Source organism: Drosophila hydei, unplaced genomic scaffold (assembly GCF_003285905.1).
Source record: "Drosophila hydei strain 15085-1641.00,03,60 unplaced genomic scaffold, DhydRS2 tig00000283-arrow-arrow-pilon, whole genome shotgun sequence".
Classification (NCBI taxonomy): domain Eukaryota; kingdom Metazoa; phylum Arthropoda; class Insecta; order Diptera; family Drosophilidae; genus Drosophila; species Drosophila hydei.
Genome location: NW_022045702.1, coordinates 1,202,523 through 1,270,580, shown reverse-complemented (window position 1 = coordinate 1,270,580; position 68,058 = coordinate 1,202,523). Strand labels below are relative to the sequence as shown.

At 36.5% G+C, this 68,058-nt stretch overlaps 3 protein-coding genes across 4 annotated transcripts; 2 read left to right on the top strand and 1 right to left on the bottom strand.

Moving 5' to 3' along the window:
- Positions 1-11,576: 11,576 nt before the first annotated feature.
- Positions 11,577-16,491, top strand: LOC111600489 (tyrosine 3-monooxygenase). The gene is made up of 7 exons (XM_023316616.2): positions 11,577-12,076; positions 12,918-13,029; positions 13,579-13,701; positions 13,803-13,883; positions 14,240-15,059; positions 15,324-15,450; positions 15,631-16,491. The coding sequence occupies exons 1-7, from the start codon at positions 12,008-12,010 to the stop codon at positions 16,027-16,029; spliced, it is 1,731 nt and encodes a 576-aa protein (XP_023172384.1). The 5' UTR covers positions 11,577-12,007; the 3' UTR covers positions 16,030-16,491.
- Positions 16,492-23,293: 6,802 nt separating this feature from the next.
- Positions 23,294-27,465, bottom strand: LOC111600506 (ras-related and estrogen-regulated growth inhibitor). Its single transcript, XM_023316634.2, has 3 exons — positions 27,153-27,465; positions 23,758-23,888; positions 23,294-23,698 (listed from the first exon to the last, which is right to left on the bottom strand). Exons 1-3 carry the CDS (start codon positions 27,238-27,240, stop codon positions 23,294-23,296), a joined length of 624 nt encoding a protein of 207 aa, XP_023172402.1. The 5' UTR covers positions 27,241-27,465.
- A 2,381-nt stretch (positions 27,466-29,846) lies between these two features.
- On the top strand, positions 29,847-46,535 carry LOC111600518. 2 transcript variants are annotated; one of them, XM_023316646.2, is made up of 6 exons: positions 29,847-29,986; positions 43,822-43,946; positions 44,008-44,838; positions 44,929-45,077; positions 45,136-45,919; positions 45,987-46,363. In XM_023316646.2, exons 2-6 carry the CDS (start codon positions 43,865-43,867, stop codon positions 46,361-46,363), a joined length of 2,223 nt encoding a protein of 740 aa, XP_023172414.1. In that variant the 5' UTR covers positions 29,847-29,986; positions 43,822-43,864. The 2 variants fall into 2 exon arrangements, with proteins under 2 accessions (XP_023172414.1, XP_023172415.1); XM_023316647.2 differs by lacking the exon at positions 29,847-29,986 and having other exon boundaries at positions 43,865-43,946; positions 45,987-46,535.
- The last annotated feature ends 21,523 nt before the right edge of the window (positions 46,536-68,058 follow it).

The window sequence follows — 68,058 nt, the reverse complement described above, 5'->3', positions numbered from 1 at the left end:
GCCAGCTGAAGAGCTGCTCATATCAAGCATGTTTCATAGACTTGAAGAGCATCTAATAGTTGCATAAAACCTTTTTTCTGTTTTTTTTTTTGCTTTCAAACTCAATGATGACTTAATTATTGTATAACATCTGTAATAGTCGCTTAGGTTTGACTTTTATAAATTCGTGTGCAGTTAGAGCTTACGGCATAAATCATGAGAATTATTGGCGCATGATATAGCAACGAGTTTTTATTGTAGTTGTTGTAGTTGTTGTTTGTGCACCTGATCAGAGCGAACAATCGCATGCTTTTACTTTCTAAATTTTTTATTACCCGTTTTACATACATACATTAACGCATGTATTATTTGCGAGGCTGTTCTTACAAGAATTGGTTTCAACTCAGCGCGCCTGACTTCCGTTTGTGATTCAGATATGCGATTTATGTATATCAGTCAGTTAATACAAATAAATTGAATTAAAACGCGCTTAAAAATAGCTTGCGCTTTTTTCTTTTATCTTTTTTTTTCTGGTCTCCTTCTCACATTTTTTGCAGCTGCGTCGTCGCCCTTAGGTCGCGCTGCGGGGCTTTGAACTCTGCTGGAAGCAATTGTTTTTTTTTTGCAAGTATTTGGCCTTAGTGGTTTATCTGTGCGGGTGTGGTTGAACTTGGATCGATTGATTGAGCGTTGATTTGAACATTAGATTATTTAATCTATTGTTTGCCCAGGTGCTCAGATGCTAACATATAATGCTCTGTCATCTGCTAGCTGGGGGAATAGAAAACGTTATATATAGTATAACTAAAGTAGTTTCATACGCTAACGTCTTTTGCGCATATGATTAATGTAGTTCCTGCTGTTGCTAGCCGCTGCGCCGTTACGTGTGTATATTATTATTAAGTTCTGTTGATTATAAGAACTGTCACGTAGACCCGTCAATAAATTTACATGTCAAGTTCAAATGGCTGAAATGAAATAGTTTCCAGAAGAGAACCAGAAATCAAAAAGACGTTGGCTACAAACGTGACTTTGAAGAGGTTTATTTTTGTATAAATTTATTATTCATATCTGTTCATAAGATCTGTTCATATGTGAAATATTTCTGTGTTTGAAGACAATTTATTTACAGTAAAGGCATCATATTCTATTATATAAATATATAATAAAAAATATATCATCTTCTGAAACAATAAAATAAACAAAATAACTTTTTTAGAATCTTACTTTGCCTTCAATCTTTTATTCTTTATAGAGATTGCAAGCAAATTGCTTTTATTTAGTTAAGTGTTAAAACATTTCTAATTTACTAATTTAAGTCGATTTAATTCTAGCACTAAATTGGGCAAATGCAAAATGGTGGCAAAGAAAAAATAAATGACTTAGGCAACGAACTTGACTGATATATTCTTCATAAATAGGTAGTATAGTAATATTGTATGTTAATATGAGGGACTATAAACATATGTATACTATGTAAATGATGAGGAATTAATGTTTGACGTATTTTGAATATATTTAACAATAGATCGAATAGGTCGAATATGAAAAATTCTTTAAACTTAAACTGGTTCTTATATGTATAGAATAGACTTAGAATAAAGCCATGCATGACAAATTATTTGATCAAACAATTTCTATCAGTAAAAAAATTTCTATCAGTATAAAAAAAACAAAAGACTTAGGCAACAAACGCGATCGAGAAAAATATATTTTATTTAGTTTTATAATATAATATATGGGAACTGCACTACTTACTATAGAGACCAAATAATATATATATACTATATTTGCAACTTACTAAGATATAATATAATGCCTGTTTCATTATAGCCAAGTTGTTTTGCTAGTTCCTTCTCAAAAGGTTCCTCAAACTCTAAAAGCAAATGTTGTTTTAATCTATAATCTATCACTTATCTATATATATATCAAGTTTTTATTTTGTTTTTCTATAGATTGATGTAAATGCACATGTTGCACATGGGTATGCGTAACAAGTCAATACAGTTAGGGTTATAGACAACGCGTCTAATCGCCGCCTAATTAGACATACAATATTTACGCCTAGTTAATATGTTGGCAGCTGGCACTATCTAATGAAAATGTTAGCTCACTTTATGAGCAGCTGTGCCATAAAATTGTAATTTATTTTAATTTGCACAGTAGCAATCGCTCTTTATATGTATATATCTATATATATATCTATATATATATATATATATATATATATATATATATATCTATATATATATATATATATATATATATATATATATCTATATATATATATATATATATATATATATATATATATACTTAATATAATATACTAAGAATATTTAACTGTTTAGCGGCCTGGCTCTTAGAAAGTGCAAATACTTTTGACCTTCGCTTGCTTTCAGCGCATACCTCAATCAGACGAGCTGCAGGTGGAAGTGGAGAGGAGGAGGTCTTGTAATCACGCAAAAGTATTCTTAATATATATATTTATATTTTAGTATTGATTTACTAAAAGATTTCGATTTGGGTTTTTCAAACGGAGCCAATGGCGATCGCCTTGACAGCGGCTAAGACAACAAGAAGTTGACAGTTGAACAATTTACATAATATTATTTACCGTGCGAGGCTTATCAAAACTCCGATCACTAACCAAAAAAACTGGGCGTTAAGTGGAGTGTGCTAAATACGTGCTAGAACTAGATAAACTAAGCAAAAAATATTTTGTGGAAACCAGTTCAACGGCTTCCAAAAGAAACAACGTGTAAAAAAATTATTCAAAAGAGAAAAAAAACAAACTAACTTCAGCTCCGATAAAGTTATAAATATTAGCTAATATATTATTTAATTCATCTGGCTGCTTGTCCGTCAATAAGTTTATTGTGTAGTATTATTATTGTTATTATTACGGTACGTTTCCTAGGAAATATTTGGCACAGGCTTATGCAAATCTTAATGAAAATACCCATGAAGCTGAACCCAGAAGACGCCCAATCAGACAAATGGATCTCTGCTTGCTATTATTTATTTTTTGTTTATATATATAATTCTATGTATATATACATATATATATATATATATATATATATACTGTTTATTTCAGCTCATTCAACCGCAGCATTTCCGATATGACAAAAAAGAAATACAAATTAACACTTGTCGGAGAACACCACCAACAACAACAGCAACGACAAGATTTAGAACGTTCAACAGCGAAAAAATCCCCATGTAAGTGGGAAAAATGTATTTCGAAAGTATCTCAATCTGAAGCACTGACCATGACTCAGTTGGCTGCAGGCTGCGTTTGCTGGCTCTGCCTCTGTCGTCTCTGCTGACGTCTATGCGTATTTGGGGAAGACCATTGGCCTAAGCTGCTCAGGTGCCTCTGACTGTGCTGCTATCTCTGTCTCCACCTCAGCGCCTATCTCGACTATTACCTCTGCCGCTGCAGCTATCTCTGCTTTGCTTTGCTTACGTTAATGCGTCTTTGGGGAAGACCAAGTTGAACCAGACCACGCGCTTGTGGCAGCAACTAAATTGAATAGATCTTGTCGAGGCAAGCAACGTCGTAAGCGATGGGGATTTTAATTCAACTTCTGACAGGAATCTGAATTTCCGTTGAATTGCCTTTAAACGCAACGCTGACTCAAAAATGTCGTCTGCAGTTGACACTCACACACACTTGAAACAGTTGATGTGTTCTAGTTGGGCGTGTTCAACTGGTGAATACCTTAGCAGCTGCCTGTTATGCATACCTACACACACGTAACGGAAATCACCAGTGTAATGAATAAGGCAATTAGAGCCACAGATTACGAGTATATATAAATGATTAAGGTACTATCTAAATAACTATTTTGAGGGTAAATAATACAGTTAAATAATCCTAGATCTCTTCAATTTAACTTTCCATTAGGCAAAGGCGTGAAAAAGCTACGCACATAAAACCCCATATACCCTGCTCTTAATCATTTTTAATGGTTTCAGTGGCTGCTTTTTGGGGGCTTGGTGCTTCAAGTGCTTGACTATTGTTAAGGCCAGTTGTCAACTGCAGGCATACAAATCGATTTTTCCATCCAACAAGGACACCTGTTTGCTGGCTAATCGGGTCAGGTGTGGAAAAACCGTTTTCAAGTGCATGTCAGCTGCAAAAACAATGCTCCATTTGGAAGGTGCGTGTGTGTGTGTGTGAGTTTGTGTGCGTCCACTTGATAGCTTCTCATAAATGCTGTAAATTATGCAGGTGACATTAAAGTTTATAGCAAGCATATTTAATACAAATTAAATTTTTAAGCGACTTTAAATTTAACTTTCTTTGTATACAAAAAATGTAATAACAAAACGGGTTAACTTTAATCCAAGATTGAAGATTTGCACTGCTTAAATAATATGCATGAAATTATTGGTTCACATAAGGTTTTCTGTTTTTCTTTTTGGGGGCTCGTTCCGTCGCAGCTCGTAGTGATAAAGTCGATGTTAATGTGCTCAACGTGTTTTGGACACGCCCTGTAAATGTTTGCTGCACTTAAAGTAAGGCAAAGTCATTAAAATACTCAAGTCTAAATTTAAGCCGCATTGGTTATCAACCTGTTCATTAAACAAAAGTTGCAAAAAAAAGACAAAAAAGTTCCCATCTTTAATTTTGGAAAACATTCATCCTTTGTCGGAGTCATGCTTGAATTAATTTATTTTTTTCGTTAGTTTTTCTGAACTGCAGGAAAGTCCCCATCCCCACGAAATTAATTGGCGAGCTTTCGAATTGAATTAATTATGGTGCTTAATTGTTTCTTGGAACTCAAGAGTTATTTACTCTTGCGAAATTCAGATCTATATGAGCTAAGCTTAAGGTCAGCAAGAGATAAACTTTTTAAAATGGAAGTTTTTAATTGTATATTTTTTGGGTGAATTCATTTGAATTATTTTTAATATTTTATTCAATTTATTTGAAAAATTGAAAAAAAAATTATATATTTATAATTCATTTAAATATATTTTTATAACTTCGCTTTTTATAGCTTATTTTATATTTAGTATTTATTATAATCAAATTTATTTTATAATACAAAAATTTGTTTATATTTATACTTCACTTTTATTTTACAAGTAAGAAAGTTGTAAAAAAAATTTTAAATAATTTAATTTATATAACATTGCATAAATATTAAATTAATAATATATAATATATTCACGAATATATTAAACATACATGATATATATATATATATATATCTTTAAATTACTTCCATTCGACTTCTGCTATGCAATGCCAGCAACTGAATACATAAAAATAATATTTATATATAGTATAAGAAATGAAATATGGTTAATTAATGATACTTAAGCTGAGCTATGGCTAAATAATTATACACTAGTGCGATTCTGATATAAATAAAATCTTTATAATAGCTTCATTTTATTCATACATATTGATGGAACGTAAGCCTTTGGTCAATTTCTTGATACTTGGGCTGAGATCATCTTTCGATTTCAGTGGAAATTGTAATAAAAGATTTGCAATCCACTTTTAATCAGTTTATATAAAATATTTTTCAATTTGCAGTTAGATCACACAGCAGAAACCCCTTTATAATATCCATAAATTTAAGCTTACGCAAAGACTCTCCATTGATCAGATCTGAGACCGTAATTCCCCTGCAAGTGAACCATTATAAATATATATATATATATATATATACATATATATATTTTGTTTTGTTTATTTCTTATATTTTGTTTGTTGGCTGTGATGACTGTTTGCTTTGGCTCTCGTGACTGGCACACGTGACGCAAAGCCCAAACAAAAATCACAGAGAAAAGAAACAAAAATTGAAAACAAAGCTAAGCGTGTGCGAGCTGCTGTTTTGCATATTCAAATAAAATCAATTTGTATCTAAATGCGAAACAAAACAGAGCTAAATGAACGTCATCTTTGGCCCGTGAATCAGAGCCATGAACAAAATCCAGTTCGATAAGCACTAATTGGATTGGAGAGTGGTGGGCATATGGAATTATGATATGTCAATTCAGCATTCTGACACATGGATTGACTGAAGTATAGACTGATAGACTGATTGAATGTATTTTGCAATTTGGGAAAGCAATACCTCGATACGTATTCAACAATAATTAGCAACAAAAATGATTGCCAAGTTGTAATTAATGCACATAATTGTAGAATTGTGAATTGTGAGCCAGATCGATTAGAAATACTCGCTATGTAATGGCGAAAAATTATAAAAATGTTTTTTAAAATCGTTTTTTAATTGTATTATTAATTGCACCTTATTCAATTATGAATAATTTTTGATTCATACAAAAGACTGTGGTTTACAGAACAAAAAAGAAAAACCCAAAGATTATTCTAGGAAGTTAAAACAAGGGCAGCATTGTCTAGTAGAGGAACTTGAGAACTCGAGTCAAGGCTGCCAGAACTGCGCCCACTAGGAATCTTAGCGAATTATTTAACAAAAATCCTAAAAGTTTCATATATCATGAGCTGGAATACTTAGCCTTAACTAACTGAAATCTTAACTTATTATGAGTTATATCAACATACTTTAACCATATCCCAAATTTCAACGAAAAACCTTAATAAATTCCCAAGTTCCTATAGACTGTCAATCACATTCATATCAAAGTTTTCAACCTTCAAGAAGGTCTCTTATAATTTGCCAAATGCTACAAATCCATCTAGATTCAATAACCCATACCTTTCTAAGGCAATATACGCTTTCTCAATGCCAAAAAGTTAGCCAAACGGAACTACTTTCATTATGAGACCTGCCAAATGCCAAATTATGATTGATCTACTCTATATTTATATATCAAAATTTGGAATAAACCGTAACTTTTTGTTGCCGTGTCAAACAGAATAAATGTGGACTACGTGACTGCGTCAAACATTTCTGTATACAGATAGTTTTATTGTGCCTTTTGATTAGAATAAAAACCAAATAAAAATAAAAAATAAAAATAAATGCCCATAGAAAAATTTAAATGTAGTTTTCAACTTTTGCCGCCTCACTCCGAAAATTGTTAATTATAGAACCTAATTTACCTACAAAAAAAAAACAGAAACAGAAACAAAACTCTTTCTTATCTTGATGATTGATCATTATTAAACGAATGAGCGAAAAAAAAAATAACTAAATGGTAGTAAATGTGTCTTATGTAACAAAAGTAAAAAATTGCAAAGCGGAGCTACGGTAACCAACCTTCAACTCTCAAAGGAGTTTCAATTTGTTTGTGGAAGACAATTAAAAAAGAGATGGCAAGTGACACAGAGAGAGGGAGAGAGAGAGAGAGGAACAGGAGGAGGAGAGAGGGAGCTAGATATGCAACATTGTACTTCGTTTGTTTGGGTTTCATGATCATGAAACTTCAATAAAACAAACAAACTGGTTGATCATGGTGGGAAGTGGCAGGGGTACGGCAACGAGCCGGGCCGAGCCGAGCTGAGCTGAGCCGGACCGTGCCGTGCCATAGTGGGGCGTTAGCTTAGAAGCTGCGGCCAGTCAGCCGTTAAAGGGTCATGGCCAAGGACAAGGAAATCCCAGTGAATGGCTCTGCCTACGAGCTGTGAATCACGATCGACTCTCTGTCTATGTCTCCGGCTCTAGCTCCGTCTCCGTCTCCACGTCCGTCTTTGTCTCCACCTCCCTCCTTCGTCGCCGTCTCCGTTTCTAGCTCCGCCTTCAGTTGCTCAACAATTTTGTTACTTTTAAAACCTTGAGCTATTGTTATTGTTATTGTTATTGCTGTTCTCTTCTACTATATATATTTAATAACTTTAGAATTGAGCTTGGCAAACGCAGTGCACAATTAAAAATTTAAATATTAAATAAAAGTTAAATTAAATGTTTTGTGCCTTAATTATACAATAAACAAAGCGTACTCGGAAGAAAAGTTTAGCCAAAAGCCGTGAATGGCACAAGAACTGCGCTGACACAAATAAACAAAAAAATGAGTCTAGAGTATAGCATATGATATGTGGGCAAAACAATAGCAAAGTATTTCGAATATTTCTAGTAGGCATTCTAATTAAATACAATTCTAATACACTCTAACTGAGGGTAGCACAGCTAACTGCAAAACTTTGTGTTAATAAACACCTAAGGACATCTAGCTGAACCGTTATAAGTCTATAAGCCTAGCCATCTGTCTATGTGAGCTCAAGGAACTCGGCTATAGTAATGAAGCTATAGTAATAAAACTTAGTACAGCTGCTTCTTTTTATTTCATATAGAGCGTAGTCTTAAAACCGGTTGGCCTAGATAATTGTATCATTTAACTGTCATCTAACTTTCTATATGATCTAATACATCTTGGCTACCTTGAAAGTTCAAATGCAAAAAACTTAAGAAGCAAAAAAGAAGGCTTCTTATGATATATATATATATATATATATATATATATGGTCTTTTGTTGAGTTATATCACTCTATCATATAGCTGCCATCCTACAACTCTATATGACCTATTCAAACTCGGCTCTCTTTAGAGTCATGCTGCAAAAACTTGGTACAGTTGCGTATTTTTGCTTAATTTAAGATATAAATCAAAGCTGCTTGAATTGTCTCACTCTATCATAGGGCTGTCATACAACTTTCTATGCGAACTATTGGAGCTCAGCTTTCTTTAGAGCTTAACTACTAAAAACTTTGGTACAGATGCAGATTCATAAGTCATTGGCATCATATCACACAGCTCTCATAGATGAGTTACGAAAGTCTGAAATGAAGCAAGTGTTTGCTTAGTTAGTTAAACACAGCTGCTAGAGCTAGATAGTATACTAGTCAGCGTATTTAATCTTCTTTAGTATATATAAATATTATTTCGTTTTTTCGTCTGGCTTTTGGCGATAATTCTTACCAATTTATTAATTATTATTTGAATTGCATAACGTGTTGATTATCTCATTGCTAGTTAGCTCTAATGATTGATAATTATCTTATGTAATATGATAATGAAAAATTGCTGTCAGCTGTATTCCGTTTAAATATTTAACAAGTTCGCCCTTTTGCTTAATCTTTCCCCAGCTGGGATTATAATTTCCCAGCCCTACCCTACCGATTTCCCTGTTACAGTTAGTCATGCTGTTATTATGAATCGCAAAAATTGGTCTACAATTAGCTCTGGCGATTCGCGGCTCATTTTTGGATCTTAATCACGTGATATGAGTAAGCAGCTCATTACCTATCTCATATTTATCGGTAGATTGGATGTGTGTGATCTCAAGCATTTTGATCGGTTCTAACATAGTTTTGTTTTGTTGCAAGGATGACGGCATTTGCTAACTGCAGCAACAATTCGCAGCTCGCCTCCGAATGTAGATCAATGACAAAGCGTGTGACTTACTCTGAATTTGGTTAAATGCGAGTCTCAAACTTCAACTGAAATGTCATTCAAATGATCTAAGACCAGCGTCCAATTAGGCGCCAGCCTCGTCAACAGCACCAGTAGTACTTGATCTCTGTGTCTGTGTGTATATATGTGTGAGTGTGTGTGTTTGTGTTATCAGCTTACAGGAATTAGCTAGTTAGTCGCAGTCTGCCAGCTACATGTGGTATGCAAATCTCATAACAATTTGCCAGATGTTTTGACGCCATTTGTTTATGCCCAGTTAAGATTAGTTTAATGTGTTACATTTACGCATGCAAATTGGTTTTAATGCGCTTTCATAATAATAACACTGTACGGCATAGTGTAGACGAGCGGGCATATTGCATTTCTGCTTAGAAATGATAATTAATTAATTGCTTAAGGTTAGGAAATTCGAATCACATAGAGCGTAATTTGCATCTGCCACCCATATACTTTCGAAAAAGCTCATTTACAATTAATAGGCGTCGAGATAATGAGATAACTAGAGCGAAATATATTTCATATATTTTATATCTAACGATTGAGCATGAAGGCTTCCATATAGTATAGGGTATAATGACTAGAATAGAATGTTTCGTGTAACGTATGTTGAGCAAAGTAACTTTATTAGAGTTTTTAGAGAGTTCATCCAAAGTAGAGTGTCTAGAATTGAGTTTCTAGGCAAGGTGTATATATGGAGAAGAGTATCTGGCATAATATGAAGCTTACAAGTCTAAATCGGAGAATAAAGCTTGCTTAGAGTATAGAGTATATATGGAGTACAGTAACTAGAATAGGCTATCTATAGTACAGTTATTTTAGTTAAGATTTTGAATGGAATATATGATATGGATAAATATATAATAATAAATAGATTAAAGTGTTACAATATGGATATGAAAAATATTTAAATTAAGGTAATTTTAGTTGATATTTCAGTATTTCAGTTTAGCAATATAAATGTATATACTAAACAGATCAAGCAGCAGGTAACATATTTATTATAGGGTCTCTACAGAAGAGCAATTAAGGCAGAGTAGCTAGAAGACTAATAATGACTCATGAACTTAATCAGCTTACGTATTGCCTAAAGTTCCTTAGCAAAAAGCAGAGTTGAAATCTTATATTGCATTGTTTATCTTCCTTAAGCTAAATTGTTAATATTAATATATATTCAAGAATATAATATTCCCAAAATAAGCCTTACACATTCTGTACTGAAAATATGAAGTACTTCATATGCCAAATTTGAGTTAATAATGAGGCTTGAACAGCTTCATAAGGAAATATATTTTGTATGCATTTCTTTATTCCTTATTAACACTTTAATAAATTTCGTTCAATATCTCTACTTCAAACACATGTTTTACCTCATTTCTTGACATTTTCACCAATTCAAGATATATATCTAGTAAAGTGTATCACTTATGCACATGTAAACAACAATGTTTACACTCTGTAGGCTTTGCCCACCTTCTAATGACACGTCAAGTTCCTGCTCCGCTTTCCAATTACTTCTTGTGCATATATATATATATCTATATATATATATATGTTTATATATGTATGTATATTAAAAATAATATCCGCCTGCAAAACATATTCATTACAAATAGCTTGGATCTGTGTGTCTCTGTGTAAATGTGGTTTAGGGGTTGTCACACGCGGCGTATGCGCAATCTTGACTGCTTGGGTTTTTGTTTGCTTTTGATAGTTTTTTATGGCTTGTTTAGGCTTTTTTAATGACGCGCTGAGACCGCGACAATTCCAAATATTTTATGTATGTATATTTTTTTGTCGCTGCGCACGCGCTTGTGTCTAAACCCAGCAACAACAACAGCAGCAGCAGCAGCAGCAACAACAACAGCAACAGCAGCAATGCCAAGCGCCGTTCTAGCTGCCGCACTTGAACTTGGTCGAGTCAGCATGCTGTCGACCCACTGCCAAGTGCTTTGGTGAGAGGAAACCCCACAATCGCAGCAGCAGTAGCAACAGCAACAACAACAACAGCAACATCAGCAACAGCAGCAGCAATAGCAATAAAAACAACAACAGCAACTACGTCACAGCCGCGTCATGCGAAAACCAGTCGCTGCCGCTCGTCGGGTCTCGGTCTCGGTCGTCGTTGTCGTTGTCGTTGTCTGCGTCGACGTCGACGTCGCTGCCGGCGCATTTGCGGGTATTTAAACGCTGGCATCTGAACCAGGGGCATGCATTGATTCGCTAACATTCGCTCTAAAGACTTGCCAAGCCCTCTGTGTGGTCAAGTAGTTTGCTGCTCTGTTTTGTTGTAATAAAATCTTAGCTGAGACAAGGATTCCCAAAACAACTCGTCAAGTTTTTTCCAAAAACAAAAACGCAAAAAAGTTTCGAGTTACGCGTTAAGGATTAACGATTGATAAAAAGAAAAAACAAAAGTTAAACGTGCTGTGCATTGGAGAGTTCTTCAGTTTAGCTAAATTCTAGACGCAATCAGAGTTCAGTACCAGGAGCTTATTCGCCAGGCAACTAAGCAGTGAAAGTGACAAATTTCGAGTGCTTATTTGCAAAATCAATTCAAAAACAAATATAACTAAAAATCCCAACTAGTATTCAAAGTGCAATACTTTGTATAAATTTTTGAGAAATCTTCTTTAAACTTTATTAAAAAAAACAACACAAAACACAAAATGATGGCCGTTGCAGCTGCTCAAAAGAATCGCGAAATGTTTGCCATTAAGAAATCCTACAGTATTGAGGTAAGTGCCAAGAGATCATATCCATTAAGACTAGGTTGGAGCAATGGCAGCTAAATCCATTAAAATAAATCAAAATTAACATCGCTTGGTCTACGTGACACTCAAAAGGTTTTCAAATGCTCAGCTCACAGCATTTGCTGTTGGTGTTGTTGCTTCCCATTTCGGCACTGATTGACCCACTGCCAGCTTAGCTATCCTGTTTTCAACAATGCAAACATAAATGACAAGTGACAAAAGTTATTATTTAACAAATTTAAACAGTCTGCTGAACATCTTCAGCTCTCCCGCTCTCTCTCCCTTGGAGAGTGAAAGCGGCTGCACTTACGCACAGACGCGCCTCATTGTTGATCTCCAGCCTCTGTATTTATGTTGTTGTTTATGCTGTTGCGCCGTCGCAAAGGTATACAAAATAACGAAAACAACCAAAATATGAAATCAATAAAGATGATTCAATGGCTCGCATCTCTTTCATCAGCCAGAGAAACTGTGAATAACCAAAAAAACTGCAACTGCTTTGAGGTCGTATATCATATGATATATGAGATCGCATTGTCCAGCTAATGTTGTCTGTTGCAACTCGGAATAGAATAGCGCCTATAAAAGCGCTTCATTCATAAGATGCCTAAGCCCAAGCGATCTTTCACTTTCACACCAAACTTTAATCTCTGCCCCAATTTATCTTATGCAAGCGGCGATTGCGCAACTGGACGCCCACTTGAAACAAGTGGGCATGGCACGCGCTAATGCTGCTGGCATAAAGTAAAGTTGCTCGTTTGGCAAATAAATCTAATTTCCGGCACATATCCTTAAGTTCTGTCATTCTCATTCGTTTCATTCGCAGAATGGGTATCCATCCCGTCGCCGCAGCCTTGTGGACGATGCACGCTTCGAGAGCCTCGTGGTCAAGCAGAACAAACAAACGGTGCTCGAGGAGGCGCGCAACAAGGCGAACGGTAAGTGAAATACTTATATATATAAATATATAAAATAATGTAGACATATATATTAAAGTTTAGATATACAGTTGTTTGAATAGTAGCAGTTTTTCTAGCTTAAAATGAAACTGCTAAATTTGATATACAAAATTCTTGCCATAAAATATTTTAGAATTTTTTAAGCAACATAAAGAATACTAAAAAAAATTATAATATAATATTTCCATTAAATTTTCATAATATTCATAATATTAGTTGGGAAAATTAATTTTCCTTAAGCCTTTGCTAATTTAAATTTGGACAGAAAATTATTAAAAATTAAAGCAAATATTTTATTTAAAAATTATAGAGAATTTATAGTATTTTTAAAATTTTTCCAAATTTTTATACAAATCTAAAGACCAAAAAATAATTTGTTTAATTTTTATTTTCTCATAATTTACATATCTTTTGCCTTCAATATTAGTCACAATTTCTTAGTTCAGTTTGCACTTATTTTAAGTTTAATTTCTCTTATTTCAATATTTTTATTTATTGTTTTATTATTTTTTGTTTTATTTTGTAAAGATGCCTCGCTTGAGGAGTGCATTCAGCAGGCAAAGGGCGAGCATGTGCCCGCCGAGCAAAATGTCGAGCTGCAGGATGAGCAGCCGAACTTGGAGCTGCCTCTGGAGGACGAATATGTTGCAGGTGCTTATCCCACGCCCATAGCCTATTGTTGCTTATTATTTTTTTTACTTTCATTTACTTATTTCGATTATTATTTTTATTATTATTTCGATTTGGTTTAGTTGATGACATTGAAACTGAGGCGACGATTGAAAATTGCGCTGAGCAGGAGCCAGCCGATGATGAAGCGCCCGCAAAGAACGGTAAGTGTGGGGGCGGGCCACTCAAGTACAGTAAAAGCTGGTTGACATGAACTTAAGTGCTTAATATGATAAAGTGCCAGCACTCAGCGAATATACGACTCCATTGTAATTGTGTGGGTGTCTGAAAGGCACACACACACGCACTCACACACACACACAGAAAGAGCTAGATTCAACAGGGTAAATGGCGCATTTCCCTTTTTCATTTTTTACGCTCGACTTACGACAATACGTTTGCATGGCAACCGTGGGGGTGTGTGGCGTGGCTGCCACACGTAGCACACTTATTCGTTTACGTGACTGTAAAGCCGCTTGCCTTTTGCTGATTGCCATTCCCAATCCTATTCCAATTGCAGATTATGGCCTCACCGAGGACGAGATTGTTCTGGCTAATGCCGCCTCCGAATCGCCAGAGGCGGAGGCAGCTGTCCAGAGCGCCGCCCTTGTGGTGCGCCTTAAGGAGGGCATCTCGTCGCTTGGTCGCATACTCAAAGCCATCGAAACCTTCCACGGCACCGTCCAGCATGTGGAATCGCGTCAATCGCGCATTCAGGGCGTCGATCATGACGTGCTCATCAAGCTGGACATGACTCGCGGCAATCTGCTGCAATTGATCCGTTCGCTGCGCCAATCGGGCTCCTTCAGCAGCATGAATTTGCTGGCCGAGAACAATCTTAGCGTGAAGGCTCCCTGGTTCCCCAAGCATGCCTCTGAGCTGGACAACTGCAACCATCTGATGACCAAGTATGAGCCCGATTTGGACATGAACCATCCCGGCTTCGCCGACAAGGTCTATCGCCAGCGCCGCAAGGAGATTGCCGAGATCGCGTTCGCTTTCAAATATGGAGATCCAATTCCTCACATCAACTACACCGAGGTGGAGGTCAAGACCTGGCGTTCGGTCTTCCGCACTGTCCAGGATCTGGCTCCCAAGCATGCCTGCGCCGAGTATCGCGCCGCCTTCCAGATGCTGCAGGATGAGCAAATCTTTGTCGATCATCGTCTGCCCCAGCTGCAGGAAATGTCCGATTTCCTGCGCAAGAACACGGGCTTCACTCTGCGCCCGGCCGCCGGTCTGCTAACAGCTCGCGACTTCCTCGCCTCGCTGGCCTTCCGCATCTTCCAGAGCACCCAGTATGTGCGTCATGTCAACTCGCCCTTCCACACACCCGAGCCGTAAGTATATTTAACTATCCATATATATATATATATATATGTATATTTGAACTTCAAACGCAAAGCTTTTTGTGCGCGCTCTAATTGCATTTGGCTGCCATTTTGAGGCAGCAGCCAGCAGCAGCTTCCGCTTCCGCCAGCTGCTCCTTGTTTCCGACCAACTTTTATTGTGTCGCAAATTAGTTTAACAATGTGCCAGGCAGCCAGCACTTTAAGCCCTATTATATAATGGCTAATTGTTTTCTTTTCCTCTTTCTCTTGCAGCGATACCATCCACGAGCTGTTGGGTCACATGCCGCTGCTGGCCGATCCCAGCTTTGCCCAGTTCTCGCAGGAGATTGGCTTGGCCTCGCTGGGCGCCTCTGATGAAGAAATCGAAAAGCTCTCCACGGTAAGCAACCAACCCCCTGCCCTGACTTCTACTTAACTCAATTGCTCAGCTCATTTGGCTGGCAATTAATGGCCTTCATTGACCTCCAGTCGAGTGCATGAGCTGGCATTTTATGCGGCGTTGCCGTCCGTCCAACAGGTGTCTATAATCGTGTGCTTTATTCTGATACTCTTTGTGCAGGTCTACTGGTTCACTGTTGAGTTCGGTCTCTGCAAGGAACACGGTCAGGTCAAGGCCTATGGAGCTGGTCTGTTGAGCGCCTATGGTGAGCTGTTGCACGCCATCAGCGATAAGTGTGAGCACCGCGCTTTCGAGCCGGCAGCCACAGCTATTCAGCCGTATCAGGATCAGGAATATCAGCCCATCTACTACGTGGCCGAGAGCTTTGAGGATGCCAAGGAGAAGTTCCGTCGCTGGGTGAGCACCATGTCGCGTCCATTCGAGGTGCGCTTCAATCCACACACCGAGCGTGTCGAGATCTTGGATTCCGTTGACAAGTTGGACACATTGGTCCATCAGATGAATACAGAGATACTGCACTTGACCAACGCCATTCACAAGCTGCGGCGTCCATTCTAGAGCGAAGACGCTAATCAACCCATTCACAATAACAGCAAACAACAACAACCCCTCCCAAGCATATACAGGTGCAACGGTCTCATTTTATTACAAATTAATTTTAAATTGACATACCACCATACACATAACACACACACAAGCACGCGCACAAACGCATATATACCCTGGAAAATAATGCTCAATGTGAAAGATGTTTTTGATTATTTTTGATTTCGTTTTGGCTTATTTTTCCAACTTCACCTTCCACCTCCACCTCCACTTTGTGCATTGCATATTTATTATCCCAACTAAATATTATTGGACCAAAAAATCGTTAGACTTTTAAGAAGCCACACCCACCCACACGCACACTAGCACACAGATTATATTCAGCCCACATATTGTTTTTTTTGTATTATTTTTCATATAATTATTTACTTGAAATGCAGATATGTGAACGCGTTTAAATCTATCCAAACATAAGATATATATATGTGTATCAGATAGCTAAACACTTAGCACTCTATATACATATATATATATATAAATATGATATATACTTGCAATAACTGTATACGTATTCTAAAAAAGCATAAAAAATATCAACAAAAAAAAAAAAGAAAAGAGAATACTTAGAGCAAATGTTAGTTGAAGAAATAGCAAAAGATTTTTCTTACATTGTACAATAACTGGAAAGAACAATATTACAATTGTGTACTATTATTATTATCTATTATTATTATTTGTATGACTATTATGTATTGTATTGTAGGTATGTAGAGTTTATTATTTTACTTATCATAAGTTTTGTGTATTAATAAAGTTTAAAAATACTATTGAAAAATAATTATCAAACATTTTTTTATTATTTTTTAAAACTTTTTGTTTTCAGCTTTTCGAAAGATTTTTTCTTATAATCTAAAGTCTGATTCTGATTAGGAAACATTTTGTGAGAAGTTAATGCTATTATTATTTTGGAAACTTTAAGAGATTGCGATGAATGTAAAAGGTTTAGGGAATTATACAAAAAAAAAAATATAAAACAAAATAATTAAAAAAAATATTAATTGAAACCAAAAGTAATATTCAACAATAATTGTTAGTAGTTGACTTCAAAATCGAAAATATATATTTATGCTCTATAAAGACAACAATATCAACCAACATTTTGGGATCAAGTAATGCAATACTATATAACAGTTATTCTAGCAACAAGCTTATCGTTAACATTCAATTAACTATCAATGTTGAATTTAAATATTAGCCAAGATATATCTATTTAAACTTGGCAGTTACTACAGTATCATATCTGAAGTTTAATTAATTATATATAGATGTTTATGTAGTGGCAGCGGGTTGGTCCCCATGCTTATTTAGCAGGCTGCAAAGGAAAATAATTATATATACCAGAGAAAAATATATTAATACACGATTTACTATATTTACCTAAATGAACACATATGAATCTATATATATCTATATATATGTTATACAACTGTAATCTATATTAATAAAGCCGAGCTTATTCGCGGAAACCAACTTTGGGTCTTTCTCAAGGGTAAATGGGAGATATGTAAGAAAATTTATAGGAGAGAGAGAATGAGGGAGATCGAGAATGAGAAGATAATGAGAAAATAAAGAGAGATGAAAAGAAGGGGAAAAGAGTATGAAGAAAAGATACCAAGGACGAAAAAGTGATGGGAAAATGATGACGATAAGGAGTGCACGTTGGCAAAAGCTGATTAAATATAGAGGACTGGATGAGGAGAGTATGTGGCGAGTCGAGGAGAGCTACGAAGCATAAAGATAACTATACGCAAACAGATCCGGCTCAAGAGAAGAGTGTTATTAGCCAGCTTTACGGCATTTACAATGAGAAAGTCAATCATAGCATTGGACCACATACAAAATTATCAATAGGCAATCATAAATATTTTTATACTGTTTTATTTTTTATTCCTTTTTGCTAACTTCTTTGTGAAAATGTCAGCTGATTGTTTACATGACCTACCTCAGCGTATGTCGCTGATTTATCGCATGGCAATTACAACAGAAACTCAAGCGTTATGATAATTGACTGAGTGAATAGAAATCGAAATGTGTTAATTGCTCCGCTTGCAGCAGAATAAGCTGATCGGATGTGGCCGATAGGCCGATAAAACCGGGTCCGGGTAATACTGATAGAAACGTGCCAGCTGCCGTTCTAATGCTTAAAATAGAATAATACATAATAGCGTGTGGTACAAAGAATGTGTGGCGCGATGGTGCCAGACTTGACAGATACCCTGTTAAGTAGTTTTGCGTAGGTTAGTTAAAAGAAGTGAAGCTAAAAGGTAACTGTGGCACAGTGAATCAAAATTAACTGTTGTCTATATATATTTTTCAGATTACAGGGTATATAGAGTTTGTGTAGTTAAGCAAGGTTGTCCTCTTTTTATTGTTCACAAATCATATTCTCAAGAATTACTCTATATACGCCTGGAATATAAAGCTGTGGGTATCTATGCTCGCCTTAAGCTGTTAAATATTACAGGGTATATATAGAGGTATTACATTTTTCTAAGTTCAACAGACATATTCACTCTTTAAAAATGTCTCGATATAAATTGTTTGAGTAAGAAAAAGAGTCACACAAAATTCTAGGGTATACATAATCGAGAGTGGTTCTATTTAGCACCACTTTATTTATAATTTAAGCATACATTCTCTAGAATTTCTTGTACATTATATATTGTGCACATCGCTTGGTGCTGCTTGCATCAGATCAATCTTAATCAACTCCGACAACTTCTCAATATTACAGGGTATAGTTAGCATTTATCATATTGTCTGAAAAGCGTTTACATACATTTTTTATATTCTCAAGATTTAATTTTGATAAATCTATAACAATGTAGTGCGAACTGTAGACGTGAGAACAGCGACTCAGCGACAGCTTATTAGCTCTAAAAGCGTGCATTTAGTTTCCAATTTTAATGACGGGCTTTTATGAGTTTAAAGCAGAAAAAATCGATTCGCATTACAGCTAAGGTTAAACATTTATCGAACACTTAGTGTGAGGTTCTGTTTACATGCCGATTGTTTTGGATCTGATGTGGGTCAGAGTTATATAGCTAGACAGCGTATTGCTGTTGTTGGCTATTGAGGCGCAAAGTGTGGTCTACGTGCCGACGATCGGCAGCGAAGAGGTTCGTCAAGTCAGTGAATATTTGGGTTAGGGTTGCAGGAAACGCTCTGGGACAAGAAGTTTGTTGAACCGCTGCGAATTGCCTATCTAATTGCCGGAAGCCGAATGCACTTTGCAATTAAACAAGCAAACACAACACACAACGCACAACGCACACACAAACACTTTGATTAATTGTTTAAAAAATTATAAACTTGGCATTAACAGCACGCTGTAAAAGACACCAGTCTGTGGAACACGTTTCCATTTCAATTACAATTTCAAATTCAAATTCTGAAATTTGAAATTTGGCTAATTAAAGGCGCATAAAGTCCAGTCAAGGTTGAGGCGGGCCGAGTCGGGCTTTGACAGTAGCGCAAACTAGAACATTTGCTTGGCATTTGGTATTTGGTGTTTTGTATTTTGTATTTTGTATTTTGTATTTGGTATTTGTCTAATTGAATATCAAAGTCAATGACTTACACATTGCGCTTGGCCAATTCGCTTGGCATTGTGGCCGCCAATTCGGGCCAATTAATCGCGAGGTTTCTTACTGCTTTTTTGTTTTTTTTTTCTTTTTTTTCGTTTAGTTTTTAAGCTATTTAATCTTGGACTTGTCTTGAACTTTTCAGAATAAGAAAAAAGACATACTGCCAGCTGTGTGTGCAATATATATATACATATCTATATGTATATGTGTCTAGATAACTGCAATATATAAATGTCTATATATCGAGGCGTTGCGGCCAAACCGTTAGGCAGCCATTTGGCATCGCCTCTGCGAGTCGCACCTGTTGCAAATTCTAATTTAAATGATCAGTAAATATAATTGCCATGGCTCTGACTCTAATTAGTACACAAACTGGTTACATCTGGACAGCTGTTGAGGGTGAGTGGAGCGGGTTTTATGGATGCTGGGCGTGTGCTGTCATAGTTTGATTTACAAGCAAATACCAAGGGGAAGCATCAAAAGAATTTATAGGTTCTAAGCGAATTTATAATCCAAGCCATTTGTATACTCCGTGAACTAGAGCATGAGCTGATCAGTGCTGATCAATAGAAGTCATCAGACAACCTCTTAGAGGCTTGCAGCCAGCTATAGAAAGGAAGCGCACGTTAAGATTAAGGCAGAGTTTTGTCTGGAATATACAAATTTTAGTTCGCATTCTTCTTCTTCTCTTTAGTTGTCATAATATGTCATGGTCCTTGTATCCAATTTGCATTAAATGTGTTAATTTCCATACACTATTTGATTTATGGCATAAAACTTAATTGAAGACGCTTAACACAAGATTACACGATTCAGCTTAGGGCATTGACGAACTGAAAGAATGCTTCAATATAAGTTTTATTTGAAGCTGCACTAAAGCCTTCACTAATATTTTTAAGAGATTATATATATATTTAAAATACTTTCATATCGAAGATAGTCGATGTGGCATAAACATTTCAACAAGTTTTGGTCAAAAGGCGAACGGAGGTATTCGAAGTAAGCATTAAGCATAATAATCTTATTATATTTTGAAAGCTTTTATAATTAATTATAATCTAATATGATTTAATATATATGACTTTTTCCCCAGAAAATAAAAATTCTCTGTCTTCCTCACCTCACACACTTTCACTCTCCCTCTCCCCCTCTGCGCTGTTGAAGGCCATTCTCAAGTTAAATTTAAGCCCAATGCCCATATAATCCATACTAAATAACCCTTAATTACAGGGTATTCTCAAGCTTCACCAATGTCTTTTAATCATTTGAGTCTCTTTAAGCACACATGTAAAACATTAGCAAGTTCAGCGCGAGCTCCTCCGGCTGACCTTCGGAACAGATGCCTTAAAGGTGCTGCTTTCATGCAAAGTGAGTTCCAGAACATTATTATGCCGATTAGGTCCATAATTAAAGGTTATTACAGCATCGATTGGCCATTGAATCGGATCGGTAATAGCTAATTGCATAAAAGCAAAACAAGAGCCAGGTGCTGCGGCCGCTGTGCTAATCAGTTCAACAGCTTGGACCATAAGCGACACCTGGCCCAGACAGCGCACCTGGACTTAACTATAGAAGGGTCTGGTTAGCTTGCTGTCTGTCTGGCTGGCTGGCGACTTTCAATCATAAATTAACATTAGAATTTTAAATTGTGCGACCAATTAAAAATAGTTGGGCGAAAAACCTGTGAGATTTCATGCCCCACTCGCTCGAACAATTACAAGAAAATTGTGGCTTTGTTGCCAAGTGCACAATACAATAAATATATAATACATATATGCTTATATAAACATCGTGCACAGGGCCAGCAGGTGCGGTGCCCACCACAAAGTCTGCCCAAGTTAGCCGTCCAATGGGGCGTATGCGCATTGTGGTTTATCGAGCTGTTGGCCGAGCTAGTTGGCTGGGTGGTTGGGTTTCAGCTACGATTGATTTTGCACCGCGTCACAGCGCTTTCATTGTCTGTTTTAAGTCGTGTCAATATTTTGGTTTTAGCTAAGCAAATATCATAATCAGAGACAAAAGTCTGTAGCGAGAGAGCTGATGAAATGTCCACATACAATTATTTGGCTAAGCTATTCCGGATGTTGTCAGAAAGTCAAAACTTAAGTTTGAAATTAAGTTAAGTATATAGAACGGCAAAGCAGTTGACAGATATATACACGCTTCACTGGGGCTGTTGACTTTGGTTAATTAAAAGTCGCGCACACGTGTTCAAATACTGACATAACGGAGCAAACAGACCAGAGGGCCCAGAGGCTCTAGAGGTTGCCAAAGGTCGAATCTTAATAAATCCAAACTTATAGAATAGCAATATGCGCTCAAATGATCTGGTCTCTAAGTTGGCTTTTGTTGGCTGTGAAATTGGATTCTTTGAGAAATGAAATCTTCATAAAGTTCTAGCTTTGCCTGTAGGTAGAAACCCGGAAATAAGTTTCTTATTCAACTAAAATAAATTTTTATTAATTTTCGTGTCACTTGAGTAAATTTCTTGTTTTATAAAATTTTATATTGATTTTGTTATTTATTATATTTTATGCATTTTTATCTAAAATTTGGTTCTATTCGAGCCCTCTTTCGATATGTATATGCAAAATAGTTATACGCCTTATGTTCAGTTTCGTTGTCGCAGAGCCGTTAAAGTATTGCATACTTATTCAATATAATCAAAATGTTGCATATTTTGAGGACTTTTATAATAACATCCCAAAGTCTATTGATAAATCATTATATTAAAAAATTATTTTAAAAATAAATAAAAATAATAGAAAAAAGTAAAAAAAATGCATACAACAAAGCTTGATAATGAATAATAATTATTAAAAAAAAAGTATTGTAGAATAAAATATTATTAATAATAATACGAACACAATAGACATACAGTTCACTCATTAATGCTTTCTCTGTGGTAAAAAAATTTAAAGTATATTTATAAATGTTTAATAAATTAATTTATAAAAATTTTGTTAGTTTACTTGATAATATAAAAGTAAACATTTCATGTCTAACTATAACATCTCATCAAAGTCCATCTATTGTTTACAATTGGAACTAACTAAGTGAAAAAGCGTGCGCAAGCTCAAGCGAAAAGCTGTTTGCTACGAGAATCACATACGCACTGTGTGCAAAGTGTAAATAAATTGCCGCAAAACAGGTTGATGGGAAATAAATAATAAGAGCAAGTTGAAAATAAAATTGAAATGAAATAGAAATACTCATAATATTTTTAAACTAATTTTAAAAAATTATAGTTAAAGACATATGTACAAACATAAAGAACTTTATTTTCTTCCAATAAAATTTCACAAGCAACACGAAAGTTGTTAGAAACAAGAAACGCTGAGCGCTATAAAACTTGCAAACATGCCTGAAGCTTTTATATAAATGAAACAGATAAGTACGTACTTACTATAACTATAAATAAATATTTATATTATTTTATTTATTTAAAATATGTGTATTGATAATCGTTAACCACATATTTATATATAATTACAGCTAAGAAAAAATACTGAAAAGAGAAAAATATATTATATACACATTAAAAAAAATATACATATATATATATATTGAAAAAAACAATTGTTAAGCTTTTAAAAAATGAGTATTTTATTTAAACAAAAATTGTGATATCAGTCTTTTGGCAAATTACTATCGCTCTTGCCCCTGCTGTAGGGCCGCGTGCCGCCGAGCATGCGTTCGAGTAGACTCTGCTTGGACTTGCGCTTGCAGGCGAGCACCTCCTTGCACAGTTCGTTGAAGACCTCGGCGACCTGGTCGACATGATCGGCAGCGGAGACTTCGCTGAATTTGCACTCAAAGTCTTTGGCGAGAATTTCGCCTTCGTCTCGGCTCACTTGACGCAGATGAACCATGTCCACTTTGTTGGCACAGAGCTGAACGGGCGTATCCGATTGCAGATCAGACTTGGCACGGCGTATATAATTGAAGCTCTTGCGATCCGTTATAGAGTAGACGAGCAGCAGGCCGTCCGCCCACTGCACCAGTTCGGCGGCATTGGGATATTCATCGTCGGCCTGCAAATGATGCCATTTACAGTTGTTTCATATATATATGGATATATATGGATATGTACCTTGGGACATGTGTCGAGTATTTCGAATAGCACCGGCTCACCATCCACCATGGACTCGTGTTTGTATCGATTCTCAGTCTGATGATCGTATTCGCCTATATAACGCTTCGTTAAGAAACGCACAATTAAAGCTGCAATTAAATTAAATGCAAGTTTAATTTGGGGGCCATACGCCGGCTATTGTTGAGATCAGGTGTAAACCGAGGCAACGCCCCTGGCCAAACAACCCCTCGGCACACACACACACACTCCACTGGGTCAGCACTTGAGCGGAAAAACTCCTACGACAGTTGAAAATTCAAATGCGAGCCGGGTAGGCAGGTGGAAAAGGTAGAATTGTAAACCTTGAGGGGTTAATAAACCCAGCTAACAACACAGTTGAGCCTTAAGGTTGCGTGTTTCAGCCAAACAAAAGATAGAGCAGAAAGCGAGGGAGAGGGGGTGGGGCTTGAGAAAAGGGGCCGGGCTAAGCCTTTGGTCATTTGCTATGCAAGTGCTTTGAACTCTGACCAAGTCGCAGGCATTTGCGAATGTATAATAATATATGACCTGGCAGGTAGATACTACTGCCGTGCTACGCTTTGCCTTGCCTCGTAAAGCTGTCCCTCTAGTTCCGCCCCCTCCCCTGGCCACTTTTTATGACATTTTCATCATTTATTTTCATAGCAGCCGCACATTTCGCTGGCGTTTTAATTTATGCTTTTCTCCAAACGTTTTGTTTTATTGTGCACGCCCAGGAAATTTAATGAGGGTATATTAGTTGTGTGCATAAATTGTCTGTGATGCTTGTTTGTCTGTAACATTGGCTCGAGATATTCGTATCTACGGCTGCTTCGTCGAGATAGCTGAAGAGTTACTTAAGATACATTTTCCTTGCTACAGCTACTGCAACTAGCTCTCAGTTCTATAATTCCCAAATATCACATGGAACTTGAGCAATTTTTTTGCTTTTCAAATGCGAACGCGTATGGCGCAGTCGGGCATAGCCGCCGTCAACAACGCTTCATTTTGTTGGTGGTTTTTTGTTCGGACTTTCCTTTAAATATATATTTACGAGGTCAACATTTAAATTTTTATTGTTTAAATTACGACAAAGACTGGCCACACTGTCCACGTCCAATGTCCGTTGGGCATTAATCGGATGCGCTGCTCGCGTCCATGTCCACGGCCTTTCGCCGGGTGGGCGTCGTTTTAATTGCCACACACACGCATGCCCACGGTGCTTTAGTGCATTAAATATTTGTGCTATATCTGCGGTTGAACGATATATATATATATATATATATATATATATGTGTGGCATATATATATAAATAAATATCGAAGGCAATAACATATATCATATATACGATCTTGTCTGCTCAAAACATTTGCTGGCGCCTTCGAAAAAATTCCGTTTAATAAGTACTTTCAATTCCAATTTTTGATATTCGCAAAACAACTTTTTCTTTGGCCTACGAGCACTTAGCTATCTTTACAATGGGGCTGTAAACTATATATATATGCACATATATGCATGTATCACTAAGTTTATCTATTTTAGATAGGACTGCTCTTTTTCACTTAACTACTTGGAAATGTTGACTGGCAGTAAAGCTAAAGTGTGCAGCAGATGAAAAATAGCAGCTAAAGAAAATATTTGATAAGTTTTATATATTATATAACTTATTTTTAAATGTATTTTTGTGTGAAATTTCAATTACATTTATAATTTACATTGAATAAGAAGTCGAATCAGCAGCAAAACTAGAAATCAAGTACAATATTTGCACCTCTTTCAGAATTGCTCAACCAATGCTAGTCTAGCATACAGTTGAAGAGAATTTTAAATCTAGATTATTTGACCATTATTATGCCTTTTTATTGATAACTAGTAATTTTCAAATTCAGTCGAGTATACAGCATATGTTTCTATGGTGAAAAGAATAATTTAAATTGTGATCAACTGTTTCATATTGGAACTGTTTTTTGTTAGCCCTCTTCATGCAACCTTGTGAATGCTAGTCTGCAGCAAATATTAATATTAATATCAATAAAATATTTTTATATTATATTGCATACTATCTAAACCTATCTAGTATATATAATTATTTAAAGAGTTTCTAAAGAGTCTACTTAAGAGACAAGTATCTATTGATCTCCTATATATTTGACACCTTAGACACTTTCTGATAAGACTGATAAGACATTCCTGTAGAATGGGTATGGGAAAGTTAGACTAAATACTGACTGCAGGCTGGAATAAAAGGTAATTACGAAGTAGTGCATAGCTAATTATATTTTTCTATTACTAAACCAAGTCTTTTTACATAGTCTGTATCTAACTGCTAACTAAATAAACTTTTGGCCATAAGTAAAACATTTACATTTATAGGTGACAGTTAGATAAACACTATTTTTACAGAAATAAATAAAATATATATGCAGTTATATATATATATTAAATACTATAAAATATATGAGACATTTGTTTGTATAACACATTTAAAACAAAACTATTTCAGAATATTAAATACGAAATTCCGAGACAATTATCTTTTACCCTAACATTCCGTGTATCCATAGTAAAGTTTAGCTAACCTGCAGCGTTAAGCTAAATATCTAGCAACTTAATGAGTTAAATATGCATATTTTTGCTGGTTTGTCTATTAGAAAGTTCTATGAAAAGTTTCCACTAGAAATTAGAATTTTCAAACGGAGGGCGACATTTCATCGGATACAGCTGTCACTTGGTATCAAGGCTTAGCGTCAAGTGCTGTATATTAGTAGAGCGTATACGCTAGTCATATTTCTTGGCTGGCTTATGCCGGCGGAACCATAAAGTAGCTGGGTGTTACCTGAAGTTGACAGATGCCGAGGCATGCGGAAGTCAAGCGGGTCGAAGAAAATTTTACAAATTAAAACTTTTCGTCTTTTCTTTTTGGGGGTGAGGGTCGTTGTGTCTAGTGACAAGATACATCAATTTGCAGTTAACTCTCTGTGCGTGTGTGGGTGTGTGTGTGTGTGACACAGTGGCCGTCATAAATTAGTGGCTGCTGTGGGTGCACGCGTGTCAAATCGAACGGTGAAAACGATTAAAGCAAAATGCGAGCTACTCAAAGATACAAATACAGATACAGATACAGATACAGATACAGATACAATTGCAGATAGAGATATGTAAGTATATATTTAGCGGCATGCTTGGCTACACATGCACAACTGTGTGTGTGTGTGTGTGTGCGAGTGTGTGTCAGTGTGTGCTCCCACTTTATAAACAAAACAAACAACGATCTAAATATATACGAAATCGGCGATTGCTCAACTAATTTGCTGTTGCTCGCTGTTGTTTGTAGTCGATGTTGCTTCTGGCTTTCATTTTTCCATTTTGTGTGTTGATTAAAACTCTATCTTACCGCTCTTTCCAACACTGGGCGCGCCAATAACTGCGATTTTCAGCTCTGTCAGCGTTGACTTTTTACGCCGTATGCCGCGCGTCGTCATCTCCGTATGTTGAAATAGCCCAGTTTACCGTATTCACGTTGAATATATATATTGATGCGAATCTATCTGTATATATATGTATACATATATATGTTTTTTGGCCAATACGCCAATAGCTATATATCCGTTGTCTGTTTTCACGTTGAAAAATTATGCGAATATCACAACAAGCGCCAAGAATTGGCCTTAAATTGCATTTAGAGTCTAGAAATATTGTTGTTTTTATTTTTTTCTATTCAATTGTTTTTTAATTAACTAAGGCGAGTGTCTTGGCTAAATATTTAATTTATATAATAGTTTCTCTAAATTATGAAATGCACGTTGCACTGTTCCATGTCTTCAACTATGTACAAAAAAAATTAGATTCCTTGATTTATTTATTTATTTAGTTTGGCAATCCGTAATTTTCAGCTGATCTGCTGAAAATGTCTTTTATTCTTGTTGCTTTCTTTTTGTTTCTTTTGGTTTTGCCCGCAAAGTCATGCGATTTGTCCGACTAACGAATTTGTACTAAAATCAAAATCTGTGCTACGCCAGACCCGAGCAGCACACGGATCCGAATAAGATCGCCAAACAGACGATCGAATCGGGCAGCTTTTTCTTCTTGTATTTGTTTTTTTTTTTTTGTTTTTGCGAACGAACCCAAAAATAGCTGCTCCATAGAGCACTATGCGCTTGGTGAGCATAATCGACCACAAGCAACCAGCAATGGGTTAAAGTTTACTCTTCAATAAAGTCAAAGGCTAATTGCTTAGCTACCAAATAGCTGCCTGCACTCATGCTGATTGCTCCGATCGTTAGATCAGAAAAGTTGGCTCATTTTGGTCTTCTTCTCTGGCAGACAGAGAGAGAGAAAGGGATGTGCTGAGTGCCTCTAAAAGTCATTCTAAATTAAATTTAATTAGTGCAGCTCCATCGGGCAGAACAGCTGTGCGAAAGGCAAATGTTTTTTGGGATCACTGATCAGTGGAGGTGGTTGAAGGTGGTTTTTACGCTCGTTATTAAAGTGAAAAGAGTATATTGCATGTGTGCAATGTTTGTCTTGCTGTTTGCTTGATTTCTTCTTAAGATTACCTCTACCTGGAGGCGTATCGACGAAAGCTGTATCTTTTATATTCTCCTGAACTCTACCCAAACTTATCACTTCAATATCTTCAAGGGTCATAAATATTTTACCAAAAATATTTGCCTGAAAATCATTTGAACTAAAACTCGGAGTTGTGCAAACAGGATTGCTCCCACCCTGAGAAGCATAAAGAACACTTATTGGGAAACATTTGAAATGTCTTTTAGTTATGCATTCTACTTAATTAGGGAAATTGCGTTTGGGGCATATCAATCATATTCTTCCATGTAGTCTATGTACACACATATGCATCGGAAACACCCTCGTGCACGTGGATAACTGTTTACTGTGTGCTGTTTATATAGGGCAGACGAGGCGGCGTCCTGCGGGGGTGTGTCTGACTGTAGTCTGCGTGTCTATCGCTAAGGGTTGAAATACTAGACACAAAAATTTGGTCAACACATTTCGCTTGCCGGAAAATCTTTGCACTTGCCGTGCCTTCCGACTGACAGCTGAAATTTTAACTGTTCTCCGAGCACAGCTGTGGCAGAGAGCAAGTACGCAGCATATGTAAACGATTTTATTTGTATTTGAAAGCGTTTTTTTTTTGGATAGAAATTGGTTTATTCTTATCGGTAAATAGGCGTGTTAATGGCTGTTTACTTAAAGGAATGATAAGTTGAGGGAATAGATCTGTGTCAAAGTCAACATTTTCGACTGTCTTCGTGTTCTATGGGAACTCAACTCTTTTTAGTGAAATTTTAATACAACTTGGTATCTAAACTACTTTTTGCTTTAGATTACATATTAATAATATTTGTTAGTCAAATGTTGAATTAGTATATCTTTTAGCTATATTAGCTAAAAGAAACCAAATGGAAATTGTAATTTGAGCTGTCAAGTATATTTACTTAATAAATATTTAAGAAGCACATAAAATAAATATCGTTTCAGAAACTTTATAATATATAAAGAAAGAAGTGAGAGTTCATTCACTTAAAAATATTAGAAAAATATAAAATTGTAACTAAAATTTAAAAAAAAAATTTATTTTTTTAACTACTTTTTTTTAACATTTAATATATAATAATAAAAAATATATATATCTCATTAATAAATATATATCTTACCAAAAGTTCTTGCGCAACTACAAAATTTCTAAATATTTGCTAGGGTATTTCAGTTTTGACCAGTCACAAGCAACGTTTCATACTAGACCAGATCGTCTTATAAAATGATTTAGTATGCACAGACACGCACGGCGAATTCAGAGCACCCTAAAAGCGTGCACTGCTTTCGCATAGCGGTCAATGATTCGCCGCAAAGTCTGCTACAGTTTCATTTTCGCTCTCTCGCTCGCAACACTCTCTCCCGCTCTCTTATACAACCAAAATTCATAGTAGACCCAAGACCCAAAGAGCTGAACATGCTGCTGCTTGGTCTTCTACTAAAAGTTGTGGTTGAGATTGTGGTGGTGGTGTTGCCGCTGCTGGCTGCCCAGTGACAATTCGCTTGCTTCTGCTTGGCTGCTCGAGCGCTGCGTCGTTTAGTTTTCACTCGAACGGCGAAGCGTTGGCAACGCACGCGGAACGCGCACGTCCCAAAAAAAGTACAAAAATTGCGAGCTGAACGTTTTGGCTTCAGCTGCCGCCAAAATAGCAAAAAACAAAACCGAAAAATGTAAAGAAAAAAATCAAATTATATTTAACTATATAAAAAAAAAACGTTTTTTTGAAAACGCCGCGCGAGCTTTTCAGTGCGCGTTGTTGTTGTTTCTGTTTTTATACTTTTTCTGTGTTTGTTTTTGGCCAATTGGATTTTTGTTTTTGGTTTTTCGAAATTTATTTTTGTAGCTTTAACGTATATCAAAATACTGTGCGGTGTTTCTGGCTTTTATAGCCGCTGTTGTTGTTGTTGTTGATAGTTTTTCCTGCGTCTGTGTCTGCTGCTTGGTGTTGAATTCAAATATTTCAAAATATATAAAAACAAAAACAAAAGAAACCAAAAATTATATTCGAATACGCATTTCTTGCGACATTTGTGAAACTAGTGCGTGATTTTCAGCAGTTTATGCACATTAAATAAATATCGCAAGCGAAACTTAATGCCAAAAACAATTTTGAATTTAATTTTTAATTTTATGCAGCATTTAATTGCTTAAAGTAAACAAATTGCTGCTGCTGTTGCTGCTGCTGCATATGGTGTCAAGAATTTGCTCAAATTTAACGGATGCAACAGCATTTTCATTGGAAACGGATATATGAAGCTTTATTTCAGCTATAAAAATATTTTAAAAACTATGTTGGAAATTTCTAAAAACAAAATTCAACCAATAGTATAACAATTTGAATAAGTATCATGTCATGTTGATACCCTGTAAATATTTACATGCGAGATAGATTTCTTGTCCCTTAGATCACAGCTGCAACACAACTTTCTATGGAGCTAGACTACCCAAGCTCTTAAGTCAAACTTGTTATAAGTTATATGATCTTTTAGCAGCCTAATCATCAAGATTGGCCTCTCCTACAGCATATTCGAACGGTAATCATATATATGTATATGTATGTGAATATATATCACATTGAGTCACAATCAAACCCACTCAAATTTTGTGATGTCATTTTTTTGGCTGTGTTCATTTTGAAATCAAATCAAGAGCGAAAAGGCAACTTAGGTAGAAGACGAACAAAAACAGTTCAAGCTCAAAAAGAAATATTGCCCAAAGAACCCGTTTTTGCCGAGGACACGCAAGGAGCACACTGAAGGCGCGGGCGGGGGTAGGGCGCAGAGGTGGAGTGCCAAGGATATACGCTATAGGAGCCAAACATAGCTGAAAAGTAAAACAAAGCAAGAGACATGAGAATGAAGTCATCAGCTTCATTTAGAGCAACCAAACTAGTTAAGAGTGATGCAGTTCAGCAGCCACGACTTGGGAATACCCTATAAAATGTAAATAGATAATGTTGACAAGCTACAGGCATGTCTAAGACTAGATGAACGACTAGTAAATACCCTCTGAATATATAATATATATATTTAGCACTACCTTAATCAAATTAATAGATATAAAATTTGTTGCACAACTTGCAGATACTCTATGAAAACTTATGCTATTTTTTTCCTCAACTTTTTGTTATATATATTTGATATTTTTTTTTGATAAATTTTTATATTTTGATAAATTTTAGTGTGTCTATTGTATATAGAATATTTGGACTTAATACGCTTTCCAGAAATTAAAGTAGAATATAATATATCTTATAAATATTCTAAGCAAGAAACTTTTCTATAGTAACTTATATGTCGATGCAGATTTATTATAATAAACTTAGTTTACTCACATATCACGCTTCCAACCCAAAGCTGTAGGGCATAAAAATCAATGAAAACTATATAAATACAGACATATATATATATATGTATCCTTGGTACACATAAACCTATATCTACTTTAAGTTAAGTGCTTTTACAACTCTGTCGGTTGTACGCAATGAAAAGTGCAATTTGTGTGTGGCGACTGACCGGCGCCAGAACCATGGGAATATTACTTAATGCAACCCCCCGCCCTTTGGCAACTGCACCCTACAGTCGGTTGCAGCGGCCCCCCTCGTCGCCGTTTCAACATTTTCCACACCATTTGCCAGTGTAATTAAATTAGCCAAAAACGAAACTCAATTGACGCAAGGATAATGCCAGCTCACAACAGGCGGGCATGGAGTGGCGGGTAGCAGGTGGGAGTGACAGAAGTGGAAATAGTGTAACCTTGGCAACTAATTGCGGACTAGCGCTCGGGGGAACAGTAACCGCTGCGTGTCACAGGCAGCAGCAATAAATGTTCGGGACAAAAGTTACGCAAGCCCCGCAAGGACAATCAATTTTATACCCTATAATCATAAATTATAGCAGCTTGAATGTCGTCTAGTACTAGGGAAGAGGGTATTAATTAATGGGTACATATTCTGAGTCAATTTGAGGGCTGCTGTGGGATTCGTAAATAGCTATCCTTCACTCTTATAGGCAATACTTAATCAATATCCTCTGCGCACCCCAAGAGCTACATTTATATTTAAATTCAAAATTGAGTCTTGAGGCTGCAGGGTATCTCACAGTCATCTACCTTTGATTGCATCACTTTTATTTGATTTTTATGGTATTTTTTATATTGCGCCGATGACGTCGACCAACGTTGCCATCATCAAATGTTTGCACGCCACAGCTCTGAGTACCCCTAACTTCCTGAAATGCAGAATGCAAATGGGTTTCTAGGTCTTACGTACTGCGGAATGAAGTCACAATTTGTGGGAAAGTGGCACAAGACAATGAAGGGTTGTTGCAACATAGGAAATAATATAAAAGGAAGATTCTTTGACTTCTATACAACGCTAAAAAAACTTGGAATCCTGAATACCGCTTCATACAATGATTTATTTTCTTTTAATTGAAGATTGAATTCGGGTTACTTTAAGCAACTCATTTAACTTTTCTTTTCTTTTGTTTTCTTCTTCCCCCCGCTAATTCACTTTCCCCTGCGAATGTTTTCAGACAAAGGTGGCAACAAATGGCATTATTAAAGAAAAAAATTGGACGGCAATCATTGCAACCCTTCTCTGAAGCCCTTAAAGAAAAATTCTTATGCATAAGGCGAGGCGTAAATAAATAAAATAAAATCCACGCAGCAAATGTCAGCAGTTATTTGGCTAGGTGTTCTAGTATTCAACAATAGGCATAGAAAACCACCCTTCAGGCAGAGAGTGGCCAAAAACCACCCTAACGCACAGCAACCACCCTCAAGATCGAGCTCTAAGACACCTTAGAAAATGTGTATACACACATATATATATATATATATAAATACATACATCATATCTTAAAGCAAGCTTGAACTTGAATTCGCATTGCGCTGGTGGAAAGATCTCAAAAACCTGACAAACAACTTCGAGGCACAGACAGACAGCACACAGTAGACATTCTAACAATGGAGCCAGCGTATCGATGTAGGGGGCGTGGCGGTGGCAGCGGCTTCGCGAAGCTCAGACATGAAACGTACAACAACGAAAAGAGGCAAATTAAAAATAAAAGACAAAATAAAAAAAGATAATAATGAAATTTAAATCACAAAGAGGCGAGCGAAACGCGAAGCCAAGCGTCGGAGTGTATCCGCTACATATGACATCATTCCGAGTCCCATTAATGAACTAATCCAAACGAGCAACCTCATTTTATTTCTTTTTTGGCCAAAAGTAGGCCCAGTCCAATTATGTCAGCTGTATACAACACATTTTCTGATCTTGTTTCGCATCAGATTTACTTATAATTGCCCAGCCGAAAGAAGATACAATTATTATGAACTCGTCCCTAGTTCGTACATCTGTTTTCACTGAATGTGCCGCACACATGTTTGGCTACTTATGGATTTATGTGGCATTATGTGTACATGCTAATAGTTTCCAAAAACAATTCGATTGCGAACAACATTAAAAAAGTGGAGAAGCAAATGGCCTGTGGCATAAGTGATGCCTGTGTGCCTAGCACATTGTAGCATGCCTGTAAAGCAGCGGCGAATCTTGGTAGAACTCTTATCTTGAATTGCGAATTTCTCTTTGAGATTTGTAGCAAGAACCGTCAAATTTTATTGCACAACATTTATTTGTTTTGGAGTAAAATTCTGCGAGTTTTTATTACCAAGATAAACTTGTTTCCAATGAATTTATAATTGTTTTAATATTTTTTCAGCCATTTCAAATTTGCCAAAATATGGAGCAGATAAGTTTGGGGGTCATTTATGTTGAACCTGAATTCTTTTGTGATCAGTTACAATTTTTTTCATTAATAATAATTCATATTAATATATATTTTCAATTTTACTAAATGGCAAATTGTTTCAAGCATCTGCCTATAGAAACTTAGCAGAGAGAAAGATAGTTAAGAATCTGGCTTCACTTGAAAAATTCTGAGTCATATTCAGATGGATAGTTAATTGACTTTGTAATGAATTCCTATATATTGACCATATCCCTCAAAAGTAGATATCCTTCTGAATACGAAAAATTATATATATTTCTTCAAACTGAATATTTTCCTTTTATTCATTTCCATTAAGTTTGAGTCATTCGCTGCTCAAGATTTTATGACAGTTTCCAAATTTACCTCTTCCAAGAATTCCACATAAATATTTGCTTTTATTTCTTACAAAATCTGTAGAACTCAGAAGTATCTGCTGGATTACTTCACATTTTTCGATGTCGATTCTAAAGATAGCATGTGTGTGCGCATACATAATTCGGTCACTGTTTCGCTTTTTCATGCTTGTAATACATAATTTTTGCAGTCTAAAGAATTTGATGACTCAGAGCTGAAGCACAAATGTGGCTGCTGTCACAGCGGCAAATGGCAAGAACTAAAAAGTATCTCACAGATACCTCGCAGTGACGGGGCATTTCTCTCTCTCTTTCTCTGCGAAACTAGGGCAAACTTTTGCGCATTCTGTTTTGATTCTATGCCTTCGAGGATTGTCAAGTATCAAATTGTCTGCTCTGGCAGTTAAATTGCTGTCGAATTCAATGTCAGGCTGTCCGAATGACCATAGTTAATGTGGCAGACAAATCAGCAACAATCGCATCTTCAGTTTAAGTTTTTATCTTCTCTCGCTGAGCTGCCAACTCTTGTGAATTATTGAGAGCATGAGCATGGGCAATGGCAATGGTTAAGCTGAAGCTGTGCCAGTCGACCGTTTCCTGTTTATTTGCGTCGAGTGACAGTCAACGTCAAAGCCAAGTTGTAGATACAAATGTATCTTTGTATCTCTGTTTTTTTTCTTGCAGTGAGTCAAGCCTGCTTTTGTGTTCTTCAAGCTTAAGATTGGCGCACTTAGGGGCCGGTTATGTGAATTGCATTTGTCTGCGGGTTGTCGTTGCTCTGGTTGTTGTTGTTGCAATCAAGTTTTAAGGCACTGCGTGACTTGGCTAAAGACAACAAACGTTGCCTCTTGATCGTGTCACTGCCAACGCAAACTTGGCTCCAAGTCTTGACTTTGATTTCTATTCGTCCGTCTGTCCTTCTCTGTGTGTGCGTGTGTGTGTGGTCAGTTTTTATGGCATCAATTGCTCATTGATTGTTTCTTTTTTCGGCAATAGGACAATTAACAAAATGTGCCTAATTAGCTGGGCAATTGAACAATTACAATTCAATTAATAACATTGCAAAAGAGTCGAAACGTATTTGGCATTACGCTCAATAGAAAGCTGCCGCAGGCACCCACTCGCTGCTGCAACTGCACTTTCGACACGTTCCAATTGCATTCCAAGCAGAGGCGAACCGAGCGAGGTTATATGCTAATTTCATATATAATATATACATACATATGTGTGCCTTTGAGTCAATACAACTGAGTGATATCATAACTGTGAGCTCATAGCAGGTGTTACTTGGCAAGCACACACAGTTCAAAGATTGTTTTTACAGTTTCATTATATCTTCAAATATTTGTGCAATTGAAATTAATTTTAATGAATCAAGCAATAAATTCGGCACTCTAAATAGGTTTATGCTCGCGGCTGTTAATTGCCAAAAATATCAACAATACGAAATTTCTTAATTTCTTTAAATTTATGCTTATAAATGAGATCGAACACATGACTGATTCAATTGACTATTTTATCTTATTCTATTCCAGTTTATGCTGTTTTATCATCTATCTAAAAATGATCTCTCTCTTATAATATTTTTATATTCTTTTTATATTATTATTATTATATTATTATTATTATTATTATTATATACTTTCTTTAGCTACTTTAACTTATGTTGCTCTTGAAGATAGTACTCTATCTCATACCGATTTTTTTTTATATTGCTCTATCTTATATTACTCTTATATCTACTCAATCTAGCTATGATAAAGTATGCTACTTTTTTAACTTATAAAATTCGATCATATACTACTTTGTCTTATTCTGCTCTGGCTTATATTTTTCTATCTCATGTTAGTCCAGCTTATGAGTTACTTACTATACATTATAAGCTCTTGTTGGGGATCTATAACATAATTCTGTATAATCTGCACTTTCAGTCGATTCTCCTATATTTGCTATATAATAGTAATTTGATATTATAAAATCGACTTAGTCGACTCTTCTGCTCACTCTCATACGCCAAAACTCGCATAGCCTTGACAACATCTTCAAATCGTTTGCCTTTATCAATATGTTAATTTATAAACAATTGTTAGACTATATAGTCTAGATCACCCTGTTATTTATATTTATAAATATAGATCAGTCTCCTACACGCCCAGCCTCCCCTCGCCCACTCAAACAAAAATATTGCGTCAAATGTGAGGCGACGCGCGTCGGAGACAGTCAAAAACGGAGCCCATGATGTCATCGGCACATTGGTCCACATACATATGTGGCGCACTGTGGCTGTGTGTCGTCTGTGGGGTCATGCCACCAGCAAATTGAGGTTGAAATAAATTTTCGGACAGTTTAATGGCGCTGCCCACTGACCACAATGAAAATGTATAAATAAAAGCATTTGTTGCAATCGCATTTAACTGTTTTTTTTTTGCCTTTTTGTTTTGTTTTTCATCTTCGGACCGTGCGATTTTCAAAGACAAAGAATTATAAACAAAATCGGTTGAATAGTAGTGCAACAGGTGGCAATAGCTCAACAGATATATGTTTATATAGATATATACTGGCTAATTGAATTGTTTTGTTTATTGATTTACCAAATATTTATTTATATCTAAGAGCTGTTGCCACATTGTGGGCCCCCCAAAAAGATCTGTTGCTCTATGTACTATATATATAGATATAAATATAAGAAGAGCGAACTATTTTCTATTTTCGACTGTGACAATTTGTTAGGAATTTTGCTATGTGGAAACATTTATACAATTTACAACCCGTTTGCGAGCCACCGCCCCAAAAACCAAAAACTTTTTATCCACATGCACTTGCCCAGCTATTTTGACCCAATTTCTTTGCTGGTCATTTTTTTTAATTAATTAGCCGGCAACAACAGAATACCACACGAAACGCAATGGCAAACCACCCTATGCTATGCACTGCCCTACGTTCTGCAGGTGAGAAACAGGCGTGGTGGAGCTGGAGGTGGGCGGAGCAGTGCTTGGCTGGGATTGCGTGCGACCGCCCAAGGGGCGAGCTGTATAATGCACATAATTCAGGCAAATGCTTTTTTTAGAGTGCAATAAAAGAAATGTTACAAAATACATGTTTAGAGTGTGTATTTGATTAGAGATTTGTTTGCTCTTTGGTAGGTCTATGCAGCTGTATGTTTGCCTATTGAAAGGAGAGATTTGAAGTTGGGGAAATATAGCCATTTATGTTGTGGAAATGAAAAAAAAAAATATTTTGATCTGATTCATTAGAATTTGAATTGTTTATTAAGCCAGTCAATCAATCAAACAAGCAATCAGTCAGGTATTAGTTAGCTTCAACAATTCATTAGTTGATTATCAAGCAGTCTATCAGGCAGTTAAACTGCTAGAACAGACATCGAACTAGACTAGATATGGTCTTAGTCTCTAGTTTCGAACTTTGACTTGATCAATCAATTTACATCAAGCAATCAGTCAGGCAGTTGAAGAGCTAGAGCAGACATTCGACTTGCCTAGTTTCTCTATAGTTTCAAACTTTAAGTGAAACGTCAGTCAACGCAATAAATAAATCTAAAGAACAAGTATGACGTAGTCGACTATTGCCTATGAGAACATTCCAAAATGTTCTTAGAGCACAATTAAGCTAGCAAATGTTGTCAATTTGTGTATGGGCGTGTATAGGGTGTGTAAGGGTATATATATACGCGTATATGCATACTTGATTTATAAAAAGGCAATGTAAATAGCTTCTATAAGTTGTCAACGCTGGCTTTGAATAGCCAGTGAATCACGAATCCCACTCGTAACTGATTTGTTTACATAAGCCTTGGGTGAAGCCTATAAATTTGATTTAATGCGCGAATCATTCATAAATATTAACGGAAATGGGCTTCATAAACTGGTTAATGCGGTAGGTGCAGAGTCTTGATCACTCAGACACTAACTATTTCTCACCTGTGTCGGCTCGTTTCATTTTGTAGGTCGTTGGTTCAATAAAATTCCTACATGCTACGTGCTCAGTAGGTAAACATATGCTGCCTCCCATTGGACTCCAATTCGGGCGTATTATTCAACGAAGCAAAGATATATATATATATAAAATTGATAGTATTATATTATAGATATAGTATATTATGACACGTTTATCGTGTTTAGCATACAGAATTGAATCAAAAGCTATATATCGATATTGCGTAATTCCAATTTACATTTGGCATTAGCCGGCAGCTGTTCTATCTATTTGTTTTCGGCTGTCTCCTTGAGGCGTGACGGCGCCCATTTAAATGTCAAAGTTGCCGCCAAAATGTCAGACGGACTTCGCTCCAAAAACAACGATAATAGCAACAACAACAACAACAACAACAAACAGAAAACAATATATAAACAAAATCGAAAACAAACAGCAGTCAAAGTACAATAATTTTCAATTCGATTGTTTGCTTAACATAAAATTAGCTTTTGATTTAGTTTAGTTTACGCTTGCGCGAATTCAAAGCAAATAAGCGTTAGAGAGAGTTGGCTCAACTGCAAATACCCTGTGGGTTCTATTAGGGTTTGACTTAGAACTTGGTCAACTATTGTTCAACTGCTTAAACTGCTAGTGACAGTTAGAGTAGGATTAGGAGCACGGGTAGGAGCTGAAATAGACCTAGGAGTATACATAGGAGAGAGAGCCAGACTAGTAGCAATAGTTGGAGCATGAAAAGCAGTAACAGTAGGAGTAGGAATTGGTGTAGTGGAGTAGGAGTAAGAATAGTAGTAAAAGTAACAGTGAAAGTAAAAGTAGGAGTAGAACTAGGAATAGGAGTATGACTCGGAGTAAGAGTGGAACCATCAGTAGGAGTAGGTATAGATGTAGGAGTAGCAGAAGCACTAGGAGTAGGAGTAAGAATATGAGTAGGCGTAGAAATAGTAGTAGGAGTAGGCTTATCACTATGATAAAGAGTAGGAGTACAAGCAAGAGTAAGAGCAGAGTAAGATCAAGCATAACAGTTGGATTAGAAATAAGAGTAGAAGTTGGAGTAGAAGTAGGCTTACAAATATGTGTAGCAAATGGAGTATATACAAGTAGCATAATATAAATGAAACTTCAACTTCAAATGAAATCAGTTTTACGAAAAGAGTAGCTCAATTGCCCCACAACAGTTCAAATATAAATTTTTAACATTTTGGAAAACAAATTAGATCTTTACAAATTTCGATTAAACTTAATGTGTCCAAAGTTAGATCACAAGTTATAGGCACAAATGAGGCACAAATCTGTGGGATATATGCTATTGTTAGTTCTATTGTTAGAGCTAGCTGGTGTGGGCTTAACTATAACAAATTTAATGTATTTAATGTGCGAGGTGGAAGTGATATTAGGAAAAGACTTTTCAGCTATTGTAGACGATTCGACGACTTTTAATATGAAGTATTACAGATAGGGGCGTAACACAAGTCACAAATGAGATACAAATAATCGAACGATGGCACAATTTGTCGATTTGATATGCTTATTAAGTCAGCTGCACAGTGAGGCCAGCTCAAGCATTTCACTCATTCATAAAATGCTTTGAATTGAATTGAACGTCAGTTGCATTGCATTTTTTTGTTTGTTCCATTGATTTCCGTTGACACGTTACGCATAATTAAACGCTGTCTGGAGGCAAGCCCCAAAAACAACTAAAATTTTAGAGAGACAAAAAAGCAACAACAACAACCAATTGACCCACATAGTGAGCGACGAGGCGAGAGACAAACACAACAACAACAACAATAAACGTTGCAACTGCAATTACGAAGCTACCCACAGAGGTGCGAAAAAGATGTTTGTCAATCGCCTAAGCTTGCAGCTTGCTGCTTGCAAAAGAATCTGTTTGAATAGACTGCTATATATTTTACCCTAATTGAGCTTTGCCTTTTGAACCTATCTCATAATCAAATTTCTATTTTCGTTTGGGCTTGCCTAATTACAAGCGAGCGTAGTACTGAGCTCAGATTTGCCTCTGTGTGCGTGTGCAATGCGTCATCATCATCATGTTGATTCAGTTTGTAGATTAATATTTTTCTTTTGTTTCACTGTTTTTTTTTTGTGTGTTATAAGCGCCAGCTACGTTTTAATAGCTGTCTGTGGCTTAACTCTGACATTGTCTGTTATTTGTTTGTTTTAAAAATAGCTAAAAAACTAGATTTCGATAAGCTTCATGTTAGCTGTAATGGCATATAAAAGTAAATATAATTTTGCTTGAATAACATATGTATTTCATATTTGATTTGTTATTAGTTAGCATTCTTTGGGCGCCATTTTATAAAAAAGGCTGCTTTCTGTAGTTGATCAATTTTTAATCAATTATGAATTTCAGAGATTTAAGAGTATTTTCGATTCTCTTTTACTTAAATCTGTTTTTATTTTCATGTTAGCTTCGAACAGTTTTAAAACTAAAACAATCTACTTTTTGACAACTGTCATAAAAATTATTCTTATTGTTTTAAAATATTTGCTTTTTAGTATATGAAAATCTTTAGCTTTTTCCGTCATCATTCATAAAACTGTTCTTGAAGAATGCATAATGTTTAGAAGCAGGGACAAGATCTATACTCATGCAATTTAAATAATATATCACTTTTTAATAAATACTTTTAGTATAACTAATCCACTCCCTAGCACTCACTTCATTCCTTTAACATATATTCAGTTTTATTCTAATTTTTTCAATATTTCATTTGTTTAGTTACTCAGCTCTTCTTTCCTACTCTTTTGTTTACATGCTGTAGTTAAACAGTGCACACATTCTTCACGCATTATTGATTAGCTCGCGTCAAGGCATTACATTTACAGTTCATAAATTCTACTTAGGTTAAACAACTTGTAAGAGATTTGGCCTTCAACTGGCCTCCTCTGCGTTGTTGTTGCTGTTGCTGTTGCTGTTTGATTTTGAGAGATCGTTTTTTAAATTTAGTTAGCTTAAAATTTTGTTTTGAAATGTTACAGATGCTTGGCGCTGGCGTGCGCGCGCGCCCATCTGCCCGGCCCTCGTTATCGGCTGTGGCTTTGGGGCTCTGGGGGCGTAATCCAAGCGCTGTCTTTCCCACTTTTCGGTCGGCTGTGTTGGTGATGTAATTACTGGCTGACAACTTTAACAACCGGTTTAAGCAATGTCCAACCGCCTGTTAAACACAATACATAAACATTTGTACTATTCGTAAAGTTACAAATCTCGTTTGAGTTCTGCGCATTTGCATGGCAGCAGCAGCAGCTGCAGTAAATGAACATTTTTATAATACCCTATAACATTTTGGTGTCTTTTTATGATGCGATTGTTAAGCGACTTCTTGGAAGTCGGACATTTGAAACTAAAAGTCTTGGTCAATTTATGATCTACCTTATTAGAGTCTTCTCTTGTTTAACACCCTTTCCAGCTTGCTTTACAGGGTATACTAGGCGGCACAGCTGGCTGCTTAGCTCACTTTCCATTTCCACACAGTTATCTTATTGTCAAAGCACAAAGAATCAAGATCTTCCACTTAAGAGCTGCTGGAAATTGCATTCATATCAACTACAATGCAGACGCTTTCTACGTGGGTGCAGTCCATCCATCCATCCAGCAATCTCATTCTCTGCATTTCAACAGCATCCTCATACTTGCATGAATTATGTGATTACAAAGCAATTTGTTGGGTTTAATGCACTGTGCGGGATTACTTAGTGACTGCATTAAGCCCCATCCTAATTTCTCTGTTTGTGTTTTGCAGCAGATGCTTATCACGTTGTCAGCAATAAAAGCAACAACAACAACAACAACTATTTTACACTTTGCCAATGATTAAAGCGATAACATTGACAATTACGTTGACAGTTAATTTAAATTTATGTCTAGGGCAGTCGCCACATGCATATATTATATTATAATTGTTGTTGCTGCAAATGCAGCTCGCTATTTTACGCTACAATACTCTATCTAAGGGTATTCTAATTTTAGATGAGATGTGAAAACAGATTATATTGCTTAAATATATAACATCTTTTCTTATTCCTTGACAGTTTTTGCTTCTATTCATGTGCTTCATCTCCGCAATACTCTCCGTAATACTCATCTCCGTAATAACCATCTGTTAGCTTGTTCTATGGTAACTCGACTTCTCTTCAAGTTTTCTTGCTCAAATTTGATATGCAAGTTTTCAGCCACTTTAGCTAGCATATATATCGAAATTGAGCGTATTACAATATTATCACTAGATATTTATATTTTATATATTATCATATTTTTTTTTATAGATTTTATAATTCCGATATATATTTTTCATACAATTCTCATCTTTTTACTATCTACTTATCTGCCTGTTCTATTTGAACTCGGCTTTCTATTAGGTTTTCAGACTGAAGCTGTCGTCACTGTTCATAATGAATTTAAATTTGCATATAAATCGTCATCAGGCAGATCGTTTTATTACAGATGGATAATATAATATATATATATTATATATTTTTTTATATATATTTATATATATATATATATAAAAAAAAAAAATAAATATATATTTATATATATATATATTTAATATAATATAATATATATGTATATTATTAATTTGGTTTTTCATAACTTTTTCTTACAATTTTTATTTTTCTATGAAAAACTGTTCTATACGAACTCAACTTTTGCACAAGTTTTCATGCTAAAATAAAATAAAATTTGATACACAGTTCATTGCGCAGCTCAGCTAGCACATAAGTCGCGAAATCATTTAAATCGTTACACTAGAATTTATTATAAGATAATTTTTAAAGTGCTAAAAAACAATATCATCAAGTTTTACAAACTCTATATATCTAATATATAATAATTATTTTCTACCACTTTCATAGAGTATTTGAAGTTCTTGTGTTTTAGAGAAAGTTTTTGGAATTTGTAACATGTTATTATGGCAATGTTTTATTTCAGTTCAACGGTGCGAATGAATGTTGCGGTGGCCTATCGCCTATTGACACTTGTTTATTTTTTGACACCCCGTTAGCATTGTTTACATGTATATATATCGTATATATATATACATGTAGAACATTGTTAAGTGTTTCAATCGATGCCATGTGCGCTGGGAACTAGCACAATACTCAATTGATAGCATTGATTAGCATTTTGAATTGTTGTATTGATGTGCATAGGGGTATTCAGCCATAAGCAATTGTAGATGATATATTTCTCAGTAGTAAATTTTAAGCGTCGACTCATTTGGTCTTGTTTGTTTATCAATTCTGCTGCGGTTGCATTTGGCAACATTGACACTTTGCCTAACCGCAAGGCAAGCGGCTGTGGCGGCTGTCTGCTGAGACTTAGCGACGTTAAACTAATGTTGACTGTCTCTACAAGAGGAAATATTAACAATTATCTGTGTGCTTTCCTCTTTACAGACAAACATTAAACGAACGGAATAAATAGATTTTAGATTTTACAATGGGCTTCAAAAGCGGAAGCAGCCCGCGCATCAACAAAACGTTGATATCGCTGAAGCTCGTCGTCTTTCTCATCATAAGCGGTAAGTCCGAGAATGGCAAATGTCGATTATATATGTTGACGTTCTACTCTTTCTCTTGCAGGTCTCACAGCCTTGCACATTTTGCATGCTACGAAACCGTTGCTGTTGGGCCTCAACTTCGCGGAGTATCGCACAATAACAATTTCAGCAGCTTTTGTCTCGATATTGGGGCCACTGATAGCCGGCCCTTGGGCTGATCGCTTGGCTGCTCGTAATCCCAATGGATTTGGACGCACGCTGCGTCGCTTGACGGCTGTCTTCTTGCTGCTGACAGCTCTGATCTACGCCCTGCTCTTCTTCGTACCGGACGTGGCACGCGAACCGGCCAAAGAGCCGGACGTGAACTTTGGCTGCGATGCCAATGGCGCCTTCATATTCCAGAAGCTCTGCAGCAACGGCACCTGCCACAACTGGGAGCACAAGAAGGGCAGCGTCAAGCTGACCCATTGCACCTACAGCTGCCTGAATCCCAACTACCATGAGAACATGTACCAGTTCTGGCTAGGCGAGTTGCCCACTGCAGCGCCCTCCACCGAGCAGAGCTCCGAGTTCGATTACGATCAGGATGATCAGGCGAGTGCTACGACGGAAAAATATCGACCAAGGCGAGATGTGAACATTGCAGATTTGGCTGCCGACAGCGCAGGCGTGGAGCAACTTAGCTCCGAGGTGCTACGCGTTAAGCGTCAAGTGAAGAACACACCGAAGAAGGTCTATGTGGAGCCACCGCATCTGTGCATCACGGAGCGCAATGAACAGGGCGAGAATGTGGTAAAGAACTGTCACGTCTACACGCAGGATACGCCCAACATTGTGGTGCAAGCAGATATGGGTGCTGCAATGACGGAGCCAAAGACCAACGAGACCGCCGGCTGGTGTCAATATCCGTTGGGTGAGTTAGAGAGAAACAAAGAGAGAAAAGGGCTAGAGCTTAAGCTCTTCTTCATATCAAAATCTTTAACAACCTTCGCTTCCTTTTCAGAGGGCATTCAGTGCAACATACCTCCGCAACAAGTGAAATATATGAAAGATTTGACAAACGGCACCGAATGCAAGCCCATTATCGAGTGCATGATTGTGGATGCCTACGATGGAGAGGACAGTGTTCTAGCTGATAGCGAGTGCATCACGGTAAGAGTTCTCCCAGAGAGACTTAAGCAACATAAACTCATCAATCTCCTATTTACAGACAACTGGCAATGTGGACGATACTCTAATTAGCTATTTGATCATTCGTTTGCTGGGCGATATCTTTGCCATGGCTACGCTGACACTGCTCAACACGGCGATCGTGATTGCAGTTCGTGAAACATCGGAGGGTCGCGGCGAGGTGTGCCGCCAGTATGTCTGGGGTGCTATTGGTTATGTGATACTCTTCTCGCCGCTGGATTTGCTGTTCAAGGAGCATCAGCCCAATCATGACGCCGCTCTGGCCGCTTTGATTATACTGATCGTCTGCTTTGTGCTTGGCGCTGTGGTGCTGCTGTGTGCCTCGCAAATGCCATTGAGTCCGCCCGAGTGGTGGTGGCACACAAAGACCGGCATGCTGGTGGTGCCCATGTCCGCCATACGTCGCTATAGCCCCGAAATCGTGGTGCTCACGCTGGTGGCCATTCTGTTCGGCACCTTCTGGAGCAGCATTCACAGTTTTCTGTTCTGGACCTTTACGGATGTCAATGCCATTTGCTATTCGGGCATCATCTTGATCTTGGTGCTATTCTTCAATGTGGACAAGTTCATCGAGTATTGCGGACATTCGAATATCTTTATTGCCGGCTTTGCCATTTTCATCATCCGTTTTACGGCGCTCAGCGATGCGCAGACCAATTGGCTAACTGTCGTCATGGAGAGCATTGAGCCTGCTGTCATTGGCCTGATTTGGATTACGATTATACTATATATGCGACATGCTATGCCACGTAAGCTAACTGCCACGGGACAGGCCATCGCTGTGCTGGCCTTCTTTGGTTTAGGTGAGTTCATAATCATGGAGTTACCCACAGTTTCGGCCTGCATAGTAATTCCTAATCTCTCTTTTAGGCAAGGGCATTGGCGCCTTGATTGGCCTGGCTCGTGAGGAGAAGCATCCGAAGCTGCCCTACTGGACCTGCACCTACCAATGGCTGGCCATCGTCGCCTGCATCATTGCCTTCGTCTATTTTGTGATTTACAACCTGATTCTGGCGCCACGCTGCACCGCCAAGCCGCAGCATTCGGAGGAGCTGATCTCGGGTTCGGCTTCCCAGAACTTTGGCACGAATGGAAACGCCAGCAATGGCAATGGGGCCGGCAATGGCGCTGGCATTGGTCCAGGTGCTGGGGCCGCGCTAAATGGCAATGGCAATGCCAACGGCAGCTACTCACCGCTGAGGGTCTACCACAACGAGCGGGGGAAGAAGGGACAATTTAGATACTAAATAGTTTACAGGCTATGTGAAAAGAGTTTTTCGATTTTTTGATTGTGTGTGGCGCACATATTTTACTCCACTTCATGGGGATATTTTTGCTAAGTGTATACACTGAGAACAACAAAAACAAAAACAAAAACTTAGAGTAACAAGTGAACTCTTTTTTAATATATATAGAACTTCTTTAATTTGTTATTTAATGCAAACTAAGCGTGTTCGTAATATTAATTTTTATGTCTAAACAACAATTATTTAGAAAGGAAGCTGCCGCCCCCGCCCTCCGCTCCATCCTAGCCGCCTCCCTCCGCACACTCTCTGTTTCATGAAGAGCTAATACTGAAGAGGTTTCAAACTGAAGGCGAACACAATTCAAATCAAACCTTTGCGTGATTTTACTAAGCATACGAATTGCATATAAATATATATACCACATGCACACATACATACGTGCATACATGCATGTAAACAATAATAATAAACAAAACAGAAATGTAATTATACCAAAATAAAATTAATGATAATTTTATGTTTTGCAATTAAGTCAAATAATAATTACGGAATTTTCATTTTTGATTGTGATTTAAATGCGGCTGCTTCCGCCGAGTAGTTGACTTGTGTCTTCTGTGCGACAAGATGTGGAAATTATGATTGAAAATTAAAATAATTTTAGGTCAACTTTTGAGCTGAAGACAAGCAGAAAACTTGCACATTTGGAAATATTGTAATGGAACATCAATAATTCTCGAATAGCAAATTTGATCCAGGCATGCTGCAAAAGGCTCAATATATACATTTAATTACATTCTCAAGATATACATTTTGGAATCGTTCACATATACATAAGAAAACACATAGGACAGATGGACAAAGCTAGCTTCAAGCAGGTCAGCCATGCAGCAAGATAAATTTAGAAAGATAATGACATGGATATAGATGCAGAAACCAAGGCAAATAGATGTATTGAGAATTTCAATCTTATACATATATACATGTATCTATGTATCCATATAGTTTTATATATGGACAGAGAAAGATTGCAATAAAGATATATATTTAGGCAAACATATAGGATAGACAAGTCAGTACAAATTATCTTTTACTTAGCCCTCTCTATATAAGACCTACAACTAGGGAAAGCACTGACGATGCTAAAAAGCTCTCCAAAGCACTCAAAAGCATGCTACATAAATGTGTATAAAAGCTTTCTCATCATTTAGCTGCAGTAACAACCATTTAGCAAAGACAACAACCAGATTTGCAAGGTTTCAATAACGTTTCGCATGCTTAGCAGCTCTTTGCCGCATTGTCAATTTATGAATGAGATTTGCTCAGCACTTGGCCGGCAATAGTCCACAGCGGGACAACCAGACAGCAGTTGGCAAGCGATTGCCACTTGACCCTATAATATATGTTGGCTAATAGCTAAAGAGACAAGAGCAGCAACTCGATATTGTGCTATGGCTATAATGTGGCTCAAAGACTAACATTAAATGATAGTAAATAAACGCAAACACTCACTCACACACCCACACACACTCTCTCATATTCATACTAGTTTATTTACGTAAAAAGTGCGAATTTTCTGCTGCATTCCCATACAGAACGCAGCAAATTTTGCTTTAGCTTGGCTCGGCTGCTTAAACCCGTCTAGCAGTCTATCGTTGACATTACACCCACACGCACACACACATGCATACATAAGCAGTCTTTGTGTGTGTGTTGAAGTGACAGTAAGCCACTTAAGACAGCGCGCATTTTATTAGTTCCTTTATTGATATTTTCACAGCAACACAATTATGAGTGCCTGCGAGAGTAACTCTGTGTGTGTGTGTGGGTGGGTGTATGCGTGCAATGAGTGTTTGTATGTGTCACGCCAGCTTAATCATCCACAAGATATATATAGCTTTATCATCATTCAGCGCTTAAATGAAGCAAAGATAATGGCATCAAGCGCGATACTGTTTTGACTTAGTTATAGTAAAGTAGCTTAGCTATTAGCTTAAAAAATATTTTAAAAAGTACTTGGTATGAGGAGTTGAACTAAGGTTAAAACTATGTACAAAATTGTTTACTGCATGAAAATTTGTTGAGTTTTTGTAGCATTTCAAGCTCAAGTTTTGAAATGCCTTTGATTAAGAATTAAAATGTGAATAAAAAACTTTGAGCAGAATTTGCCTAATATTGTTATATTAATTCAATCCAAATATAAATTTCTATTCAAAAATTCAAATCTCACGAAAATCTATTCAATTTTCAGCAAGAAATTAAAAGTCTATTTATCTTTCGTCTATTTGCTTTGCCCTATCAATTTTGAGACCGAAATCGTCGCTATATTTGCAGAATATGAAGCTAATTCAAAATGATATTAACTGATTTTACAACTCTTAGTCCGCTGCTTTAAAAAATGTAACTGAAATAAAATCCCTTAGTAAATAAATTAACCCCAGGCAGTTTTGCCAGCGCTACTGAGTACCACATGTCGTATGCATAATAAACGAAAGCCGCAACATTTATATAGATTTCTGTTTGGATTTTGTGTTAAGGGTTAGGGCTTTGGGCTGCTGTGTATGAGCGTATGCGTGTATGCGTGTGTGTCTGTGTGTGGGTTGCCAGTCAAAGTCTTGGCAATTAGGCAAGAGCTGTGGTGCAAACAAAAAAAAAATGTGACTGGCTAAAAAATGTGGCAGGAAACGGGAGATGGAGCAGAAGCTTTCCATTTTGCGTGCTGGGTAGACAGTGAAATTATTATCACTTGGCACCTAACAGAGACAGCTGGAAGGGGGGAGAAGGGGAGAAAGAGTGAGAGAGAGGGTGAGGCAGAGGGAGAGCGGCGTGTAGCAGAGCTCGACCAGAAACAGGAACAGGAACAGTCGAAGCGTTGCTGCATTTTGTGAGCGCTTTTGCCCCTATGAAAAATAGCTGTAATTTGCACAGCATAAAAATATAGGAATATGCAGTCAAGGGTGAGGTAGATGGAGGCGGCTTGGAGTCTGTTGGCGACATCCACACATACCGTGCTAACCATAAGTTAACTGAGATCCACACAACCACATGGCCACATGGTTCCATATGCAGGCGACAGCAACCGGCTAAGGCGGCAGGGAGTGGGCGGGTGGCTGGGTTGGGTTGGCTTGGAGGTTGCGTCGGCTGCAAAGCACTTGTGAAAAATAACTTTGCACATCGTTGGATTTGGTGTGCAATTTTCTCGCTCTTCTGCATCGTCGCCAATCCCCTCTGCCGCTCCCTCCACCCAGCCAGAGCGCTTACTTTTAATTTTGTTTGTAAAGAAAACTCATTTTCATCATTTTGAAGTTGCGACTGCGCTTGTCTTTTGTAAGGCGCTGCTCCTGCTCCTGCTCCTACTGCTGCTGCTCCTGCTTCTGCTGCTGTTGCTTGCAAGGAAAAACACAAATAAAAAAGGGGCAAAAAAAAAACGAGCAACGAGCGAAATACTCTCTGAAAACTGCCGCTTCATGTAATTATTTTGATCATTTGCATGGCTGCCACAGAGCCCGCAACATGCAACATGCAACATGCTAACGACTTTGTTCTGCCTCTTTTAAAAAAAGAAACATATTTTTTCTGTTAAAGCCGAAGCTGCAATTCGTTTCCTTCTTAACTTTAATACAGTTCAATTGCATGTGAAGTAAATGTTTCTGTTAACTATTTTAATTTCGTTTGTCGATGAGGAAATTTCGCATGTTGGGCATGTGAAGTAGGGAAGGGATAAAGGTTTCTTTTGTTATTCAAATTGTCTTCAGGCTTAAGAGAACATATGTGGCAGAGAAGAGGATACAGTAAATGTTGTAGTTTAGTAAAATGTAGTAAAGTAGATTGATAAGTATTTCCGACTAGAACACCAGACAAAATCAGGTATGAAAGCTCTAGTCGGGGTGTCCGACTAGGAGATACCCTGAGCCCAGTCCTATCTGCGGTTTTTAATATTTACATTAGGACACGAAGATTTTTATTTAAGGGCCTTAAATATAGTTATACATATTACTTATAGGAATATTGTAAAAATAGGTTTAAATATTAATTGTTTTACATTTTTTAATTTTTAATTTTTCAGACATTTTTCCATTTTCTTTTTTTTTATTTATTTTTGATATTTTTCCTATTTGTAAAATCAGAAAATTGTCATATTTATTTTGTAATATATAAATTATATAGCAAACATTGATTAGTGTTATTGTTATTGTTACTTAATATATTAAATATATATATTTATATATATAATGCATTTATATATTACTGGTTTCAAATATTATTTAAATTTATACATACAAATATAAAGTTATAAAAATGAAAATTAAGAGAAGGGATTCTCTGTCTAACTTAACTACACACAAAGAGGTAAATAACGTAAAATGCTACTTAATATTATTTATTTTATTACATATTTAATAAGAGTAAGTTTAGTAATTAACAATTTTAAAGAGAACACGGCAATATGGGTAACATTAACATTAACGTTACGAAAATGATCATGAAAATATCGTATTGCTAATGATCATTATCTTTAATAATAATTATCAGTAATAATCATGAACGAAAGTGATCATTATTCCAAATGATCATTATCTCTAATGAACATTACAACAAACTTCATTATTATAATAACAATTGGTGTTTATTAATAATAATTAAAAGTTACTTAAATACTGAACATTAAATATTTTTAACATTTAAACAATATATATATTAAACAATAAACCTTAAATATATTTATTTAAACAAATACAATATTTATTATACAATTTATTTAAACATAACAATTTAACAACAAAACTTAAATTTATTCACCACTTGCACTGCACTGCACTGCGACTGACCCAGTCCAGGTCAGAAACTTGACTGATCGTCCACAGCCGCTGCTGCGCCCTTTTATACCCAAAAGTCACTCAAAAGTCAACTCGAGCAGAGCTGTTGAGCACTTTTTGAGTGAAAATGTACATTGAGTTTGCATTATGTGTGAAGCAGAAGAAAAGGCGAACAGACAGAACTGTATATAGACATAACTTGTCATTGCGATCGGGAATATATATAATATACATATATACCTCATATATATGTGAATCAAATGTGTTTTCTCTATCTGCTGTTGAGCACATTTATTACTTTTTTGCTCATTTTACATGGTATAAACGTCAGACAAATATAGGCAACTAATGATCATGCTTATTATATTTATAAATTTATTATATGATTTCTCAGCTGTTTTCTTCATTGATTAGTAAATAATACACATACAACTAAATACAAAGTTTTGCAGGCTCAAGCTATTATGCAGTTTGCTCATATTTTTAATCGGAACGGAAAACTGGAAGAGTTATCGATTATTTGCAGGTGGATCCCATTTTGATCGACCATTTAAAGATCTATACTGAAATTATGACTATATTGTAAAACAAACTCTAAAAATTAGTTACTCAAACATAAGCTCTTAATTGTGACCACTTTTAACCCCAAAATAAACTCCAATATATATTCTAAGTATCTGCACTCTAATTAAGCTCACCTAATTAAATGAAAGCCTTCTGGCCGGCCACACCTTTCACATATATTTTCATTTGTTCTTTAATCTCATTATGAATTTCGTTTGTTGTTTTTATTTCTATTCATAAGCAAACTTTATCCCTAGTCTTTCAGTTTAATAGCAGCCCCTCCACAAGACAGTTCCTCTTTTGTTTTGCCCTCGGCAACGCTAACACCTCACTGAAGGTCATATCAAAGCTATGCAAATTTCATTGCTATGATCTATTGTGAGTCTAGCTGTTGATGTGGCCCCCAGCATTGACCTTTTCTTTTCAAACTAATTTTTGGGCGCACAGCCTCCTTTACTATAAGTTCTTTTTTTCGCTTTTGCCAGCTATCACTTGAGCTTTTTTTCATTAAATTCAACGCTCTGTGCTGTCGGCAGGCAGGTAACAGTCGTTGACAGCAGCGGCATGCCCCTCGGAAGTCCTTTGTTTTAAGGCGTAAAACTTTGCTAATTACTGAGAAAATGTTCACAATGCTTCAAGTTGAACGTAATTTTTTTTCGTATTTCGTTTTCTGTTACCATTTTTAGGCGCTGTTTGTTTTAGTTGCAAAAAGGGAATGCAGGGGCCCGTATAAAGTGAGATACACACATATATATATACATATAGCTTTATATTTGTATAGCTGTGTGTAAAGTGCTTAAGTTCTGAGCATGTGTATGACTTCAATTAAAGGCCTCGATTCATTAATTGAAAGACGAAACGGCAGTACAAATAAGCTGCTCTTACTTTACCAAATTAATGAAAGGGCCAAAGACAGAGAACAGAGTAAGAGTCAATGTTTTTCCTCTCTCGCTCTCTCTCTCTCTCTCTTTCTCTTTCTCTTTCTCTTTCTTTCTCTATATATACATATCTTCTTTCATAAATTGTAAAAATGAATTCGGTAAACACGTTCGTCTCGTTGCCAATTAAGCAGCTTGTCAGTTAAATCAAGCAGCAATTAATTGACAGAAAAATCTGCAGTTAATAAAAATGAAAAAATATATCAAGAGCATTGATGGCGTTTAAGACAGTTTTCATATTTAAGAAAATTTGCTGCTCTACACAAATATATATGTATATATGTAGCTCCACTTTATAATTGATTTCAAGCACTTTAAAACTTTAAGGCAAGTTCGGGTTTTGTGTAAACGTTGCGCATACGCCGCGTTGTGCGCGGTCAGCAGACGCAGCGACGCTTCCTTATTAGCTGCCACTGCTGGAGCTGCTGCTGCCCAGCCTCAAGTTTTTTGCTTGTCCGTGCAGTTTTCACATCGTCAAAGGATAAGCTACACATAGCCCAAGGGGAAATCTGTATGTGTGTGAGTGGGCGCCTGGGCGTGTGGGCGTGGCTAGTACGTCGCTTGCATTCAAAAGCGCACAAATCGCATTTTCTTGAGAGAAAATGTTGCTTCATTTGTGCAGATCGTCGAATTGTGTAGAAAAATGTTTGAAAGGAATTTTCTTTGTGTGCGTGTGTTGATAGCCAGAGCCAGCGCCAGCGCAAAAGCTAAAGGATGGCGAGGTGGAGCAGGAGCTGCAGGCAGCCGCCGTTGGTACGAGGTAAATTGCATGTGCAAAATTAAATAAAAGTGGAAAGCCATAAATGCAATTTGGCTGCAACTGCAACGGCAACGGCAACGGGAAGAAACCTTTTGAGCATTGATAAAATCGACATCAATTGATTTCAGACATTGTTTAGATATAGCCAAGGATAATGCATAATAAGCAGAAATGCCGAGCATATCGTACAATAAAGTCTTTAAGCTGAAGACCTCATTTCGAAGCTCAACTCACGAAGTTACATTCATTTCAAGCTCACTTTATAGCTAATTAACATTTCATATTATTTTCAATTGACTTCTTATGTCTCGCTTCCACTCAAGTCTTACCGCATTTATTAATAATTATCGTTCAGCTAAGCAGGTAACCATCCCTGCCAGCAATCAGCTAACAGACTACCTAACCACGACTGCAACAACAACAGCATTTAAGCTGGTCAATAGCCAATTGCAAAAAGCGAGCAATCATTGCAGCTCTTAATACCCTGTAAGTGGATAAGTGGGAGGTGGTCTACGTTGTTATGGGATTAAGTTGGAATGGGTATTATAATGCTGGGCAAAGCAGCAAAAAGTGTTTCTGGGGTTGATGCAATCGGGTTGTGCTTGAGTTGAGCTGATATATACATCACTCTCTTTCTATCTCTATATATTTATATGTATATATATAAAGAAGACTTATACACCAGTCTTTGAAATGAAATTTGATAAACTTAAATAGCTTTTCTATTATATAGAACTATTTCAACATATAAAAAAGTAAGTAAGTGTGTAAATAAAATAAAATTATATAAAAATATAAAATTGTTGATAATAATATAATAGTAATAATAATTAATAATAATTAAATTATATAGAATTATAAAATAAAATTATACAAATATATATTTAATTAATAATACTATTTCAACTCTCCCATTCACTTGAAAGTTTTCAATAAGAAAAATCTATTTAAGACCTGCTTTCTATGTGACTCAGCAAGACACTATGACGTTTTCAAATGGCAAATAATAAACGAAAATTAAATTCTATTAGCATTATATTTCTATTATTAAATTATATTATTAGAGAGTTTATTAAAGAGTTTCTTATTCTAGATTGAAATTTAGCTGCCGAAATCATAATCTTAGGTAGTTCATAAAAAATTTTTCTGATTATAGGATATGTAAAATTCGAGCTTATGAAGAATTTGCCGTCGTCAGCTTCAGCTTTGCTATGAATAGCATTCGTTTACATACCTAAAATATTCGTATATGTGGCAAGTAGCGCTTATTTATAAATCATTTGATTGTCGGATTTTGTTTGCAGTCGGACGAACGTTGAGCATTGGACCTTCTATATTCGATAAGCTGCTTACCGGAACTTGTAATGCTGTAAATTCAGTTTTCCGACCGCAAAACAGAACAGAAGAGCCACCGCCACAGCCAACAGCCAACAGCCAACAGGCAACAGCCAAAAGCTATAGAACGTTAAAATTGCTGCAGCCAATGGGCCAGCGGGCGGACGGCAATGGCTGTAGCAATATTTGTGGCACAAAACTTTTGCTACATTGCCACTGAATATAGCAGCATAATATGATGCAACCGCTTTTGTTGTAAGGTAAGCAAAAAGTTTGTTTGGGCCAACCGCAACTCAAGCGAAACCTGCGACCGATTTGCAAAATGCGACATAAAAAAACTTCCACAATATTTTGCGAAAAAAAAACGAAAATGAAACATGGCAACAACAACGAATGGTAAATGCTCTTTCAGCTTAAGCAAAGGTAATTATACTGGGATTATAAAGTTGTATTTCAATGAGCATTTCACCAAATGTGCACATGGAAATGTTGAGAAAGAACTAGGAAACTATTGCAGATAACTGCTGACAATAGGTAGCGCTTATAGATAATCAATATATATAATCAATACCTAAGTTACTTACTATAAATCAAAATGGTTGAGATATTACAAAAGATTTATTTAAATCTTTTATTAATTTCACATGCTCCAGCATAACAAATTTGATAGTTGTAGCTCTTATAGTACCCGAGTTGTGCTTAAAAAACAAAGTCTCCTAGGCTGACATATAGACAATGGTCATAAGATATCGCTCAGATATTTAGAAACTCATTATATATGTTATATACACACATATATATCTTTATCAACTGTTCGATGTTTAGCTTTTAGCTCTTTACTTATCAAAAAAAAAAAAAAATATAAAATTTATGACAGCGAAACTGTTTCCATCTGCCATCAAAATCTCTGATGCCCCATTTTATTATGCATTTTCAAATTGATTTTGGTTGGGACTAGCAAAAGCTGTTCGCCGTCTGCCGTTTGTCCGGTTGCTGCGATTTTGTCATTAATCTCGCTCTAATGTCGCAGCAACATATACAGATGGGTGTGTGTGTTTGTGTTGATCTGGCAAGCAGTCTGGCAGGCAGACTGCCAGGCTGCACACACTAATGACTTGTGCTTTACACATGTAGCTCATGTCGGGCCTATCGTCATGGTCCATCTGCAGCAGCCAACCAGCCACCCACACACACACACACATTGGTCAAAGTCTGTTAGAGTTGCTGCTTCACTTAGTGTTTCATCTTGCCACCATTCTAGCCTCAACTCTCCCGCTGTCACACAGTCGGGCACTTTTTTATCGGCAAACTGCAATCAATTTTTACAAATGGGATTATTTTAAAGAACCTGAACCTGCTGCCGCAGCCACTGGATGCCAAAGAAAGCAAGAAAAAACAACGAATTGTAATTTGTTTTCTCATGCATTTGTTATTGTTCATGCAACGGAAGCCTTAGTGAAGTCCCCACATTATCTACTATCTACACACTTACACACAGTGCAGCACTGAATGAGAGAGCAAGGTAGGAACACCCACACGGCAAGTCCTTGCCAGTCCTTTACCTGGCTTGCAAAGCAGCTTTCGATAGAGATTTATGCTTGTTGGTAGTTTTGCTCATAAAAATGCATTTTTATTGCTTTGGCTGCGCTGCTTTTCGCTGCTTTCTGCCCTTCTCTTCCTCTTTCGCCCCTCTCCTTCTCTGCCTGCTGCTGCTCACGCTCTGCTGTGGCTTTGAATATTGAGTTAGATTTTCGGTTCCTGCAGCTATGCGACGGAATTCTTTTTTCTTTTTTTTTGGGCACATTTTGCCTTTGTCGCCATCGCCTCGTAAAAACTGTAATCAGAACAAGTACGTTGGGCTGTATAAATATTGCTAGGTGAGTAGATACCCTGTAAATATATTTGTTTGAGCTCAAAGCGAAGATATATATAGAATATAGCTTGTATAGCGTGCAGTTATTTGAAATTGCAATCAATAGAGCAACTGATAGACTAGTAGATACCCTATAACATGTTTTTACATATATCACTTTTTTATAATTTGTTTTAAATACTTTATAATTAATTGTTACACTTGAAATTGAATCTATGATAATTGGAAGATACCCTGTAAAGTGTAGTAAAATATAATATATGAGTTCCTAAACAAATTAATATTTTTTTGTAAAAATGTTGTTTTTTAAATATTCAAATGGAGTAACCTCCTGAGCTACCTTTACATTATTACGCCTTCTATTGCCCACTCGCTGTTTACAGGGTATTCGAATAAATACCGCCATAAAATAAGTTTCTATCTTTTATTGCCAGCCACATAAAAATTAAGCATAAGAACGGAACAACAATTGCAAATAACTCTGTTAACTTTTACTTCAGACGCGCAAACGGTGTCGCGTAATTTGCTGCCATAGCACTTAAAGGCTTTTTGATACTCTTTCTTTTTATTTTTTCGGAGCTGGGAGGTTCCTGTCATTGAATGGAATTTAATTTAATTCCTTGGCTTGCAGCGACAATAAATTTCGCAGCACTAAAAAAGAGAAAAACAAAATTAAGTCTCCTTTGCGACTGTAAACGAGTTAGCTGTAGGTGGCAATTAAGCTATAGATTATTATTATTATTGTTGAGCTGCTTAGCTATAAGTGCGGAGAGCTTAGAGCGGACTTCATGGATAGCCATACGCTAAGCGAATTTTGTATTATATGCCTATTACAAATAATCGTGCGTGCATTAGGTGTGAACATGATTTGATAGTTGACATGCTTAAAGACTTATTGTATTATGGCTGGTTAAAGCTGAATATATAAATTTTCTTTTGAATATAAATATTTAAATTAATTTCAGTATATTTTCACTTAATATTTTAAGCTTTGGATTAAGTGAGAAAACATTTGGTTTTTCTGCTATATTTTTGTAGTTTATAGTTTTTAAAGTTTATTTAAGCAATTTTTTGGTAAACTTTTTAGCATTTTGTTTTGAGTTTTACTAGAAGTTTCAAGCAGCTTTTGTTTGCTTTAAAATTGATGACAATTTTTAAAGAGTTGTTCGCAGCTTAAATTTATTACGCAATTGTAATTAAGGCACATTAATAGGTTTTTAATACGCTTTTTTGTTGTTGCTGCTGCTCGTTTGGTCTGTCATTGAATATGATTTAATTAATGTTCTCGCTTAACGCAATTCCATAATAAATTCCATTAAAGAATCGACACTCATACACAATACAATTTATCATAAATATATATATATATACGTATATTGTAATTGATAATGCCATCGTCTAGGTCTTTTCTGCAATGTTGATTAATTACCGCAATGACGACCCTCAATAACAAAAACAAACAACAAATAACAAAAAACAGTCCAAAGTTATGGCTGCACAAAATTACTTATTTTTCAAAATTTTAACGCTCCCGTCATGATTTATGTTCTTTGTTCTCCTTTTTTTTCAACAATCACTGAACGCGACAAGGACAGGAAGCCAGAAGGAGCGAGAGATAGCGAGATGAAGCAAATAAATTAAGGGCTTTTGGCACAATTTGCTCTTTTGATACCTTCTCAATTGTTTGTTTGTTTAATTAAAAAAAGGCAAAACTTTTGCGGCTCGCAAACAAAATTAAATTATGTTCAATTTAATTTGATGTTCACAACTTTTAGCACAGCAAATTCTTAACCGAATTTGTATTCCTTTGACCCAATTTGTTGACGTTGACAACTGTTTGGCAGCAAGTAGATGTGCGGTACATAAGGCAGTTAGAAACTATGAAGAGTTTAAGGTAAAATTATGTTTATTACAATATCATAACTTTACTAATGATGCATGAATAGGATTTGTCTAAGGGTTGTTAAATGAAATGATTCAAAATTAGAGCTTGGCATTTATCTTTGGCTATGAACATGCAGTTTTCTATTAAGGAATTTTCTCCCAAATACTAGAACAACATAAAATTTTCTATTAATATAAGAACTTTTAAAAGAGCTTGCTTTATATAATTTAAATTAAATTGTCTTAAGAAACCATTATGCAGCTGCGATGTCGTATTCACATTTTCAGGTCTTCAATTGTTGCTAATGTGAGACTAAAAATGCTTAATTCTGTTTTTTATGAACCTTTTATGAACCTGTGCAAAAAATACCTAAGCCACTTTAACCTTTACTCCTACTCATTTCTTTGAACTCAAAGAGCAAAGTCCTTGAAGTATTTGAGAGATTAAGCTAGCAAGCTGCTAACAGTAGCACATAATCTGCTATCTAAGTGAGATGATGCAAAGTTTAAGAGAGTATATAGAATACGTTTAACAACTAGCTCGCTCAGTCCAGGCATTTGTATAAAAAGGTATTCTATAAGCATAAGCAGAGTACTCATATATAAATGCAATAAATCAAATATGTTTTTCATTTTGATTAAGCCCTTAGGCAGCAATCTACGATTCATTAAGCTAAAGGTCAACAAGTCACATGTTTATTACCACTTGTCGAAGTCGCAACAAAGTATTAAGGAGTCACAGATACCCGACTGGAAATGCTTGAATTGTTGTTACTTGGTTTTACTTGTTTTGTGTGCTATGCAAAGAGCCAGACATAATTAATCCGTTGCCAACAACGAAACCAGTCAGGCGCATTTGGCCAGATCAAATCTGCTTAACATATACGCAACTAGAAAGAAAGAGCGAGAGAGATAGGAAGACGGAGAGAGACAGCAAGTGATTCATTAAAAAACCAAGCAACCATAATCTCGCTCATATGTCAACGGTCTTTAATCAGTTATTATTGCATATATATAACAATAATTTATTGTTGTTGTGGTTGTTGCTGTTGAGCATATACCAGAGCTGCGGCTGCCATTGTTTTTGTTGCATTTCTAGCTGTAATTGTATAAAAATGTTTCGCATGCGAGCGCCAGCCAACTCGGTCTGATATCAAACAACATGCCTTTTGTTTTTGCACTTGAACTTAATTGCAGCGCAGCTTGGCCCCAAAACGGGGGCGTGCTAAGAGAGAGAGAAAGAGAGAGAGTGAGAGGGAGAGGGAGAGAGACAGACGAAAGGGCAGATCAAGGTTTAGCTGAGCAGACAGCAGAGTTGGAGCGAGCTTAAAAAGGGGGCGCTGCAGCAGCAAATATAAATTGCATGTGAGCAGGGCAGCCATTACCTGATACACACACGTGCATACACAAAGGAAATGGAGGGCACACACACACATACACATACGCACACAGAGAAGTAAGCTCAATGTGTATGTGTGCTGTCTCTTGTGTGTAATTAAACAGTGCTGTTGGCATAAAATAAAATATAAGCACAACAACAGCAACTAGCAAGAGACAGCTCAGTTAGGGGGCGTGGCAAGCGCGCTGGGCTGGCTGCTTGATTGGGTTGAGGGCAAGCGGAAACGTACAAAGCATAGCATGAAATTTTCTTGTCTTGGCATCCTGTCGCCGGATATGTTGCCTCAATATGGCCGCAGGATGAATGATGCACACACCAACACACACACGCACAGACACAACTGGAGACAAGCTACAACTAGAACAACAACAACAACAACAATGGACAGTCACAGCTGAGCCGACATACATTGTACATAGAGATATATTTTATTGTATTGAATTGCTGAAATTCGATTTATATGGATTTTATATTGTTTAAAATTTTAGCTATAAAGTATTTCTTAGACCATTAGTTTGACACTTGAAAATTTAGTATGGCAGACAATTGCTTTTGCTGCTCTGTAGAAAAATGTTAAGTGGCGAAAGGGTTGACTGAGTATGTTATGTAGATAGAGGCAGCATGGCTCGATATGCTTTATATTAGATTTTGGATGTGTATTTCTGAAGTCTTTAATATCTTAGAAAACATATATATATATATATATATATAAATTATAAAATAAAAACAATAATAAATAAATAGATCTGAAAATGTAATAAAAAATAAATGTATTCAATCAAACGCTATTTTTATTAAATTAAATCTAAAATTTCCTAAAAACTAAAAACAAAATAAGATAATATATCTGAAAATGCAATCAAAAACGAATAAATTAAATTTATTTAGAACAATATTAATTTTTGTTTTCATTCTTTAAATTTATTTAGTCTTTATTATTTGACTTGAATTTTTTGCAACATATTTGATGACCAGAAATGAATTTAAATCAGAAAAAAGTCATTCAATCATTTTCCTTCACATTTTAGCTTCATCCTCTCTACAGGGTATCTTCAGTGCGTTACTGTTCGTCTTCGCCGCAACTGCAGTATTATTTGTTATTTTTTGTGCAAGCTGCCTATAAAATGCAATCTATACACATGATTGTGCGTGACCCCGGGCGTAATAAATATATATTGATATACATATGGCACAAAGGATAATTTGTTATTCTGTAAGGTTGGTTTTCAGCACTTTAAAAGCCAATTCCTTTGACAAATGCAATTTTAATAAAATTGTAATACATTAGAGCAACTACTGTGAGAAAAAATTGAAAATAAGAAATGTGCGCTTGAATCTCTCTGAATTTATTTTAAATCATTTTTTCTACTTATTACATCTAAGCTTGGGCTCTACTTTGGCATATGCAAACTACAAATAAATCAAAATGAAATTTACAAACATAATAACAAAATTGTTTTACAGTAGTATTTACTCTAGAACTTTTCTACAAGCCATTCTATTTATTTTTATTTTAAATATAAATACTTTTTTTATATAAATACATTCATTAAGCTGGGGCAAAAGCAAACAAAAAAGCAATCAAATGGCTTTGTTGCTTTCATTTTATTTACGCTTATTTAGCTATATCTATATGCGTGTGTGTGTGAGTACTATTGAGAATGTAATAAAATGCATTGCTGTAATATTTACGCGTCCAAATTCAAACACATTGTTGTAGCTGTTGTTATTGCCGCTGGCAAGCGGCATTCAAATAAAACTATTTCAATGGCCACAAAAATGTGTAGCACACTTTTTGGCGCCGATTGTTATGAATATTTTGTTGCTGTTGCTGTTGTTGGTGTTGTTGCCGCTGCTATTTGGTTTTATTTGACAATTAAAACCGATTTCCGAAAATCGCCTCAGGCCAACGGCGAACCACTGCACCGCCGCCCATCAACAGCCGCCAAAACCAGCTGTCGTAAAAGTCACGCACCATAAAACTGACAGCTGTTAAAATGTGTAGAGATTCCATGGCGTTGAGGGTCTTTGGTGGTGCGGGGTGTGGTCAGAGTGTTGCTGCGGTTGTCGTAGTTCTGTAGTTTGATGACTTAATGGGCTCATTAAACTACATGGCACCTCCATTCAGCATTAAGATTCGCCAACTTCGCCAACTCAATGGCAAAGCTATCAAAGTGCAGTCTTACTTCAAGTTGGTTATATAAACTTTATTGTACGAAACGAATCGAAGAAATCTGAAATACTTTAGCTGTATTCAGTTGTAAGTGATGTAGAAGCAGTTAGGCAAAGATGACTTGGCGATCAAGTAGTGGATGAAAGTAGTATAAATAGCTGCAGTGACAGGAAACTGATAGTGATAGTGACAGTGACAGTGACAGTGACAGCGACAGTGACAGTGACAGTGACAGTGACAGTGACAGTGACAGTGACAGTGACAGTGACAGTGACAGTGACAGTGACAGTGACAGTGACAGTGACAGTGACAGTGACAGTGACAGTGGACAGTGACAGTGACAGTGACAGTGACAGTGACAGTGACAGTGACAGTGACAGTGACAGTGACAGTGACAGTGACAGTGACAGTGACAGTGACAGTGACAGTGACAGTGACAGTGACAGTGACAGTGACAGTGACAGTGACAGTGACAGTGACAGTGACAGTGACAGTGACAGTGACAGTGACAGTGACAGTGACAGTGACAGTGACAGTGACAGTGACAGTGACAGTGACAGTGACAGTGACAGTGACAGTGACAGTGACAGTGACAGTGACAGTGACAGTGACAGTGACAGTGACAGTGACAGTGACAGTGACAGTGACAGTGACAGTGACAGTGACAGTGACAGTGACAGTGACAGTGACAGTGACAGTGACAGTGACAGTGACAGTGACAGTGACAGTGACAGTGACAGTGACAGTGACAGTGACAGTGACAGTGACAGTGACAGTTCATCCAAAAATCACAATCCCAATTTTATCAGAAAATTCCGCTAGAATTGAATTCAGGCTATTTATGACTATTCAGGCTATTCTCGACTATGGCCGTTCTAGCTCCACTTGAGTTTATTTTGACGTGGCTTTAATCATTTTGCAAACTGTAAAATCGCATAATATCCGCCATATTTTTGGCTATTCGCTGGCAATGTAAAACGGATGCACACAAAACATTTGCCGCATGTTGCATGAGGCACGTTTCATGTTGATGTGGCAACATTTGATATGGCATCATTTTTAGGCGACGGTTCCTGTTTTATAGCGGAAAACGCAGCTGTCGTCCAACATGGAAAATTGTAATGCAAATAGTTGTCAAAAGTTGCGGCCAGGCGCACTCGATAATTGTGAGGCGCACAACAGGGCGTATGATTGATATGCACAGAACCGCAGAGCAAAGCCAAACATACACGCAAACTCACGCGTACACACAAACACACTGGCGCATGGACATACATATATATATACATATTATATCGAGATACATATAGGCAGGCTCTTTATGGGCCGAGTTTGGCGTTAAGTTTCGTATTTATTTATTTTACACTTAAGCCAGAACTGCTAATTTATTGATGCCACGTGTAATGCCGGCAATTATTGAAAGCGTGAGACAAATAAAAATATATGGCAATATCTATAGAATGCCTCATACACTGCGCGAAAAAAAGCTTTTACAGACATTTATATGTTTTAAAGATTTTTTAAAAATGCAAAATTTCAGGCAGAAGCAGAAAATTTTCTTAACATGATAATTAAAATTTTTGCAAGTTCCATTATGAAAAATGTACATAGTATATATATATATATAAACGTATATGTATGTATTGCAATTCTTTAGAGACTGATTTTCAATTTAAGGTTGGATATATTTACTATCTTTAATCTCACTTGCTAAACCAACTCACAAACTATCTGAATAGATTCAGAGATACAAAACTTTTGCTGAAAATGACTTAAGCATATTATTTTCAACTTTTCTGCGAGTGTATGCATGTATAACGGTGCGCTTGTGTATGTGTGTAATAGTATAAGGTATATGGCCTTACAACAAATTGCAGTTTGGCCGGCACGTTTTCGGCTAACAAATCACAAGCAATTATAGAAATTTAAGAAGCAGACGACCAAGAAATCGCCATGGCTAGCGCGAACAGCAACAAAATAGCAGCTGATGTTGACACGAAACACGAACATAAAAACAAATAAAGAGGGAAAGGAAGGGCGAGAGCAGAGAGAGAGAGAGAGAGAGAAGATAAAGCAGCAGCAGCTAATTCGAAAATACTTAGAGATAAATGTTTAATATAATGTGACAAGATGCTCAAATTGTATTATGTTTAACAACACAGGCCAGCGATTCAGTGTTACAAAGCACTTTACGAGTATTGGATAATGAGTAGAGCGAGATATTGGATGAGCAAGTGCTACATGAGCGATTATTTCTGTACACATTTTGGTGTTTGTGTGTGTGTTCATTATAAGAGATTAGCGACTGAAATCGTTTTGTAATCCGACAATGCACCATCCAATATTAGTGTGCGCGTGTGTGTGTGTGCTTGCACTATAAACTACACTCATTTGCATAATTGCACTCAAGCGTGCTTAATTTGTATTTATTGCATTATTACGCATATCACCGCACGCTAAATGCAACAACAACAACAATAACAACAACTGCAATAACCACAAAGTACGTGAATCAGTCGTGAATTGTCATGGCTGATGAGCTAACTCACAGGATATATACCTGAATACATACATGATAATTATAATGCTGCCAATGGTCATTATGATATTTTAGTATAGTGTTAAATGCTAATGACCTTATACAACTAGACGCAAAACTCTACAGAGAGAGGGAAGGAGAGAGAATGAGAGAATGAGAGAGAGAGGGTGTAAGCGAAAGAGAGACAGCTAGAGATAGAGAGAGAGAGGATAGGGAGAGAATGGATAGCGAGAGAGAGGACGAACAGAGAGCGTAATAGAAAGCGAATGCCAAAAGGAGAAACGGAGCATGGAAAGAAGGGAAGAGCAGAAAGAAAAAGGGCATACAAAGTGAGTGTGTGAAAGAGAGAGAGAGTGAAAAAAAGAGTGGGAAAAAAGAGAAAAAAGAAGAGATAGAGACTTTCTTACAGAGAGAGGGAAAGAGAGAGAGAATATAGAGAGGCAGACAGATAAAAATGCGAGAGAGGAACACATAGAAATAAAATGAGAGAGGAAGAGATAAATTGAGATAGTGAAAGTGAAAATGAGACTGAGAACAAGAGTCGTTCACTTTGAATAATGTTATCTGTTGTTAAAACTCTGTTCTCAAAGTAGAAATAAGCGTATATTGGTTTTGTAGTGTTATCTTTGGAAATGATGGACCCTGCTTGATGATGCTGATGATCTTTCCACAAAATAAAAACACATTAATGACTTCAGATGTCGAACTCACTACAAGCTGTAACATGTATAATAACATGCCATACACTATAAACACAGATAACACTAGTATAATAAATCCTATGTAATGCCCATTAGTCTGCAAAAGCAAAGCTGAATCGCTTCTCGAGTAAAGCATACTTCAATTCAACAATATACAGCTTTATGCACATGTTCACGAAGTATTTTGCTGTTTACTGCTGCTGTTGTTGTTCTGAGCTAGAAGAATTTGTATCGTTAAGTTATTTTTTAAATGGAATAGAAACCGCAATACCAAGTTAGGAATTTCTGCAAACTTTAGGCTGTAGCAAACATTCTCAGACTTGCCTCAAATTTCCATTCCAAGCAGAACATTCTTTTCTGACCGCTTTTCGAAATTTGTTTATTACCAACAGGTGTTTGTTTTGCCAAGTGAACGACGAACCGAATGCAAATAAATTTCTTGTTAATTATTTAATTAAAAGTTATAGGAAACCCTTTTCCGACCACACACACGACACACGTTCCCACTCCCGTCAGCCCAGTTTGCATTTTGTTTCAAGTGCAAAGCCAACACACAAAGGCAAAACTTTGCGCCTGCTTTGGGATAGTTGTGTCCTCGTGCTTTCTTTATTTTTAGCTCTCGCATTTAGTATTTGAGTTGCCATGCGAAAAAACTTGAAACTTGCGTTGGAGATAAACTGAAAGTTTTTATTAAGTTGCAGCAATTGCAATGTTTGTTGTTGTTTTTTCTTGTTTCTTCCTGGTTTTTTTAGTCGTATTTAGATTGCTTGAGCCCACATGAAACTCATTCAAATCAAATTACAACAAACTCTCGCATTCCACTGCCTCTGCTTCAGCCGCTGCCTCTTGCTTAACTGCCCAAACTTTATGCAACCCGCACATAATTAACACGCTGAACGGGACTCTTGTTGAGGGTTAAGATTGATGTGTATGATTAATCTTTGCAGCACTTTAAAATACACTCAAGAGCTTCATTAATTCTTTCCCCATGCACACGCACACATGCGTGTCTGCCTCATAAATGATATTTGTGCTGCACACACACACCCACAGACACGCACACCTACATACTTGAGTGTGCAATTAAAAGCTCATTAGCTCCCACTCTGACAATGTTCGCGCGGAAAGCGGCAACTGCAGGAATTCGTTAAGGCATCGTTCAGCATCTTTGCTTTTATTGTTTATTAAATTTTTAAAGATTAAGCACATAATTGGTTGACTATAATGTTAATAAAGATCTATTAACATTTATGGACAAAGAGAAATGAGAATTTTGAGAAGTTTTGAAGAGATTTTTGTTTACTTAAATTCTTATTTGCTAATATTGAGTAATTAATTTATAATTATTATTATTAAAATTTGCATTTCTTTTCCAAAACTCAACTCTTATATAAATTAATTTAATATTTCATTAAAGATGAAATATTTAAAAATTTTAATAAGAAACATTTCTCCAGAAATTTATTAAGCAATCAAAAATTTGACGTTTGGAATTTTGAAGAAAACTTCCTCCTGCTGCAAGCTTTGGCATGCCTTTGTAATTACCTAGAAAACCCCATTGAGTATTTGTAAAGCAAATGTTTCTGAAGAATATACACAAAGAACACAGAAGTTTTCGCTGGAAATCTTAATGGGAATTTGTTTGTTACAGCAAGGCGTAAATATATTCAGATAGTTAAGTATTCAAGCATGAATACTTGACCAGAGCAGCAAAAATAATTTAAGTTAAATGTGTATATCATTCTCTCTCTCTAACACTACCTCATGCTTTCTCTTTCAATATATAATTTTGTTTGTTAAACTCATTCTCTCACACTGTCTAACTCGTTCTCTCTCTTTTTATCTCATTCTGTTTCCTTATCTCATCCTCTCCCACTCTCTATATAATTCTCTCTGCATCTCTATTTCTTTACCTCTCATCATACTCTTCTCTGCCCACATCTCACACAGCAAAGTAACTGAAACACTTTACGTTCCCATTCGATTAACTCAACTTGATTCTCAGCAAGTGTTCTCACTGCCAAAGTGCAACTGTCAGTTAGTGTTACTCAGCGTAGAATCTCTTAAGATTTAACTCGTTTCTTTTTGATTGTTCTTGTTGTTGCTTTAGTCAATTTTTCTAATATTTCGCCAGTTAGGGGCGAGTACGAGCTTTGGGGGTAAAATTGCACATAAATATTTTTCGCACCGCGTGTAACTTTCTCAACTTTTTATTAAATTCCTTTTTTCTGGCCGCCTGTAACAATCAATTACGAGTCTGGCATTTTATGCGCTCCGACATTTATGGTTATTGTTTGGCAGCAAAAAAAAAAAACAGAAGAAGAAGCAGAAGAAGGCCCCACAGCAGCTCGCTCTCTAAGAAAAATAAAGTTATTTTTATTATTATGTTTGTGCAAAGTGCGCACTGCGTGTTTTGTGGACTATGACCGCAACGCACAGCCGACAAGGTAGGCCAGAACGAAAAACACAGAAAAAAAAGAAAAATAAAATGATTGCAAGAGTTAAAATTAAAAGCAAATGTAAAATCATATTTCTATGTGTAAACTTTCGCCCGAAGGCCGTCGCCCCAGAGCCGGCAACAGGACTCGATATCATCCGCCTCCAACTGCAGCCCAAGTGAAACAAAAGTTTTTTAATAAAATGTTTGCGTTTCACGGAGCAAAAGTTTGGCGCGGCACAGGAAAAAAAAACAACCAGCAGCAGCAGCGCCAGCGA

Bases quoted from the DNA above. Each gene is read 5' to 3' on its own strand.
- LOC111600489 (XM_023316616.2), top strand. From the start codon at position 12,008: ATGATGGCCGTTGCAGCTGCTCAAAAGAATCGCGAAATGTTTGCCATT. The intron at 13,702-13,802 runs GTGCTTATCCCA...GATTTGGTTTAG, and splicing joins GGAGGACGAATATGTTGCAG to TTGATGACATTGAAACTGAG. The intron at 13,884-14,239 runs GTAAGTGTGGGG...TTCCAATTGCAG, and splicing joins TGAAGCGCCCGCAAAGAACG to ATTATGGCCTCACCGAGGAC.
- LOC111600506 (XM_023316634.2), bottom strand. From the start codon at position 27,240: ATGACGACGCGCGGCATACGGCGTAAAAAGTCAACGCTGACAGAGCTG. The intron at 23,889-27,152 runs GTAAGATAGAGT...ATTTAATTGCAG, and splicing joins GCCCAGTGTTGGAAAGAGCG to CTTTAATTGTGCGTTTCTTA. The intron at 23,699-23,757 runs GTACATATCCAT...CATCATTTGCAG, and splicing joins TACTCGACACATGTCCCAAG to GCCGACGATGAATATCCCAA.
- LOC111600518 (XM_023316647.2), top strand. From the start codon at position 43,865: ATGGGCTTCAAAAGCGGAAGCAGCCCGCGCATCAACAAAACGTTGATA. The intron at 43,947-44,007 runs GTAAGTCCGAGA...TTTCTCTTGCAG, and splicing joins CGTCTTTCTCATCATAAGCG to GTCTCACAGCCTTGCACATT. The intron at 45,920-45,986 runs GTGAGTTCATAA...TCTCTCTTTTAG, and splicing joins GCTGGCCTTCTTTGGTTTAG to GCAAGGGCATTGGCGCCTTG.